The following is a 72,089-nucleotide window of genomic DNA, read 5'->3' on the forward strand; positions in this document are numbered from 1 at the left end:
GGGGCTGCATGTAGAATATCCAGTGCCTGGTCCCAACTTAGTAGGGTTGCCAGATCCCACTCCACCACCGGCGGGAGGTTTTTGGGGCTGAGCCTCAGGAAGGTGGGGAGGGGAGGGGCTTCAATGCCATAGAGTCCAATTGCCAAAGCGGCCCTTTTCTCCAGGGGAACTGATCTCTATCGGCTGGAGATCAGTTGTAATAGCGGGAGATCTCCAGCCACCACCCTGGAGGTTTTCTAAAACAAGGCTCATGCCAAAAATACAAGTATTAGAACCAAAACTGACAGCACTGATGACTAAATGGAACAAAGCATAAATAACCAAGATAATGAAAATATATCATGTTATAGTTAATACAAAATCCACATACGTGTGATGACAGAAATGAACAGTGTCTCAAAAACTGTCAATAAATGTACATTCGCTATGCAATGAAAGTCTCTTGGAATACAAGCAACAAAACTGACGCACAAAAACATATACCAGCGATACATAGACCAACTATAACATAATATATTTGCAAAATCTTGGTTATTTATGCTTTGTTCCATTAAGTCCTCAGTGCTGTCAGTTTTGGTTGTACCACCTGGAGGTTGGCAGCCGCCATTTTGGCTTGCGGGGAGGCAGGACCCCCATCTCCCCACCCCATGGTCCTGAGCTAAACCTGCCCCCCGCATGCTTTAAAAACGATGTTGCCCATGGTCTAGAGTTGCCAGCTCTGTGTTGGGAAATATCCTGAGATTCTGAGGGTGGAGCCTGAGGAGGGCAGGGTTTTTGGAGGGGCAGGACCTCAGTGGGGTAAAATGCCATACAGTCTGCCTTCCAAAAGCAGCCATTTTCTCCAGGGGAACTGATCTTGGTCGTTTGGAGATCAACTGTAGTAGCGGAAGATCTCCAGGTGCCACCTGGAGGTTGGCAAGCCTAACCATGGCCCCATCCAGGAACCTGGACCTGACTCACTTAAAAATGTAATGTGTACTTTAGCTAGGGTTGCCAGGTCCCTCTTCACTACTGGCTGGAGGTTTTGGGGTGTGGAGCAGGAGGACGGCGGAGTTTGGGTAGGGGAGGGACTTCAATGCCATAGAGTCCAATTGCCAAAGTGGCCATTTTCTCCAGGTGAACTGACATCGGCTGGAGATCAGTTGTAATAGGAGATCTCCAGCTAGTACCTGGAGGTTGGCAACCCTAGCTTTGGCCCTTAGTTGCTTCCTGAAGAGGGTGGGATTTGCCCCTCTGTTGCTAAGTAACTGCAACTAGGGTTGGCATCTCCCAGTTGGGAACTTCCTGAAGATTTGGGGGTGGAGCCTAGGGAAGGCATGGTTTGGGAAGGGGGCCGGACCTCAGTGGGGTATAATGCCACAGAGTTCACCCTCCAAAGCAGCCATTTTCTCCAGGGGCACTGATCTCTGTCATCTGGAGATCCGTTGCAATTCCAGGAGCTCACCAGTCTCCACCTTGAGGTTGGCAACCCTACCTCCAACCCAACTGTGTGATTACCTGTCTTCTGGTGGATTTGCCAAAAATGGCCAACTTTGGCCTGATGTGGATCAACTAGGGTTGCAGGTCCCTCTTCGCCACCAGTGGGAGGTTTTGGGGTGTGGAGCAGGAGGACGGCAGAGTTTGGGGAGGGGAGGGACTTCAATGCCATAGAGTCCAAATGCCAAAGTGGCCATTTTCTCCAGGTGAACTGATCAGTTGTAATAGCAGATCTTCAATTAGTATCTGGAGGTTGGCAACCCTAGGATCAACAGGGCAAATTGGCCATCAGAGGTACAGAACATGAGTGGGTGGGTGTAGAAGGGCAGAGAGCCAGGATCTGGTTGATACACACTAGTCTTTTTATCTGCTTACCCAATATGGTGGAACCTGCCAGCATTAGCATATTACCCTACCCTAATTTCGCTATAGGAGCCCAGTGGCGCAGAGTGGTAAGCTGCAGTACTGCAGTCCAAGCTCTGCTCATGACCTGAGTTCGATCCCAACAGATAGCCGGCTCAAGGTAGACTCAGCCTTCCATCCTTCCGAGGTTGGTAAAATGAGTACCCAGCTTGCTGGGGGTAAAGGGAAGATGACTGGGGAAGGCACTGGCAAACCACCCCATAAACACAGTGTGCCTAGTAAACGCCAGGATGTGACATGACCCCATGGGTCAGGAATGACCCGGTGCTTGCACAGGGGACCTTTAATTTTGCTACAAGCTTTATTTTATTTTATCACAAATTTCTCAACAATAATAAACATGGTATGAATTAAACATTACACGTATGGACGGTCCAAGCAAATCTATATTATTATTATTAAAGTGTTTCAGCCCAGGGAGGGGATGGAGCTCACCAGGAATGTGATGCCATAGAGTCCATCCTCTAAATCTGCCATTTTCTCTGGGGGGCGGGGGGGGGATCCCTGTAGTTTGGAGATCAGTTTTAATTCTAGGAGATCTCCAGGAGGTACCTATAGGTTGACAACCCCACTCTAGGGCTCTTCCAAGTTCTCCATGAAGTCTTTGTCTCTGTTTTCTGCTGTAAAATTGGGACTCAAGGGATATACTTCCACCATACATAGGTCTTTTATGCATGGCTGTTTCTCCTGCTTTCACCCCTCTGACGACTTCAGGTCTTTGTCTGGATTATGCATGCCGTTTCCAGCCTCCATAGGTTGCCTCGCTCTCCCCCTGTGTTTCCCTGCATTTTGCCCACATTTTGAGGGACCTGTTTTATCTTGAAATTGAAAACGTGGGCAAAACGTGGGGAAATGCAGGAGGAGAACGAGGCAACCTCTGGAGGCCGGAAACGGCATGAATAGACCTGAAGTTGTCGGGCGAGTGAAACAGCCATGGATTAAAAAACCATAGAGATTCCACTTGGCAATCTAATACTGCGGTATGTTTGTAAATTTGGCAGTACTGCTGATTTTGGTCAAAGCTCTCTTGAACTGCTTTTTTTTTTGAAGGAAGGAAGGAAGGAAGGAAGGAAGGAAGGAAGGAAGGAAGGAAGGAAGGAAGGAAGAAAGAAAGAAAGAAAGAAAGAAAGAAAGAAAGAAAGAAAGAAAGAAAGAAAGAAAGAAAGAAAGAAAGAAAGAAAAAGAAAGAAAGAAAGAAAGAAAGAAAGAAAGAAAGATGTATGTATGTATGTATGTTGTGGTCAATTCAATTTAAAGGTTGTTAGCAATCAACCTTAGTCATACTGGGGACACGAGAGGAGTCCGTAAATGGTTGCCAGCTCTGGGTTGGGAAATACCTGGAGATTTGGGGGTGGAGCCTAGCGAGGGTAGGGTTGGGGAGGGGGCTCAGCATAGTAGAACACTATAGAGTCCACCATCCTAGAGATTTTGGGGGTGGAGCCTGAGGAGAGAGGGGTTTGGAGAAGGGCGGGACTTCAATGCCATAGATTCCACCATCCAAGCAGCATTTTTTCCCTGGGGGAACTGATACCGGGAGATCTCCAGCCTCCAACTGGAGGTTGGCAACCCTGCTCTTACCGGAAGCGAAGCTTAGGGAAATGGCGAGCCATGGCCACGATATCGCCTTTGGCCGTGGTAAGGGCGTGAAACAGAGTGTCCCGCTGATCACAGTTCCATAGGAAGTTGCCACAGAGGTCAGCATTAAAATGATGGAAACCACTACATACCCTGCAAGGGAAAAGAAGAGGGGAGGTGTTGAGAATCCATCCCCTTTCCTCTCTTTTTTGGGCTGTCATGGAACATAACGTGTTTTCCAAGCAATAGGAAATGCATTCAGTAATGTCATGGCTTTTTCATCAGGGTGCAGGGTTGCCAGGTCCCTCTTCATAACCAGGTTGGCAATTCCAGGAGCTCACCAGTCTCCACCTCGAGGTTGGCAACCCTACCTCCAACCCAACTGTGTGATTACCTGTCTTCCGGTGGATCTGCCAAAAATGGCCAGCTTTGGCCTGATGTGGATCAACTAGGGTTGCAGGTCCCTCTTCGCCACCAGCGGGAGGTTTTTGGGTTGGAGCCTGAGGAGGGTGGGGTTTGGGGAGGGGAGGGACTTCAATGCCATAGAGTCCAATTCCCAAAGCGGACGTTTTCTCCAGGTGAACTGATCTCTATTGGCTGGAGATCAGTTGTAACCGCAGGAGATCTCCAGCCACCACCTGGAGGTTGGCAACCCTATCAGCATGTGTTCCCCTTTCCCACCATTAGGACCAACTTCTTTAGATCTTTGAAATCACTGTTGAATGAGCAACATGGTTATTCCCCCACCCCCAAACATGGCTGTTTCTTTCCCGTCGATTGTATGGTGCTTATTCAGCTACAGCAGTAGTACAAAAGGCATTATAATGGTAACAGAAAGGGAGGAGTCATTCCAAGTTGCTCCAGAAAGAGAACACTTTGTACTGTACAAACCATATCTTCCATGGAAGAAGAGTTGGTTTTTATATGCTGACTTTCTCTACCTTTTAAGGAGAATCAAACTGGCTTACAATCTCCTTCCCTTCCCCTCCCCACAACAGACACCTTGTGAGGCAGGTGAAGCTGCCTTATTCTGAATCAGACCTTTGGTCCATTGAGGTCAGTATTGTCTACTCAGACTGGCAGCGGCTCTCTGGGGTCTCAGGCAGAAGTCTTTCACATCACCTACTAGTCCTTTTAACTGGAGTTGCCAGGGATTGAACCTGGGACCTTCTGCATGCCAAGCAGATGCTCTACCATTGAGCCACAGCCCCTCCCAATAGAGGCAATGGTTAACCGATGTCCATTGAAGACCATTTGTAAATGTGAATGCATCGAGATCATTGTCATGTAGTGTTTGTTTGAATGATGTGTGCATGCCCTACTGTGCACTGGTCAAAAAGCCACTGTGAGGTTCGTCAGCTGCCCTCAGCAATCCCAAAAAAGTCACTTGCTCAAACAGGTAGAGTTGAAGCAGGTAAATCTTTATTGAGGAGCGTGAAGGGATACAGCATAAGCAATCTACGGAGTCAAAGCTGCTAATGGTGGCCGAAACTACAAAGCATAACTTTAAGCATGACACCATCCCAGGTGCAAAGCTAAACGGCTTGGGGACCATAAGATAACAGCGCTTGATAGAAAGCAGGGAAGTGAGCCAGGGAGGGAGCAGGGAGGGAGGATAGGAGAGTGGGCTGCTTGAACAGTTCAAAGAAACGAAACCTAAATGAGACATGAGAATAGCAATGGGCCTAACTCATGTCAAGAGCCTGTCTGACGGTTAGACACCTCACAGAGAAACGAACCCACAAGACCTGTTACTCGACAGAACCAGGCACGAGACAGTCAGGACCCTGAAGAGACAGTCAGGATCCTGACAGCCACATCACAGGAAGCTTAACGCCTGTATCTTCAAACACAGCAAGATTGCTTTTTTCCTGTTCAGTGTTTTATCAGTGCACATGTAAGCATCACTGTGGCAGAGGATGGAACATAAAGAAATTGAAGGAATCAATCTGTGACAGAGTGTACTCTGTATACTGTATAAATGAAATTGTGGAGAGGCGATTAAAAAAAAATTACATAAGAACATAAGAAAAGCCATCAAGTCCAGCGGTCTGTTCACAAAGTGGACAACCAGGTGCCTCTAGGACGCCCACAAACAAGACCGCAGCAGCAGCATTGTCCTGCCTGTGTTCCACAGCACCTAATATAAGAGGCATGCTCCTCTGATACTGGAACGAATAGGTATGCATCATGACTAGTATTCATTTTGACTAGTAGCCATGGATGAACATGGCCTTTCCCCTCTTATAGCCTTTCAAATTGGCAGCCATTACCACATCTTGGGGCAGGGAGTTCCACAACTGAACTAGAAGAAGAAGAGCTGGTTTTAATATGCCAACTTTGTCTACCTTTTAAGGAGAATCAAACTGGCTTACACTCTCCTTCCCTTCCTCTCCCCACAACAGACACCTTGGGAGGGAGGTAAGGCTGAGAGAGCAATAAGAGAACTGTGACTAGCCCAAGGTCCCCCAGCTGGCTTCATGTGTAGGAGTGGGGAAACCAACCTGGTTCACCAGATTAGAGTCCGCCGCTCATGTGGAAGAGTGGGGAATCAAACCCGGTTCACCAGATTAGCGTCTACCCTCCAGCGTCCACCTTTCTTTTCGCCTGCAATTCAATTTTAACAAGAATTCTATATAACACAGAGTGGAAGGCAGCGGGGTATATCCTGATCTCGTCAGGCCGTGGAAGCTAAGCAGGATTGGTACTTGGATGGGGGACCACCAAGGAAGACTCTGCAGCGGAAGGCAATGGCAAACCCACCTCTGCTTCTCACTTGCCTCGAAAGCCCCTTGCCGTGGTCAATATAAGTCAGTTACGACTTAACAGCGCTTACATAGGTCTACATAACACCTTCTGCAATAACACCTTCTGATATACAAATCCAATGCCTCTGTGACTGACATAATGCCTTTTTTACTAAGTGATAGGGACCCCAAGGCTACATTGTCAGTGGCAAGATTTGTTTCAGTCCTTATATCCCTCCAACACTAGATATATGCTGCTCAAGATCAATGGATCAAGGAGCTTCTAAGGGATAAAAGGTAAAAAGGTAAAGGCAATGCGCAGCACCTAGGAAATGTTAGGCATCTCGTCTCTCCGTTTGCCCCCGTGCTCTGCGTGTTCAGATGTTGTGCAGTCAGACCACGGGGCTTCTCAGCTACCTAGCTGATGGGAACATAGGAAAGATTCCCTGAAGATAGAAAGGCTGAAAACCCCAGACCTATCCTAGCTCGAGTCTGAGGGCTTCATTGGGCACAGAGTCACTTCGGTGTAATGTTATGAAATGTCCAGCTGATGGTGCTAGAGGCTTGTGGGAAATCGAGGTAATGTGAATATTAGCGTGGGGGGAAATGGGCCAGGTCTGGTGCTGGAAAATTAGGGTGGAGACAACCATAGGGTTCTAAGAGCAGTCTTCACCAATGATAGGGACCCCAAATTACACCTGTTTTATAGGAATATGTAACGCTAGCAAGTTGATTATTGGTTGAGCCCTTGGTTCATTGCTAAGGGAAGGCCTGTAGTTCAGAGACGGGCATCTGCTTGGCGTTCAGAAGGTCCCAGGTTCAATCCCTGGCATCTCCGGTTGAAAGGATCGGGTAATAGGTGTTTGTAAGACCTCTACCTGAGAACTTGGACAGCAGCTGCCAGCCTGAGTAGACAATACTAACCTTGGTGGACCAGTGGTCTAATACATTATAAGGCAGCTTCATGTGTTTATGTGTTTTTCCTCTACAGCATCAGGAAGGCTTGTCTGCCTGTTAATTTTTTTGAAGTGATGCACATCCCCCTGCCCCCATAAATCAATCTATCCTTTAAACGGCCCTAGGCATCTGGGGGTCTGTGTGTGTGATCTGATGCTGAATACACAGACACTAGCCAGTAGATGCCTTCCACAGTTTTTTCCCCCCATTTCAGTTGAACTGCTTTGAAAATGGGAAGAATCTTCCAGAGCTCACCAGAGGAAAGAAGAAGAGGAGTTGTTTTTTATATGCCGACTTTCTCCACCTTTTAAGGAGAATCAAACCGCCTTACAATCTCCTTCCCTTCCTCTCCCCACAACAGACACCTTGTGAGGTAGGTGGGGCTGAGAGAGCTCTAAGAGAACTGTGAGTAGCCCAAGGTCACCCAGCTGGGTTCATGTGGAGGAGTGGGGAAACCAACCCGATTCACCAGATTAGAGTCCATCGCTCATGTGGAGGAGCCGGGAATCAAACCCAGTTCTGTAGATTAGAGTCTACTGCTCTTAACTGCTACAACATGCTGGGGGGGATATATATATATATATATATATATATATATATATATATATATATATATATATATTCACAGAGCAGCAAACTGCAGTGGAATTGCCCCTTTAAAAACGTTGCGACCTGTGTTCGCCTTCCAAGGACTCTTTGCTACAGAAACAATACCTGGGCTTTTACAAAGTTCTGTGGATCCCGTTGCCCTTACAGTGAACTTTTTCAGGACGGGCACAACTCCCCATCTGGCAATCTATCCACAGTCCCCGGAACACAAAGATCCCCCGGACAAAGCGCTTGACCCAGAATTCTGTCGAGATCGCGATCGTCACGAGGATGGTAGCCACGCAAGAGAGGACGACCCCCGCCAGGCGGCTTCTCTCAATCTCGTCCAGGCTGATGAACCACCAAATCAGAGGGCATCTGCCGATGGCGGAAAAGCAGCGCTCCAATGGCTGGCTGCTGATCGTGCCAGAGGGGTTGGGGGTTCTGGATTGAAACCCACCCATTGCCACGCCTTGGGGGCTTAATCCCTTGAACTGAATGTCCCTGGGACTCTCTGATGTTTCAGGCTCGACCCGCAGACTCTGTTGGCGAATAATGATACTACTGGTACTACCATAGTAACGCCAATGTTCTAGAAGCCCTGCGGGTTCCTCGCGAGCCCTTTCGCTTCCGTGGAAAGAGGACCACGCTGCCACTTTTTTTTTAATTCAGCCAGACTGAATGTCCTCCCGACGGCTGGACTGAGTGGCCGGTTTGATAGAATGCCATTTTCAGATAGGCTATGTGTCTGTGCATCAGGAGCAATTGAGATGACAGATCACCTTCTGTTATTTTGTGATCGATGGGCTACACCCAGGGCCACCTGGACTGCGCCCATTTTATCAAGATATCATCTTCCTGCTGGCTCTTGGATGGTCCCATTGCTGTTGGGTGATGCTGACCCAGAAATAACCAAACGTGTCGCGAAATATTTGGTAACAACAGTGCTAAACTATTGTTAAAAGGTAAAGCACCGGGTCATTCCTGACCCATGGGGTGACGTCGCATCCCGATGTTTCCAAGGCAGACTTTGTTTGCAGGGTGGTTTGCCAGTGCCTTCCCCAGTCATCTTCCCTTTACCCCCAGCAAGCTGGGTACTCATTTTACCGACCTCGGAAGGATGGAAGGCTGAGTCAACCTTGAGCCGGCTACCTGAACCCGACTTCCGTTGGGATCAAACTCAGGTTGTGAGCAGAGCTTTTGACTGCAGTACTGCAGCTTACCACTCTGCGCCACAGGGCTCCTAAACTATTGTTAACTAGTGATATTATTATTGTAGTTATTGTTATGCCTGTAAAGTGACTCATTTATTGGTAATTGTAATTTTAATTTTAAAGTGTTTCAAATATTTTAAGAATTTAAAGTTGCTGCTGCTGTACATTTTAATAATCTATAATGTTAAAATTATTTTATATTTTGCACGTTGTGCTTCAGAAGTTCAGACCTCTGGTCAGATGAGCCTGAAATAAAAGGAAAGGTTTTTTAGTTCAGCGTAAAGTTAAGTACTCTTCTGGCTGTCAATCATTGCACACATCCTCTTCCCCCCACCTTATACATTCGTTGTCCCGTTACACGCACAACATACTTCTTCACACATCGCAGGTTCACAAAATGGTGGAGATTCTTTCATTAGGGTGGGCAAATTACTATGCTAATAAGGCTGCATCTCTGTCTTTGTCCTTGGCCAACCTCATCTACAAGTTGACGAAACAGTAGTCATTTATGCATGGGAGTTTTACCTGAGGTTCGTTGCTCGCTGGACCCACACTTTCTTCTTTAGAAGTTATGCACCAGCAATCTCCAAGCTCAAAACAAGAAGCCCGCCCCATGAAATGCTGCTTTGTGATTGTCTGTAGTTCTTTCTTTGAGCGAGAAGTCCCCTCCCCTGCAGATATGCAAGTGCCCATCCAAAATGCATTTTAAAAGACAAAAACAAAACAGAGCACCCTAAAAGGAATGGGGGGGGGAGGACCCAAGGCTCATTTTAAAAGTCCATTCTTCTGCCCAGAAAGAACTCCCAGGAAGCAGGAAGTATTTGAATCCCTGCCTCTTTACACACTGCTTTGTTATTGGCTGTGAGGGGAACTACGCTTGTGTTCCCCGCACTTTGCCTCATGCGTGGGGATTTCACCTGGGCAGAGCTCAGGGGAGGAGGAAGAATCAGGTTAACAAAGGAACGGGAAGACCCAGGGTTTGTGAGGGCTGGCAGCGAGGTCATCTTTAATGGAGGGAAGCCTCACGCATAACTCCAAGCAACAACCGAGACAGACCAGGGGTGAATGTGAGTGAAAGTGCCCATGCATAAACGATTAGTCAGTGCTCAGAGCGAGATATGTGGGAGACTACTGACACATTTCACTTCCTGATCTCTTGTCTTCTGCAGCTGCGTCTGAAATACTTATATCTGAAACATCTTTCATCGACTTCTGAAAGCCTTTCTGATGAACTCTTCGCTCAGGCCCACACTGTTATACCCATTCCAGAAGATCGCACCCCTTTTGTGGGGCATTAATTCATCCAAAATCTACCAGCTATGATAATGGGTACCTGATGGGCTTAAAAAGAGGGGGAGGATTCTCGCTGGCTATTCACTCTGATCCCAGGATCAGAGGGAGAATCCTGGAAGCAAGATCCATGGACTCCACATGATTTGCTCCACCAAAGCCATGTGGTGGGCTGTAATAAAAGTCTATGGTTAGTCTACTATATTTGCAAATAGTAGCAGTTCAAATAAAAAAGAGCCAGATTTCCCAATTGTGACCTTGTACAACAGCTCCTTCCGATGTGAGTATAAAGAATGCCCTGACCGTTGTGATAGACTTGCCGTTTTACCTCCCCAGATGGAGAGAAACTCTGGTTCGACTAATGGGTTGCGTGCCCAGGACTTATTTTGCATCATGGATTCTGCCTCTAATGAGTTGCTTTGCAAAGCGTGTGACGCTTGTCCTGGTCCAAAGAGAATTTTGGATACTCAAACATGGGTCCAGGTTATAGGCATATTTGGTAGAAGGCTGATCCCGCCCCCAAATCCACCTCACTCCGCCTCCAGGGGCCATGTCCTCACCTGAGGGCCACAGCTTACTGCAACCATCTTGGGAGACCAGTTTCTTCTCCTCAAACCACATGAGAGAGCCAGCGAGTTGTAGTGGTTAGGAGCAGTGGACTTTAACATGAGCAGCGGACTCTAATCTGGTGAACGGGGTTGGTTTCCCCACTCCTCCACATGACGCCAGCTGGGTGACCTTGGGCTAAGTCACAGTTCTCTGCACTCTCTCAGCCCCACCTACCTCACAAGGTGTCTGTTGTGGGGAGAGGAAGGGAAGGCAATTGTAAGCTGGTTTGGTTCTCCTTAAAAGATAGAGAAACTTGGCATGTAAAAACCAACTCTTCTTCATCATCATCATCACCATGGCAGAAGGGGTTCATGGAATGCTTCTCCCTATCCATCACCACCCCAGTCTTCTCTGGCATTTGCTGTACCAGCTAGAAGGACAATTTGCTTAGGGAAGCTGCCCTGAGAGATTCATAACTGGGAAGCTGAGTTTGGGAATAGTCCCCACTAGGGGACTATTCCCAAACTCTGCATATTAATAAACCCAAACCAAAAATAAACCCGAAATTAGTCGTTTTGGTAATTTTGGGGCTTCAGGTTTGCAGAACACCAAAACCTGGTGGTCTGCCCAAAGGTGAATAGGCGATTCCCAAAAAAGCTGAATAATTGTTCGGCTTTTTCAGGTTCAGTTATTCGCCTTTGCTCAGAGACATGGCTCTGTGCTTTCTCCCATCTATCTATCTATCTATCTATCTATCTATCTATCTATCTATCTATCTATCTATCTATCTTTCTTTCTTTCTTTCTTTCTTTCTTTCTTTCTTTCTTTCTTTCTTTCTTTCTTTCTTTCTTTCTTTCTTTCTTTCTTTCTTTCTTTCTTTCTTTCTTTCTTTCGTCAGTGACATGTACTCGGAGCCAACTTGGTCTGACCAACCTTTCAGTAGGTAGATCTGGATCAAGCATAAGTGTTTTTTAAAAGACGGGGCTCACCAAGTCCTGTCCAGAGGGATACACCCTCCAACTCAAAAGAACCGGCTTCAACAGCTGCTGACCACTAAGCTTCCAAAGGAGACTCCCTCACCTGCGCGGATGAGCAGTCTCCTTCAGACAGCCCCTGTGGTCAAGACTTTGGCTGGCTCTGATAGCATCTCCCCCTGAAAACCTGCTCTGAAACTGAAAGTCACCCCAAGTAAAGGCTTTGTTTCCCCGCACCGTGACCATCTCTTGAAATCAGATTTTTGATGACCGTAATAAGGGACTGTTCATAGGATGTCATTTGCCACTGAAAGAAATGTTTTCCGTGCCTTATTTTTCTTGCATTTAAACTGTTTTCCTCAGTTTGGAAGTTAATTTGCATGGACATCATGCTATGCGCCCCAAAAATGAACGGAGCCCCCCCAGACTTTAAGGTGCCAGCCTGTCATCAGCTTTTTCCACCAGTCCTCAGCCACGCTGAATTTCTGAAACCTGAAAACCGATGGTCAGCTTGGCTCAGAGATGCCTGGAGGATGGGGGTGCCCCCTTTGCAAGCCCATAAAATTGGACCCCCTGTCCTAAATTCACCAAACTTCGGGGACCATCTAAGGAGAGTCTCTTGCAGCTATGTTGCAAATTTAGGGACTCTACCTCCAAAAATGCCTCCACACGATCTTCGAAAAAAATCCCCATAGACCAGGGGTGGGGAACAGTGCAATGTTATGCAGGTCTAAATCCTACTCAGGTCCAGTCGGCGGGGCTTACTCATTGGAAAGTGTCAGCAGGTTTGTCCTGCAGATGTCTAGGATCTTAACCTATTGGCAATCTACCCATTTTGGTCCAGAGAAACTATGAAGTACATTTTGTTTATTGAGAAATTTTACATGCTGCCTGGAACTTGACTTGGATGGCCCAGCCTGATCTCATTAGATCTCAAAAGCTAAGCAAGGTCAGCCCTGGTTAGTACTTGGATATGAGACCACCAAGGAACACCAGACTCGTTATGCAGAGAAAGGCAATGGCAACCCACCTCTGTTCATTTCTTGCCCGAGCCAGCAATGCCGTGGATTGAACTTAGAAGGGTACAGATTGGGGAGGGGCACAGAGTACACAGAGAGAGATGCTGCATGTTTGGTAGTCTATGCTGCACCTGGGACCTTCTGCATGCCAAACAGATGCTCTACCTCTGAGCCACAGCCCCTCCCAAGCAGATGCTCTCCCCCTGATCCACAGCCCCTCCCAAGCAGATGCTCTCCCCCTGATCCACAGCCCCTCCCAAGCAGATGCTCTCCCCCTGATTCACAGCCCCTGCCAAGGAGATGCTGTACCAGTGATCCACAGCCCCTGCCAAGGAGATGCTCTCCCCCTGATCCACAGCCCCTCCCAAGCAGATGCTCTCCCCCTGATCCACAGCCCAGCCCAAGACGCTCTACTGAAGCGTGCCAGCCGGGCGATCCAGCGGGGAGAGGCTGGCCATGGGGCCCTCTGGCAGCTGCTCGGGAAGTGCGTGCCAGCCGGGGAATCAAGCGGGGAGGGGCTTGGCAGGGGGCCCTTTGGCACCAGCTGGGAGATCCAGCAAGGAGGGGGGGCAGGGGGCCCTTCGGTGGCCGCGCAGGAAGCTCGCTCCCACCGGAGGTTTAAGCAGGGAGGGGCTTGGCAGGGGCCCCTCCGGCTGCCACGTGGGAAGTGCGCTCCAGCCGGGAGATCCAGCAGGGAGGGGCTTGGCAGGGGGCCCTGTGGCTGCCGCGCGAGAAGCGTGCGCACCAGCTGGGACATCCAGCAGGGAGGGGGTGGCCAGGGGGCCCTTTGGCGAGTGCTCAGGAAGTGCGCGCCAGCTGAAGATTCAAGAGGGAAGGGGCTTGGCAGGGGGCCCTCTGGCTGCCGCAAGGGAAGCGTGAGCCAGCTGGGAGATCCAGCGGGGAGGGGATGGCCAGGGGGCCCTCTGGCGGCTGCTCGGGAAGCGCGTCCCAGCCGGGGGTTCAAGCGGGGAGGAGCCTGGCAGGTGGCCTGGGGGCCGGATGAAATGATCCCGCAGGCTGTAAACGGCCCGCGGGCCAGAGGTTACCCACTCCTGCCATAGACTATAATGGGCCCAGGGTTTTTTTTGGTAAACCCGGAAATAAGCGGAAGACCGAAATTTACTGGTATTGGTATTAGGCTTATTCCAGGTTGACTGGGAAAAAAATCACGCCCAATAAACCCAAACCTGAAATTTACTGGTTTTTTTTTTTTTTGCACAATCTTAGCTTGTATATGGACACATGAAGTTTCTTTATACTTAATCAGACCATCAGTCCATAAAAGTCAGTATTGTCTACTCAGACAGACAGGCAGGCTCTCCGGGGTCTCAGGCAGTCATCACCCCATCCTAGGGCAGGGAGTTCCACAACTGAATAATGCACTGTGTGAAGAAATACGTCCTTTTGTCTGCTTTTAATCTCTTACTCTCCAGCTTCAGCAGATGACCCCGCATTCTGGTATTACGAGAGAGGGAGAAAAGCTTCTCCCTGTCCACTCTCTCCACACCATGCATAATTTTATAGACTTCTGTCATGTCTCCCCTTAACCACCTCCTTTCCAAGCTAAACAGCCCTAAGCGTTTTAACCGCTCCTCATGGGCAGTTGCTTCAGCTCACCATTCGCTGCCACTCTTGCTTCTGGATGCTGGTATACACAGGAATGTATCCGATGTTTTCCTCTTTCTCGAAAGAGACCTGCTGCATGGGAGAACATCTCCTGCTCCATCTGCTAGCTTTAAAGTGGCAAACTCCTGCAAAGCAAAACAGGTCTGCTTGCAGATTCAGTTTTATGAGCCTGTGTAGGGGAAACCTGAAACTCCCCCACCCCCAGCTCAGGAGTTGAGTCAAAAAGCCTATTTGGACGGTTGCCAATTTTGGCTTTGGAACTTCCTAGAGATTTTGGGGTGGGACCTGGGTAGGGTTGCCAGCTCCAGATTGGGAAATACCTGGAGATTTTTGGGGGTGGAGCTTGAAAAGGGCAGGGTTTGGAGAGGGGAGGGGACGTCAATGCCATAGAATCCAATTGCCAAAGCAGCCATTTTCTCCAGGGGAACTGTAATAGCAGGAGATCTCCAGCTACTATCTGGAGGCTGGCAACCCAGTTCTGGGGAGGGCAAAATTTGGGGAAGGGAGGGAGCTCAGCAGGAATGTGATTCCACAGAATCCACCCTCTGAAGCTGGCATTGCCTCCAGGGGAATGGATCTCTTCTAACCGTATGTATTTTTCTGGCAAGGCCGTAATAAAGTTGTTTGTTTGAATGGATCTCTGTAGACTGGAGATCAGTTGTAATGTTGGGAGATCTCCAGGCTCTGCCTTGAGAACGGTAACCCTGCCTATGTGACACTTCTCCCTCACTGGGCATATTGTTTCAGCAGCTCAGGAGAAATCCCGATTTGACTTGGCCGAGTCTCCTTGATTTATTGGTCTTTTATGCATGGCTGTTTCATTCACCCTCACCCCTCCGATGACTTTGGGTCTTTGTTTCGATTATGCATGCCGTTTCCAACAGTCAGAGGTCGCCTCGCTCTCCCCCTGCCTTTCCCTACGTTTTGCCTGTGTTTTGAAATCCGTGATAAAACAGGTCCCTCAAAATCCGGGGGAAAGCAGGGGGAGAGCGAGGCAACCTATGACGGTCGGAAATGGCATGCATAATTGAAACAAAGACCCAAAGTCATCAGAGGGGTGACGGTGAGTGAAACAGCCATGCATAAAAGACCATTGTTTCCCTCTACAGCTTCCTCACAACAGGCACCTTGTGAAGTAGGTGGGGCTGAGAGAGTTCTGAGAGAACTGTGACTGGCCCAAGGTCACCTAGCAAGCTTCATGTGGAGAAGTGGGGAAACCAACCCGGTTCACCAGATTAAAGTCAGCCTCTCATGTTGAGGAGTGGGGAATCAAACCCGGTTCTTCAGATTAGAGTCCGCAGCTCATGTGTAGGAGAGGAGAAAACAACCTGGTTTACCAGATTAGAATCCACCGCTCATATGGAGGAGTGAGGAAACAAACCCAGTTCTCTAGATTAGAATCCATCGCTCTTAACCGCTACACCACACTGGCTCTCACTGGTAATTCCCAAAGATCTCCAGGCCCCAACTGGAGGTAGGGCAAGCCTACTCTTAACCTTTCTCTGCCTGGATTCAGGAAGACCTCTGATCTTGGTTTAACCATCTTTCCCCCTTTCCAAACGGTCCCCAGCACTTTTGAACGTTGCGTTTCATACCTGCTAAAGAAACAGCAAGCACCGAGAACCACCCTGGGGCCAGTGACCACGAGAGGTACGAGTTGGATTCCTTGGTTGTGAAGAGCATGAAAATGACTAGGCTCATCGTTCCCATGACCCCTGAAGGAGAACAGACAACATATGTGGGAAAAAGATAAAGATAAGGTTGGTGGCCTGGTTGCTTCTTGAAGAAGTCAGGATCTGTCACTCCCTTGGGAGGCAATTGCAAAGGACTCCTTTTATCCATCATTAGGGTTGCCAACCTTAAGGTACTAGCTGGAGATCTCCTGCTATTACAACCAATCTCCAGCTGATAGAGATCAGTTCACTTGGAGAAAATGGCCGCTTTGGCAATTGGACTCTATGGCATTGATGTCCCTCCCCTCCCCAAATGCCGCCCTCCTCAGGCTCCGCCCCAAAAACCTCCAGGTATTTCCCAACCTGGAGCTGGCAACCCTAGTGAATAGCCAGAGAAAGCTAACCCATAAAAACTCAGTTCCCTTTATCATAGCTGGCACTTTACCATGATGGCACTTTAAAAGTCCGTTGCAACAGACTTTTGGTGACCCTATAGGGTTTTCAAGGCAACAGATGTTCAGAGGTGGTTTGCCATTGCCTGTCTCCATGTGGGCTGAGACAGTTCTGGGAGAACTGTGACCAGCCCAAAGTCTTTCTCTCCCTCAAACCATGCCCTCCTCAGGCTCTGCCCAGAAATCTCCCACCAGTGGCAAAGAGGGACCTGGCAACCCTACCCATCATCCCCTGGGCCTGGCAAAATGGCCAGATAATCTCCTGAAACGTAACAACGGAGCCAATGCCCACCAAAAGTACATAATGTGTGGACATGCTGAATAAAGCACAGAACTAGGATCTCATTCACACATTCATGTACATAATCCATAGGGTTGCCAGCTCCAGGATGGGAAATACCTGGAGATTTTGGGGGCAGAGCCTGAGGAGGGCAGGGTTTGGGGAGGGGAGGGACTTCAATGCCATAAAGTCCTATTGCCAAAGCGGCCATTTTCTCCAGGGGAACTGACCTCTGCCGCCTGGAGATCAGTTGTAATAGTGGGAGATCTCCAGCCACCACCTGGAGGTTGGTAACCCTAATAATCCAGTATCTTTGTTGCTCATCTGAATGAAGCCGAATGTGCCAGCGTTATCATATTACACCAATTATTGCAGTAACTTCATTGGCTTCTGGTTGGTTTCCAGGCACAACACAAAATGCCTTTCAAAATGATTTCCAAGCAGCTTGGAATTGGGGTAGGGTTACCAACTCTGGCTTGAGAAATTCCTGGAGATTAGGGGGTGGAAAGCAGGGGGTGATAAACAAAAGGGGGATCAGGACATCATTCTTTTTACCAGAGATGACACTCAGGGAGGTGGCGATCCACGGCCATGGTATCTTCTTTGGTGGTGGTAAGGGTGTTAGAGAGAATGTCCCGCTGATCACTGATCCATAGGAAGTCATCACAGAGATGAGCATTAAAACTATGGAGACCACAAGATACACTGCCAAAAAAAAGAGAGAGAGGAAGCGAGGTGTGAGAATCCATCCCAGCTTGTGTGTATTCATTCTTTCCCTCTTTAACTACAGATCTGGGCTCCACTACCACAGAGGTGTTGGAGAAGAAGGAGTAGAAGGAGAGTTTGTTCTGATACCCCACTTTTCTCTGCCTTCAAGGAGTCTCCAAGCGGCTTACAATCACCTTCCGTTCCTTTCCCCACAACAAACACCTTGTAAGGTAGGTGGGGATGAGAGAGTTTGGAGGGAACTGTGACTGGCCCAAGATCACCCAGCTGGCTTCATGTGGAGGAGTGGGGAAACCAACCTGGTTCACCAGAATAGAGTCCACCGCTCTTAACCACTACACCAGGCTGGAGTAAAGGCAACTGAGCATGTCTGGACACTGAGTGGGGCTATATTGCTCTTTGCACTAAAACCAGATGTATGTGTTATCTCCTTATTGAATGGGGTGCATCTCCTTGCCTAAGCTGGGAGCTTCTCTCTTGCTCCTTTCTATTCCTGTGCCCATGTGCTCTCTCTCTCTCTCTCTCTCTCTCTCTCTCTCTCTCTCCGCCCCCGATATACAGGTCTCTTCTGCAGCCAGATTAGCTGGCCACTTGTGATAAGGAATAGTATGCTTTAGATTAGGCTCCTCTCTCCTTTCTACTACAAGATGGATGGGAACCAGTATCAATCTCAATTAGGGTTGACAACCTCCAGGTACTAGCTGGAGATCTCCTGCTATTGCAACTGATCTCCAGCCGATAGAGATCAGCTTCCCTGGAGAGAAAAGGGCGGCTTTGGCAATTGGACTCTATGGCATTGAAGTCCCTCCCCTCCCCAAACCCTGCCCTCCTCAGGCTCCGCCCTAAAAACCTCCCGCTGGTGGTGAAACCTGGCAACCCTAATCTCGATAAAAGCAAGTTTTCCCTTTTTGCAGTATACTTGCTTGATGCTTGTTCACTGTGTGTGTTATTCCACGCTTTCCCGACTGTGCAACTTTGATATGCTAACCAACATGTATATTCAACAGAAATGTCCCTCAGCTACCACATGTCCTGATTGGGCTAGGACTGCCAACTCCAGGTTGGAAAAATCCTGCAGATTTAAGGATGGTGCCTGGGGAGAGAGGAGGTTGGCAAAGTAGGCCAAGATCTTCCTGGTTTGACAAATCAGTTGATTTTGGAGAGCAAGGGACAGATATAAACCATTTGCATACCTGCAGCGGGTAAACTCCGGCCCTTGGCCCTAAACCCCTGCCCTCGAGCAAGTGAAATGGAGAAAAAATGGCTAGAAAATGACCTTCATAGTGACACTCTAGGAACTCCCCCAAATCTCTGTGGTCTTTACCATAGATATTAGGGGAAATTCTTAGAGAGTCACCCATAAGTGATGTTCCATCCACCCCAAATACCACTATTCCCAGGGACAACCCTCAAAATCTCCTGGCATTTGCTAAGGCAGTGCTGGCAACCCTATACTTTTTTTTTAATGGTTATTTATTAAACAATACAATAGAAACAATATACAGCAAAATACATGTAATGGAAACAACCTGTATAAAATACAGCTAGAACTGGGCCCCGAGACTAGAGAATGCATTGGATAAACTAAACCAGAACTACAAGACTTAGGAGCCACACAATGAAATGGTACAAATCCATAGAATGGGCAGAACAATGAAAACTGCCCAAGGCCTCTACAAAACCACAGAAGCGTGAGAGCATCCCCCCCTTCTTCCCCCTTTCCAGTTCTCGATTTGTGTAGCTTAGTGGACATACGTACTCACATATGGATTCTACCAGAGGCTTACAAAAAAATTAGAACGAGAAGCAATCACATTGAAAAAGTATGCATCTTACTTCCTAATTATTGAAATCTCTTTAAATAATGAAAATTACTTGGTGAAGAGCACACCACAGCTTTGTTATCACTGGGCATCTGAAGGGCTGGATTTAAATAGCCGCGCCTGTACCAACTCCGGCTCCAACAGGCAGCTCTGCCATATGGAAATCTCCGCTCAGGTCTATATGAAATAAAGGTTTCAGGTTGAGTATCCCTTTTCTGGACTGTTTGGTCCGTATTTCGGATCATTCCATGTTTTGGGATATTTTGGAATTTGGGCATCGACATAATACCTTGGGGATGGGACCGTTGATAGGACCAATGTGATTTGATACAGAAAATACTCCGTGTGATTTGCAAACACAGTACGTGCTTAAATGCTGAACTGTGGGATATGGGATGTCTGGATACGGGATACTCTACCTATACCATTTTGCACCCATGACCTTGCCTTTCACACCCTGAAATCAGGTTTCCCTGAAACCGGCCTGGAGCCAGCGTGGTGTAGTGGTTAAGAATGAGCGGTGGACTCTGATCTGGAGAACCGGGTTTGATCCCCCCACTCCTCCACATGAGCGGCGGACGCTAATCTGGTGAACCAGGTTGGTTTTCCCCACTCCTACACACAAAGCCAGCTGGATGACCTTGGGCTGGTCACACTCTCTCAGCCCCACCTACCTGACAGGGTGTCTGTTGTGGGGAGGGGAAGGGAAGGATATTGTAAGCTGGTTTGATTCTTCTTCAAGTGGTAGAGAAATTCGGCATATAAAAACCAACTCTTCTTCTTCTTCTCTAATGCACTAAGACAACACAGAAAAGGCAATCTTTGAATAAAACCTTTTGCTATTACTTTTAAAGGAGAAAAGGAAAATAATAACAGTGGGTGGCCTAGATCTGCATGCTGGCAACCCTATATTGATATCACTGCTAAATACTGGCATCACTTGGGCAACTCATCACTGAAGTAGGCCATCTGGCCTTCCCTCGGCACTGCCGGGCTTCTGACCTCCGGCCTCTCTGTTAGGGTTGCCAACCTCCAGGTGGTGACTAAAGATAAACCAGCAGTGTTGCCAAACAAAGAAACCATAAGGTAAATATGCTCTATTGTTAGTTATTCACATATAACATAACAAGGTACAATTTTTGTTACAAGTTACAAGAGTACAGCGTAATGAATCTCCTATGGATAGGATGAAGTTGGAGACACTTATATGCAGTGCATTTTTTGCTCCACTATGTGGCGATCAAGAACAAGTTGATCTGATCGCGTTCTTCCGTCACCAGGACAATGTTGTGGATAATTGCTGAGATTGACAAGTCCTTTAGGTGTGGTTCTTCTACTCTTTTGTATGCCCCGTTGATGATGGGGGTATCGGGGTGTAGATGAAAATCACTACAGGGGTCCGGTTATCACCCTGTTTTGACCCCAAATAAGTCTTTCTCAGGGACCGATACTGGCTGTTCATTGATAAGCTTGTGTATTGGTCGAGGACCCAGTATTGGTCCCCTGAGGAAGAGTTATGGCATGCAACATGGTGTTTTTCACGCATCTAGCCCTCAAGGACCCCTTTCTTCATTGATCTGATTGGGAGGAGTGTCAGGGGCTTGCAGGGTTCTTGGAGAGTGATTCTGAGTTCATTTTTTTGGGGGGGGGCAACTCTCTTAGACATAACTACTGTCTGCGCAAACTGAGAGAGCACCCCAGGACATGCTGGTGTATTATATGGAATCTGAAATCACAAGGAATGGATGGACGAGCATTATCAATTGATACGTTTCCAAGAAACTCAGGGCTTCCCAGAACAACACTATGAAAATAACTGGCCAGTGTACATTTTCAGAATGCTGAAGTGCCGTATTGCGCATTGCTGTTTCTCCAAATGGGCTACCAGCTCGTCATTTTCTGTTCCCCGGATGAGGAGAGGGACTTGTGTACTGCTTTTCACTTTTAAGCCAGCCGTATCACTGTTCATAAATGTATTATATTGTTTATGTTCATAATAGAACAATTGCAAGATAATAATAGTTTTGTTTTTTTAATGAGCAATGACTTTGGCTGACTACAAAGTCAGTTCCTCAGCAGACAGAGAGGAGATACTGAGATGACTGAAATGTGGAAAAGATTCCCTGTAGTTAAGAAGGCTGAAAAGTTTTCTGGCTACTTTGAGTATCTTCAGTTCCTGTCAATGTTACCCATTATCCATTAAAACTGCCCTGATCATCTGGGATGGGGATAATGTGTTGGTGAGGACATTAGGACTAGTCAATAGGTGCCTCCACAGCTAGATTTCCCCCCTCTGTGGCTGAAAATTGGCAGAATTTTCCAGAACTCTCCCCAGGAAAAGGAAAAAAAAATCTATATTGTTCAGAGACTACCATCCTGACAATGTTGCATATGTGTTTGAGAAACTCCTTGCTACAAAAAGAATATCTGAGCCTTTGCATAGGCCTCTTGTAGAAAGTTGAATACATGAAGCTGCCTTATACTGAATCAAACACTTGGTCCATCAAGGTCAGTATTGTCTACTCAGACTGGCAGTGGCTCTCCAGGGTCTCAGGCAGAGGTATTGAATGTCACCTACCACCTGATCCTTTTAGCTAGAGATGCTGGGGATTGAACCTGGGACCTTCTGCGTGCCAAGCACATGCTCTACCACTGAGCCACAGCTGCTGTCCTAAACTCTGAGGATTCCATTGCCCTTACATGGAACTTTTGCAGGACGGCCACAACTCCCTATCTGGCAATCCTTCCACAGTCCCCGGGACACAAAGATCCCCCGGACAAAGCGCTTGACCCAGAATTCTGTCGAGATCGCGATCGTCACGAGGATGGTAGCCACGCAAGAGAGGATGACGCCGGCCACACAGTACGTCTCGCGGTCCAGGCTGTCGAACCACAAGGCGAGAGGACATTTGGAGACGGGAGCAAAGCAGTGCATAAAAGGGAGACCGATGATCTTGCCAACGGGGTTGGAAGGGTTGGATGGAAGCCCGCCCATCGTCAAGCCTTGGGGCACGATCCCGCGCAGAACACTGCAACCCCCTGACCTTTCAGGCGAAACCCACAGGTTCTCTTGGTGGATAAAGGGAGACCAGTACTTCCACAGTAACTCCGGGGTTCTAGAACCACCGCAGGTTCCTTGCGAGCCGTTCCGCTTCCATGGAAAGAGAACAATGGTGTCAATTAGCTCCGCCAGCGTGGTGTAGTGGTTAGGAGCGGTAGGCTCTAATCTGGAGAACCGGGTTTGATTCCCCCACTCCTCCACATGAGCGGCGGAGGCTAATCTGGTGAACTGGATTTGTTTCCCCACTTCTTCATACGAAGTCATCTGGATGACCTTGGGCTAGTCACACTCTCTCAGCCCCAGCTACCTGACAGGGTGTCTGTTGTGGGGAGGGGAAGGGAAGGTGACTGTAAGCTGGTCTGAGACTCCTTAAAAGGTAGAGAAAATTGGGGTATAAATTCAACTCTTCTTCTGCCTCCATTATTCCCTTTCCAAAAGACCACACCCCCTTTTCAGAGCATTACGTCACCCCAAGGAGCCAGCGTGCTGTAGTGGTTAAGAGCTGCAGACTATAATCTGGAGAACTGGGTTCGATTCCCCACTCCTCCACATGAAGCCTCCCGGGTGACCTTGGGCTGGTCACAGTTCTCCCAGAACTGTCTCAGCCCACTGGGAGACAGGCAATGGCAAACCACCTCTGAACACCTGTTGCCTTGGAAACCCTATAGGGTCACCAAAAAGTTGCAGCTGACTTTTGAAGTGCCATCACCCCAAATCTACCAGCTATAGTAAAGGGAACCAAGTTTTTATGGGTTAAATAAAAAGGAGAATGCTTTCTCTGGCTATTCACTATGGTTGCCAGCTCCAGGTTGGGAAATACTTGGAGGTTTTTGGGGCGGAGCCTGAGGAGGGTGGCATTTGGGGAGGGGAGGGACCTCAATGCCATAGAGTGCAATTGACAAAGCAGCCATTTTCTCCAGGTGAGGAGATTTCCAGCCACCACCTGGAGGTTTTAGCAAAAACAACCTATTATAGTGTAAATCAAATTGCAAAATCTAAGTTGCAAGTTTTGTTGTTACTACCCTCCTGGACTGGCCAGTGATATGGTTCATGGACTTCACTTGTTACATATGGAGACTGTACCCTCTGACCTCGAGATTTTGTATGATGACTGATCTATGTGGTATTTGTATTGCATATCTGTGGGAGATTTTGTGTGTATAACATTGAGCTGGTTCATGTTTAACATTATAGTTGTAGTAAGAGCATATAGCATAGGAATTTCATCATTAAATGTGCAACCTTGATATGAAAACCTGGTAAAGATTATAATAGATTGGTTCTTGTAGGTTATCTGGGCTGTGTGACCGTGGTCTTGGTATTTTTTTTTTTAACCAAAATACCAAGACCACGGTCACACAGCCCGGATAACCTACAAGAACCAATGAACTCTGACCGTGAAAGCCTTCGACAATATTATAATAGATTGTTTTTGTTATAATACAAGCCCTGGAGGTTGGTAACCACAGAATTTCACTCTAGAGAAGCCCTTGAGATTGGCAAACACTCTTTCCTCCAGGCCATTCCTGGAGGGTGGCAACAGAGATTTTTTCTCCAGGCCAGTCCTGGAGGTTGGGAACTGAAGTTTTTTTCCTCCTTAGGTTCGTCCAGAAGGGTAGTAACAACAAAACTAGCAACTTAGATTTTGCAATTTGATTTACACTATAATAGGTTGTTTTTGCTAGAACACTATCATTCTAACAACATAGGTTCTTCTTTTTGAGGTGATTACCACCTGGAGGTTGGCAACCCTAAGTATCAGAGGGCATGTAAAGAAAGCAAGATTGATGGATTCCACATGACTCGCTCCAGAGAAACTGTACTGTGGACTACAATAAAAGTCAATTGTCAACTAACAAAATTTGCAAATATTTGCCATTCAAGAACAATGAAATCCTTTAATTTGCATAACAGTTCCAGTTTGAATATAAAGAATGTGCTGATGGTAGTAAGAGATGGATATGCTGTTTTAACTCCTTGGGGAAGACTAGCACCTCTGTCCGACTCATGGGTCACACAGACGACATCATTATGGCACCGGACAGGATGTTTTGTGTCTCGTGTAAAATGCATCCATTTTCTCCAGGGGAACTGATCTCCACCGTGCGGACATCAGTCGTAATTCTGGGAGACCTCCGGGTCCCACCGGGAAATTAGCAAGCCTAGGAAGGAAAGACGCCTGGGAAGCGTTTAATAAGATGGCTGGGAATACTGTGTGGCCCACAGGTGTTTCATTGAAAGTGCCCAAGAATTCCTCAGCGGAGAAATCAAATGTGGAAATGTCTTTCTGATGGAAGGGAGAAAATTTGCAAACTGTGGCCGTATGTGAGTAAGGTCGCCGGATACCAGGTAATGGTAGGAAATTGCCACCAATTAAGGGGGCTGCCCCTGCTGCCTCTCAGCTGGCCGACGGGTGGAAACAGGCCAGCTGAACGGAGGGGCGATTAATGTCACTTCCGAGTTTACCGCACATTCCTCCAAAAACTATGGTTTTCATAGGGTTCTTGGAGGAATATGCTAGAGTGTCCCCGTCATCTCCAGGGTAAAACCCAGAAGTGTCATTATTGCTCTGATCACTCCCCATCACAACGGTGCCACTTGTGGGGAGGGGGCCCCTGGCAACCCTATATGTGATAAGGGTTGCCAGGTCCCTCTTCGCCATCAGCAGGAGGTTTTTGGGGCAGAGCCTGAGGAGGGCGGAGTTTGGGGAGGGGAGGGACGTCAGTGCCATAGAGTCCAATTGCCTATATGTGATGCATCATGCTTAGCTCGCCGATGGGGTAGAAATAACGAAAACACAAAAAGGACCCGGCATGGTGTAGGAATTACAGTGACAGACTAAGACAGAGAACCAGGTTTGGAGATCCACTCTCTGGGCCAGGACCTTGTTTTCAGCTTAGACTACCTCACAGGGCTGTTGTGAGGATAAAGTATGGGGAACCATGTATATCTCATGGATTTCCTTGGCGGGGTTCCCCAAAAGGGAGACAACATCCTAGGGGCCGTGGCCCCTTCGGGAACCCTTAGGATTGCTCTGCTTTCACATGACGTTTGGTGTGGCTTTGGATGGCGTGAGGAGGGGGGCCTAGAGGGAATACATCTGGGGGCCCAGGATGGTTCTCAGCAGCCCTGCGTCTTGGAAGAAAGCAAGATAGCCTCAAGGATGTTCCCAGAGATGGGGCAAAGTGGGGAATGGTTTTTGTTGTTGCTGTTGTGTCTCCGTTGCAAAGTTTCTCATCCTGGGCGTCTGCTTTTCAGAGCGCTCACAGGTGCTCATAGCTGGAGGGTGGTGAGCGCAAGTGCACAAGAAGGCTGGATATACCTGCCGGGAGAGAGAGAGAGAGAGAAAGAAAGAAAGGCAAAGTGAGCGCATGAAGTCAGGCCCAACGGGGTTACTTGGCAGGTTTCCCCTTCTGTTTCGGAAAATCCTGACCTCTCCCTGGGACTGCATGCTCTTAAGCATCTGCAGAGTTTCTTCTCACCGTCTTTGCAAAAGAAAAAGAAAAAGAAGAAGAAGGTCGACCGGTCAAGTGCAGCTCAAGGGCTTGTTCAGTGCGCCTTTCTTTGGCGAAGGGAAGGTTTGTCCTGCCTGGGGGAAGTGTTGGGGAAGGGGTCCTGTGCTTTGCCTTTAGCCTGCATAGTGGCCAGCCGCCCTAGTGGTCTGAAAAAGGTGAAGCAAAGGGGTCAAATGTAATCTTTGCCATGAGGAAGGGGTCAGGGTGCAGTGCCTAAAGGTTAGGGTTGCCAGGTCCCTCTTTGCCACCAGTGGGAGGCTTTGGGGGCGGAGCCTGAGGAGGGCAGGGTTTGAGGAGTGGGAGGGACTTCAGTGTCATAGAGTCTAATGGCCAAAGCGGCCATTTTCTTCAGGTGAACTGATCTCTATCACCTGGAGATCAGTTGTAATAGTGGGAGATCTCCAGCCACCACCTGGAGGAAGGCAACCCTACTAAAGCGGTGACCCCCACCCCCACCCCAGGCCTGGCTCCTTAGCAGTTCCCCAGTGATGCCAGTCCTGATAGTGGGCTGGATTTCATCCTTAGGATTGCCAGCCCCAGGTTGAGAAATACTTGGAGAATTTGGGGGTGGAGCCTGAGGAAGGCAGGGTTTGGGAAGGGGAGGGACCTCAGTGGGGTATAACACCATAGAGTCCACCTTCCAAAGTGGCCATTTTCTCTACGTGAACTGATCTTTGTCGACCTGGAGATCAATTATAATAGTAGGAGATTTCCAGCCACCACCTGGAGGTTGGCAACCCTATTCCTCCGGGGCAAAAGGGTGCTGTAGTCACCTTCACAATTGAGTGGGAGTGGCGTTTGGCGCTGTCATGTTCATGTGCTGGCATTTGCAGGCTCCGCCGCCCCATATATCCAGCCGGTACTTACCTGCCCGTAATTTAAGCCCACGATTGCGAGTCTTATCCTCTCCTGGTAACCGGAAGAGCTCCCTGCCCTCCTCTATGTGACAACCCTCCAGGTGCGCCCTGATCAATGCGGTATACATTAAGGGCTGCAGTAAGATTGTTACACTCTTGGATCACGTTCCCTCCATGTTCTGAGCATTCCTGCAACCAAACCCTTTGAACCCTAAGCTCACCAGCCAGTAGAAGCATGGGAAATGCTGCCCAGGCTAGGTAGAAGGACCACTCGTAAGTCCGCTGGATGCGAGAATCGTTGTTTCCCCAGGATTCCGCCGTGTACACGGCCACAGCGATTAGCGTGCAAAGTCCTGCGAAGAAGAAGCAGGCAAGAGGTTAATTCAGCCCCCAAAGTAACGCAGGCATTCGGGTTCCCAACCGCCAGGTGGTGGCAGGAGATCCGTTCCCCTGGAGAAAACGGCCACTTTGGCGATTGGACTCTATGGCATTTGCGGGCTGGAGTATATCTCCCGCGTTCAATGTGTTTCTTAGCCTTTCTGTAACTCCTTGAATAGTAATCATACTTATGTATAAGTTAAAATTTATGTTATTTATGGTTTGCAATTTAGCTTGGTCAGGACAGACATTAACATTGCTGACCTTGGCGATTTACACTGTTTGGCATGAATCAAATGCCTGGATTTATCTATTGTATATAGTTTAAGTTCTAATTAGTATATTAGTGATAGAATAATATAGTAATTATATCTTTAAATTCAAGAGTCATCGTGCTGTTTTTTTTCCTTCAGTTCAACCTCCAGGGTGTGGCTAGAGATCTCCCGCTATTACAATTGATCTCCAGCCGATAGAGATCAGTTACCCTGGAGAAAATGGCCGCTTTGGCAAGTGGACTCTATGGCATTGAAGTCCCTTCCCAAACCCTGCCCTTCTCAGTATCCACCCCCAAAATCTCCAGGTATTTTCCAACCCACAGCTGTCAACCCTAGAAGGCATGCATATTCATCATTGGATCTCTTCTGTATCAATTGCCTTGTATATACCCTTATCTGTGTCTAAGGGACGTGCTTACAAGCTCTCTTTATCAGGGTTCCCCCAGCTTTTTGAGCCTGCGGGCACCTTTGGATTTCTGACCCAGGGTGCAGTGGGCAAAATCACGAAATAGCTGCCACAGAAGGTGGAGCCAGCCACAAAATGTCTGGGAGTGAGGTTATATATAATTCCAATAGGGCCTCTTCAGCATTTCAGAAAGATGCTATTTAACAGGACTAGGGTTGCCAACCTCCAGGTGGCAGCTGGAGATCTCCTGGGATTACAACTGATCTCCGGACGACAGAGATAAGTTCACCTGGAGAAAATGGCTGCTTTGAATGGTGGACTTTATGACATTATATCCCTCTGGAGTCCCTCCCCTCCCCAAACCCCACCCTCCTCAGGCTTCACCTCCAGAATCTCCAGGTATTTCCCAGCACAGAGTTGGCAACCCTAAAAGCCAAGCTGTTGGCCAACCTACCGGCCGCGAAGGCAGCAATGGAAGCGATGAATGATCCCCACACATTGTGGAGCGTGCACTGTATGAATAAGCCGACAAGAGAAACAGCGGATGCCAGAGCTGCCAGGGAGGCTAAGATCAGGAACGCGCGGGTGGCCACGATGTAATCTGCAAAGAAAGAGAGAGAGAAAGGGTACAAAAGGTTAACAGATTTCCCCCCATCTCATTCCTTAATGAAATGACACACTGGAACCAAACAGACTGCACAACACCAATTAAAATCAGGTCCTGTAATGTAAACTTCCCTTAATTAATCAATTAATTAATCAATCCAAGAAGCTTTTATTTAATGAAGAGAGGTCTGTGCATGAAAATAGGGCTCCCGGTACCAGCCAGCCAGATGGGTCTATGGCCAGGGTTCCCAGGTTGCTGGAACCGGCGGGCGATCACCCGCCAATCCAGCAGGTTGCTTGGAGCAGCGCGCATATAGCCGTGTGCAATGTGCTAACGCCACTTGCCGGGTTTACTCCCAGAAGCATCACATTGCGACGGGACACTTCACCACTCAAACCCCTGGGGGGTTGAGTGGTAAAGTGTCCCATCGTGATGCACGCTTCCGGGAGTAAGCCCGGCAGTGACGTAAGTGCATAGTGCGCGACCACCCAACCCCGCCCCAAAAAACCTCCCGCCAGTGGAGAGGGAGGACCTCGCAGCCCAATCTATGGCTGATGTGGTGTTTGAATGGATGTGGTGTTTGAATGGCCTTCCTACAGGCCAGGAATACGATCCATGTTTTTAATTACTACTCATTCGGTCACATCTAGTGAATGAGAATAATCTCCAGGTGCCTACAGGTTGGGTCTAGAGTCTAGACTAAATGTTTCTGCTAATGGCAGGTACTTCTGTTAGTGGAGCAGAACATTCCTGCCCCCTTGCCCCCCCTTGTAGCCCACTGATCTCCCCCCAAATGCTTCTCCTGGGGGGATGGGGGATTCTTGAGGATGGTATCAGGTCAAATAGGGGTGCTGCGGCAAGATGTGGACGTTTGTGGAAATTCCTTCTTCTGCTGGTAGAACTATTAGCTTGGATCCAGCCCCATATTTTGTCAATAGAAAGCTCATGAGCAAAACATAACATAAGCATAGAAAACAGGACGATAACAAGAGGGGCGGGGGATGAGAATTGCAGAGGGGGGGGATCCCTACCCCCCCAGCCCTCCCGACCATAGCTTTGCTATGGCAGATTTAAGTATCCGCCGATTGGGGTACAGTTGGCTATTAGAGATACTGATACTTGCGTATGAAAAGAAATAGCAATTAAGAGCCACTTATACCTTCTTAAAAGTATAGTAGGTAGGTGAACGTTTGTCCAGACTACTAACTTGGTGGTGGAAAGTGCTGTCAAGTTGCAGCCAACTTATAGCGACCCTGTAGGGCGGGGTGTCGAATTCAATTGTTACGAGGGCCAGATATGGTATAATTGTTACGAGGGCCAGATATGGTATAAATGTCACTTGGCCGTGCCGTGCCTCGCCAGCCTAGATTGAGACTGGAGAGGGGTGGCTGCCTCCGCTGGCTCGCGGGCCATATAAGAGCTCTCAAAGGGCCGGATCCGGCCCATGGGTCTTATGTTTGACACCCCTGCTGTAGGGTTTTCAAGGCAAGAGAAGAACAGAGGTGGTTTACCATTTCCTGCCTCTGCATAGCAGTGCTGGACTTCCTTGCTGGTTTCTCATCCAAGTACTAACCATGGCCAATTCCCACTTAGCTTCTGGGCCATCTAAGTTGGAGTACTAACTTGGGGAGTTTATTTGAAAGGTTCTGCACAGTCTCCACGCTGTGATCCCTCGCGTGTGTTTGAGATCACTCTGTCATGTTCCTTACCGTCAGGCACATCCGGCGCAAAGCAGTGTCCTGCAATGCATGTCTTCCAGAGCCCACTGTGGGCGATATCCTTTCCTCCATAGGCCACCAGCCAATAGTCAGTAACCAGCGCCATCAATAGACAGATGAGGCTAACGCAAGCCACCAGCAGGCTAAGGATTCTGCAAGCCAGCATCTCGTGATGGGATGGATGATTCTCTTTGTACTGGCTTCTTGCCTGAGACCTGAGAGCATGGAATTAAATGAGTGAGGGAATGTGATCGCAAAGATCTATAAGACAGGTACTAGCAGATGTTGGTTCTGTAATGAAGACAATGCAGGTTTTTTTACATATGTGGTGGGATTGCATGAGGGCATCCATCTTTTGGAAACTGGTTGTAAAAATTATGTCATTTGGGTTGAGGAAACAAATTTCATTTAAGCCAGAAACTTTAGTGTTGAACTATCTTCCCGAAATATTGAGAGACCAATGGATAGTAGCGTTACATATGTTAACAGCAGCCAGAATGGAACCAGAAAACCTCCCCTAAGATACATGACTGGTTGTCAAAAATAAAAGAGGTGTATATTTTAGTAAAGCTAACCGCTTACCAAAAAAATAATGATATTAATAGCATAGACCTGTTATGGACAAGAACCATTCAAAGAATGGAAATGTCAATTTTATAATAAGATACAGTTTCGGTTAATCAGGAAAGGGCTACGGATGCAGGTATGTGATAATGTGACTATTTGTTTTTAGTTAATGTATATATTTACTGTTGATTGTCCATTTTTATTAATAAAACTATTTTAAAAAATGAGTGAGAGAATGGAACTTAATGCACAAGGGGATGGGGAATACCCAATAATGCAGCAAACAGACCCTTCTTTATTTAGAAAATGTGTTGGGCTGCCTCTCCAGAGACCTTCTCGAGATGGCTCACAAAACAAGACCATAAAATCCTAAACGCAACCTCAAGTTATCCATACTAATAAATGAATCGTGTGCCATCAAGTCACAACTAACTCATGGTGAACCCCATACATAGGGTTGCCAGGTTCCTCTTCACCACCGCAGGAGGTTTTTGGGGTGGAGCCTGAGGAGGGTGGGGTTTGGGGAGGGAAGAGATTTCAGTGCTGTAGAGTCCAATTGCCAAAGAGGCTATTTTCTCCAGGTGAACTTATCTCTATCGACTGGAGATCAGTTGTAATAGCAGGAGATCTCCAGCTATTACCTGGAGGTTATAAATCAAAACAATAGGGCACCTCCGTGCTAATACCTGGAGGTTGGCAACCCTACCCATACATGGGGCATTCGGGGCAAGAGATGAGCAGAGGTGGGCCTTTTATGCATGGTCAGTTTCTGCAGGATCTGCTGCTCTCTAACTGCACAGTATTTGCAGTCAAATTCTCAAAACACTGTGCACAGGGGCTTTTTGCCCTGAAGAAATTCCAGGAGCACCTTGTGATCAATTATGCATCCTCAGCGAAAATGCAGAGCTTCTGAACCACAGGGGAGTCCCTCCCCCCGAAAAATGCTGCTTTGTAATTGGCTGTGGGGTATTTTTTAAAAAATACGTCACCAGCCCTCCATCAGCCCCGCAGCGGGATTGCTTCATTTGATCTGAACCAAGTGGCCATTTAACGGCCAAAGCAAAGAAGGTCCGGACAACCCCCTCAACCAATTTGTTTCTGGTTATCTCAATGCAGGGGTCATAAGAACATAAAAACACTCATGCGGTCGTATGTGACTATTTCATCATTCCATCAGTAGTCTTGTACTCACAAATGCATAAAGGCTTTCATACTTATAAGAGGACGCATGTAAGAGGAGAGTGTTAAATCAGCCCGGCTCTGGTTCATCCTTCCGAGAACGGAAACTGACTCACACTCGCTGTGAAACTGATTAAATATGCAGCCGCATAGGTAGTTTGTGATTAATTCAGTGTTCTCTCAACTGTTCGATCTGAAACTGACCCACACGAGCTGTGAAACTGACCAGATAAGCAGCCTCATGGTATTCCAGCATTATTATCTCACTAATGCACTCGATAATGTTGTCCAGGGGAGGGGTTGGATGAGGGGGACAGACTTGTGGGAGGGAGAAGTAAGAATGGGTGTGGGGAGAAAAACCCAAAGTGACAAGTATGTACAGGACTGGCTTTCAAGTTGGGATGAAGGCAGACTTTAAACTCGGGGTAAAACAGCATCCTGTAAACACAGGGAGAATGCGAATGGAGAGCAAGGCGACTTCGCAAGGTTGGAAATTACATGCATAATTAAAATGAAGCCCCAAAGTAGTTAGGGGGTGACTGCGATGGGAACAACCCATGCATAAAAGGCCGTGGTTTTCCATTGCCTTTCCCTGCATAGCAACCCCATTTTCTCCAGCTGAGCTGATCTCTATTGGCTGGAGATCAGTTGTAATAGCAGGAGATCGAATAGCAGGAGGTTGGCAATCCTACCTCATGAACTCCCTGCCCCAGGAACTCCCTGCCCCAAGATGTGGTGACGGCTGCCAACTTGGAAGGCTTTAAGAGGGGAGTGGACATGTTCATGGAGGAGAGGGCTATCCATGGCTACTAGTCAAAATAAATGCTAGTCATGATGCACACCTATTCTCTCCAGTATCAGAGGAGCGTGCCCATTATATTAGGTATTGTGGCACATAGGCAGGCTAATGCTGCTGCAGTCGTCTTGTTTGTGGGCTTCTTAGAAGCACCTGGTTGGCCACTGTTTGAACAGACTGCTGGACTTGATGGGCCTTGGTCTGATCCAGCATGGCATTTCTTATGTTTCTCATGTTCTTATGGACTTGAAAGCCTCTGGAAACGGGCTGGTTTCTGGATGTGGCCTGCAAATTGGAGCAAACAGTGGACAAGATGGCATCCTGCCCAAAGGCCAACTTGGGAGGAATTTGTCCCCACCCCTGGCACAAACTCCTGGCCGGCAGTCTCCCACAGCTGGGCGAATGCCTCAAAATTATCTCAACCACCAAAAACCAAAAATCGAGAAGGAGCCAGGACTCCAATGTGGCACTGGGAGGCGCTGTGGGAACTTGAGAGCTTCCTCATCTCCTTGGGGTGGGGTGGGGGACTAGAAGCTTAGGTTGTCACCCCCTTTCACGCCTCTTCTCACACCCGATCGTTCGAATGCTGACTTCCGCACACAGTCTCTGGATGTGGGAATCAGATCTCTCAAAGGCATATCTTAGAAACGGTTAGCTCAAAACCTGGCTGCCCCTCTGTGAGATGACTTTGTAGGGTAGCAACAAAGCCAGGACTATGGAGGGACTGGCTTCTGTTCTCCGCACTGTAAGGAGAGTTTGTTACCCTGCCCCCCCAAGTTAAAGCAAAGGATGTGGGGAAGGAACCTTGACTTTGTTCTGTATTTGAGCCAGTGGCTGACATACTGCCATCTAGTTTTGCCAGCTCTGAATGGGGGTGAACCCTGAGGAGGGTGGGGTTTGGGGAGGGGAGGGACTTTAATGGGGCACAATGGCATAGAGGGCACCCTTCAAAGCAGCCATTTTCTCCAGTGGAAATGCTCTCTGATGTCTGCAGAGCAACTGTAATAGCGGGAGATCTCCAGCCACCACCTGGAGGTTGGCAACCCTACTGCCGGCTGATCAAGAAAAAGATGCCCTGGCCCATATCTTTTTAATCAAAAAGTAAGGGGCAATGTCATTCCTCCCCCCCCCCCTCACACACACACTATTTTTTTTAAAGCTACACACCTTCAATACATAGCTTAGTGGTGGGCTCTGTCTTGGAACCAGAAATGTCTGGTATCTGTCCTCTGACCCACACTCAAAGACCTGATCTAATCCAAGAGAAAGGATTCCTACAGACATCAGTTCCTCTTAGGGTTGCCAGCCGCCAAGTACTAGCTGGAGATCTCCTGCTATAACAACTGATCTCCAGCCGATAGAGATAAGTTCGCCTGGAGAAAATGGCCCCTTTGGCAATTGGACTCTATGGCACTGAAGTCCCTTCCCCTCTCCAAACCCCATCCTCCTCAGGCTCCACCCCAAAAACCTCCCGCAGGTGGTGAAGAGGGACCTGGCAACCCTCTGCTTCATATCTGGTCAGTCCTTCCACAATCTCAAAATAGCTTTCACCTCAATCCGTTTTCAAACCATGCCATTAGGGTTGCCAGATCCCTCTTTGCCACCAGTGGGAGGTTTTTGGGGTGGAGCCTGAGGAGGGCGGAGGAGGAGAGGGACTTCAATTCCATAGATAGGGTTGCCAACCTCCAGGTTGCTGTAGAAGATCTCCTGCTATTACAACTGATCTCCAGCCGATAGAGATCAGTTCACCTGGAGAAAATGGCCACTTTGGCAATTGGACTCTATGGCATTTAAGTCCCTCCCCTTCCAAACCCCACCCTCCTCAGGCTCCACCCCAAAAACCTCCCGCCGGTGGTGAAGAGGGACCTGGCAACCCTAGCCATAGAGTCCAATTGCCAAAGCGGCCATTTTCTCCAGGTGAACTGATCTCTATCGGCTGGCGATCAGTTGTAATAGCAGGAGATCTCCAGCTACTACCTGGAGGTTGGCAACCCTAAATGCTAATGGCTTTGCTGGCTGGATGTTATTCCCAAACACTGTGTGCCTCTCATCTATGCATTTGTGAAGTCTCAGTTCCAGAGGACCTAATGCAGTATATTCTGTCCTGTTCTCCTTATACAGAGTCTAGAACTAAATTTCTTGCAGTGCTTCTAAAGGACCTAAATCTAGTTTCAGCTTCAGAGAAGCGGTTCTTTCTCCTCTCACATGCTGATCCAGTTGTCTCCTATAGATAGGGTTGCCAGCTCCAGGTTGGGAAATACCTGGAGATTTTGGGGTGGAGCCTGAGGAGGGCAGGGTTTGGGGAGGGGAGGGACTTCAACACCAAAGAGTCCAATTGCCAAAGCGGCCGTTTTCTCCAGGGGAACTGATCTCTGTCGGCTGGAGATCAGTTGTAATAATAGGAGATCACCAGTTACTACCTGGAGGTTGGCAACCCCACCTATAGAGTGTCACTCTTTGCCTTAGCAGCCAAGAAAATTTGGGCTAAAGCTTTATTTAATCAGGGGCTTTAATGCATTTAATCGCTACCATTTTTTGGGGGGTCAGGCTGTTTTCACGCTATTATTTATGACCAGGTTTTATATGACAGATTGGAATGGCCTTCGGCGGCAAACAATAAAACTTTATCGTGTCGTAAAAAAAAAAAAAACCCCTTGAAGAGCCAGACCGTTCTCCAGACTGCAGTTTGAAAACCGGGGCACAGATCCGAATGTGCTCAGTGGGTTTGCGCATCCTGGTGGGCGTCCAAAAGATGGGCCCAGCGGCCGCCGCATAGCTGTACGTGCTGCACCTCAACCCACTTCCTGAAGTTTTCTCACACCTTCGATGTCTCCATGACGTCAACAGGAACCCTCAGCCTGAAGACTCCGGTACCTCCCTCCCTCTCACACACACCAGCCTTCTCCCACCTCAGAACAGGCCTTCCTTGCAAGGTGGAAGGTTGTCCTCCCCCAGGGCTGCCAACCTCCAGGTGGTGGGGAAAATAGACACCACTGTACAATTATCAACAGATCTGGAAATTAGTACAGGAGCGAAACACAGCTTAAACCAAGTGCAGATTATTTTATAAATAGCTACGTGCAGTTACACACAGTATGAGACATTATGTACAAAGAGACCTACAAAAAGTCATTCATAAACATTCATATTTTCAAAAGTCCCAAAACCGAGTACAAATTCTTCTTCCGCAGACTGATATCATGTAGTACAATGGCTGCCAATAATAATGGAGGATGCGGCCGTTTCAAAGTCTTGGCAATTTAACAATTCTTCTTCAGTCCTTCAGAAGGCATCTTGCAAAATTTTCTACCTACCGGTAGTTTTCATTTCCAGATTGATCCTGATGCCGGTCCCAAGAAGGGTAAAGAAGCTCACACTGAGCTTCTTTACCCTTCTTGGGACCGGCATCAGGATGTTACCCGTGGTGAGACATATAACCTATAATCTGGAAATGAAAACTACCGGTAGGTAGAAAATTTTGCAAGATGCCTTCTGAAAGACTGAAGAAGAATTGTTAAATTGCTAAGAATTTGAAACGGCTGTATCCTCCATTACTATTGGCATCCATTGTACTACATGATATTAGTCTGCGGAAGAAGAATTTGTACTCGGTTTTGGGACATTTGAAAATATGAATGTTTATGAATGACTTTTTGTAGGTCTCTTTGTATATAATGTCTCATACTATCTGTAACTGCACGTAGCTATTTATAAAATAATTTGCACTTTGTTTAAGCTGTGTTTCGCTCCTGTACTAACCTCCAGGTGGTGGCTGGAGACCTCCTGCTATTACAACTGATCGTTAGGCGACGGAGATCAGTTCCCCTTAGGGCTGCCAACCTCCAGGTAAGTAGGAAAAAGGCACCTCTATGCTAGTACCTGAGGTTTGGAAATCAGCATAGATGCGAAAAGATATAACCAAAGTGCAAAAATTTATATAATGCTACACAATGACACAACACAAAACAACTTATAAAAACAAATATGACATACACAACATAGATATGTGCATCACCAACAAGCAGTCCAAGACCAACATATGTAGATCGATGGGTCTACATCTGCACTTCGTGGAAACCTTCGTGGGACCATTGTTGACTATGTACACTTACCTTTATAGGGATTATTGAACACTTATCTTTTGAAGGATTGTGTAACTTTTGGACCACATATGTTGGTCTTGGACTGCTTGTTGGTGATGCATATCTATGTTGGTGATGCATATCTATGTTGTGTATGCCATGTTTGTTTTTAGAAGTTGTTTTGTGTTGTGTCATTGTGTAGCATTATATAAATTTTTGCACTTTGGTTATATCTTTTCGCATCTATGCTGATTTCCAAACCTCCAGGTAAGAGCAGAAGATCTCCTGCTATTACAACTGATCTCCAGCTGATAGAGATCAGTTCACCTGGAGAAAATGGCCACATTGGCAATTGGACTCTATGGCATTGAAGTCCCTCCCCTCCCAAATCCCTCCCTCTTCAAGCTCCGCCCCAAAAATCTCCCACCGATAGCAAAGAAGGACCTGGCAACACTAGTTCCCCCGGAGAAAAAGGCCGCTTTGGCCATTGGACTCTATGGCAATGAAGTCCCTCCTCTCTCCAAACCCTGTTCTCCTCAGGCTCCGCCCCCCCCCACATCTCCAGGTATTTCCCAACCCAGAGCTGGCAACCCTGCTCATGGATGGGGGTTAGGGGGCTACCAACTGCAGGTTGAGAAATCCCTGGCGTTCTGGGGGTGGAGCTTGCAGAGGACAGAGTTTTGGAAGGGGAGGAACCTCAGCGGGGATTTGATTCCATAGAGTCCACCCTCCAATGTGGCCATTTTCTGCAGGGGGACTGATCTCTGGAGATCTGTTGTAATACCAGGGGGATTCAGGCCTCACCTGGAAGTAGGCACCCCTAAGGGGGAAGGGTTGCCAATCCCCAGGTGGGGCCTGGAGATCTACTAGCATTACATCAATTGTAATAGCAGGTGGTCTCCAGCCACCACCTGGAGGCTGGCAACCTGGCGTGTCTTGGGCAATCCTTGCTCCCCCTCCTCTACTGTCCCTCTTGATTTAGAATGATTTCTCCCTTTTCCAGCTCAATTTCACCAACTTTCCCCAAATAAAGGCAGAAAGTGCTGGAAACCCCTGAATTGCAAGTCCATAAGGCGGAGAGCGTCCCTGTCTCTTAGGGTTGCCACCCCCCGGTTGGGAAATACCTGGAGATTTTTGGGGTGGAGCCTGAGGAGGGCGAGGTTTGGGGAGGGGAGGGACTTCAGTGCCATAGAGTCCAATTGCCAAAGCGGCCATTTTTTCTAGGGGAACTGATCTCTGTCAGCTGGCAATCCGTTGTACTAGCGGGAGATCTCCAGCTAGTACCTGGAGGTTGGCAGCCCTACCATCTCTTGAGCTGCCAATGTGGTGTGCTGGACTACAATGTGGGAGACGCAGGTTTGAATCTAGGTGGTCTTAGTGATGATGGGTCCCAGGGCAAAATTCCAGCATGGTGCCTCAAAATCACTGCCATTCCCCCTGCTGGAGGGGGCTGGAGCACACATAGGGCCGTCATCCACCCCCTGAGCTCCAGAAAGGGCTGGCCAGATGTGACCTGAGCCCTGAAGGGAGGGCAGGCTGGGTAGTTTCTAAAACTTTCTCCCCCCCCCCCACCCATGGAGAGTGGCAGTGTAGGAGATCATAGAAACATGGAACTGGAAGGGACCTCCAGGGTCATCTAGTCCTACCCCCTGCACAACGCAGGGAATTCACAATTACCTCTCCCCCCCCCCCGCCCCACTGTCTCCTGCTCTAGGCCCAGAGTAAGGCAAAAAACCACCACGATCCCTGGGTCAATCTGGCCTGCAGGAAAATTCCTTCCTGACTCCAGGATCGACATTTCCCTGGACATGTAAGAAAGGGCCACGAGAGCCGCACTGACTCATCCCTTCCCGCCCTCCCTCTCGTGATCTGCCTAAGTTCACAGAATCAGCCTAGCTGGCAGATGGCCATCTAGCTTCTGCTTAAAAACCTCCAAAGAACGAGAGCCCGCCACCTCCTGAGGATGCCTGTTCCACTGAGGAACCGCTCTAACTGTCAGGAAGTTCTTCCTAGTGTTTCGCAGACAACTCTTTTGATTTAATTTCAACCCGTTGGTTAGGGTTGCCATCCTCCAAGTGGTGGCTGGAGATCTCCTGCTATTACAACTGATCTCCAGGTGACAGAGATCAGTTCCCCTGGAGAAAATGGCCACTTTGGCAATTGGACTCTATGGCATTGAAGTCCCCTCTCCAAACCCCGTCCTCCTCAGGCTTCACCTCCAAAATCTCCAGGTATTTCCCAACCTGGAGCTGGCAACCCTACTGTTGATTCTGGTCTGATCTTTTGGGGCAACAGAAAACTTGGGAACTCAAAGTGGCTATTCACATCTTTCCCCTCTCCTCCACAGGAGCCAGTGTGGTGTAGTGGTTAAGAGCGGTGGACTCTAATCTGGAGAACAGGGTTTGATTCCCCACTCCTCCACATGAGCGACCGACTCTAATCTGGTGAACAGGGTTGGTTTCCCCACTCATCCACATAAAGCCTGCTGGGTGACCTTGGGCTAATCACCGTTTTCTCTGAACTCTCTCAGCCCCACCTACCTCACGAGGTGTCTGTTGTGGTGAGAGGAAGGGAAGAAGATTGTTAAGCCGGTTTGATTCTCCTTCAAAGGTAGAGAAAGTCAGCATATAAAAACCAACTTGTCTTCTTCATCATCGTCCTTACGACACCCACCCTGTGAGGGTGGGTTCGGCTGAGAGATGGTGAGGGCCCCAAGGTCACCTGGCAGGCTTCCGTCGTTGAGCAAAGGATTCAAACCCGGTTGTCCTAGGTCCCAGTCCAATGCTCTAACTGCTACACCACCCCAATCTCAGATGGAAGATGCTTTTCTCATACTTGTGAAAGAGGAGGGGTCTTCAGGTGATGGTCTGGCCACCCTTGAGCCCGAATTAGGCTTTGGGCTTCTAGGTTGGTATCTTTGTCTATAATGGAGAAGGGGAGTAACTGCAGAATGTGGGGGGTCTTGTATTGGAATCCCACCCCTCCCCATCAGTAGGGTTGCCAGCTGCAGATTGGGAAATACTTGGAGATTTGGGGGGGCAGGGTTTGGGGAGGGGAGGGATTTCAATGCCATAGAGTCCAAATGCCAAAGCGGCCATTTTTTCCAGGTGAACTGATCTCTGTCGGCTGGAGATCAGTTGTAATAGCAGGAGATCTCCAGTTAGTACCTGGAGATTGGCAACCCTCCCCATCAGCCTTAATCTGTTCCGCAGAGGGTTCTAGAGGACCAAGGTATTTCCACCCTTACCTGGATCACCTTGCAGAAAGACTCTTTAGTGGGATATGAATGGCCCAGGGCAGGAGGCCCTGCAGGAGAAGCAAGCTTGAAGCCTGGGATTTGGCCGGAGGAATCGGCGGTCGCTCTCCAGCTGCGAGATGATGTCGTCGGCCTCCCCGTCTGATCTGTTCGCAGCTCTTCTGTGGGTCCTAAGGGCAGCCTTTTCCTCCCACCTCTCTTTTTCATGTATGACTCCCAGGTCCCCCACCTCCCACCCTAAGCTCTGCTGTCGCTTTTTGCAGCTTGGGGCGGGTGTGTGAAATGTACATGTCTGTGGCTTCTGGGGATACACAGCAACGTCTGCAAAAACCACCGGGGCTGCATCCTGCTCCCACCACTGAAGTTGCCAACTTTTTGTCTTGGCTACGCTCCTGCGCCTTTAACAACAGCATGACCCAGGGGCTGGTGTGGAGATGAGAATAGGTTCCCCCTGCTGATATTTTTTCTGCATGTCGGGATACAGAGAAACACAGCAGTGTCCCCCCCACACACACACACACACAATTGGTCATCCTACTCATAACACATTCAGAGCCAGCGTGGTGTAGTGATTAAGGGCCGCGGACTCTAATCTGGTGAACCGGGTTCGATTCCCCACTCCTCCACATGAAGCCTTCTGGGTGACCTTGGGCCAGTCACAGTTCTCTCTGAACTCTCTCAGCCCCACCTACCAAGGTCACCCAGCCTGGCACGATGCGGACACTCTAGCGATCTTGGCCAAAACTCTATGGTTTCCATAGAGTTTTATCCGCGATTGCCAGAGCGTCCGCGTCACTTTTGGGTTTACCCGCGTCACTTTTGGGCAGCCCAGTGGATCGGCGGGATTTTACCCACCACCACCAGGCACTTGGCGACCCTAGGCTCTTCCCATTTTTGAAGTGCAATTTTTAAAAAACCCATTTGGTCCCCAATAGGCACGGGCACACAACACAACAATGGGCACAATGGAAACCACAACCTCACTTCCCAGTTTCGGAAAAAACAAGATGAGTCTTGTATTAGGACAGACCGGCTGTGCCAGGTTTGAGGAGACAAACACAGCAGGTTGCTTCATCCAGGTTGCAGCAGGAATACGTGCTCTGATACCATCCCGTGATCCGTGTGGAACACCCAGCGAGAGAACTTAGAGGATGGTGGAATTCATACAGATGGAAGGAACTGGGAAGGCACCGATCTCTGAGTCAATCGGGTCTCCTTGACTGGGGAGGACTGGGGCCCCCGCAGCCATATTGTCCCCAGCAGCCGGCTCCTGCACTCTCCCTTCCAAGAAGATCTGGTTGCTCTGCCACCCGATGCCAACCGCCGGATACAGGATATGGGTCACCAAGCTAAAGAAACCTGAGAAATTAGGAAGGGGTGGGGGGAGGAGAAAGATGAATAATCAGTTCAGCCCTGTGTCCCAAGCCAGGGTGAAATAGTGTTGGACAATGTGGGGAGATACGAGTTCAAAACCACCCATCTGCCATGCTGCCCTGGGACATCTATAGTGAGACCACACTTGGAATACTGTACAGTTCCGGTCACCACACCAAAAAAGGGATAGTGCAGAGCTTGAGAAGGTGCAGAAAAGAGCAACCAAAAATGATCAGGGGTCTAGAGCAACTTCCCTACAAGGAGCAATTAAAACAGGGCTGTGAAGAAGAAGAAGGAGAAGAGTTGGTTTTTACATGCCACTCTCTGCCACTTAAAGAAGAATCAAAGTGGCTTACAATCTCTTTCTCTTCCCCTCCCCTCAACAGAGGTAGGTGGGGTTGAGAGAGCTCTAAGAGAGCTGTGACTAGCCCAAGGTCACCAAGCTGGCTTTGGGTGTAGGAGTGGGGAATCAAACCTGGTTCTTCAGATTAGAGTCCACCACTCCAAACCACCACTTAACCATGTTGGCTTTTGGAAAGATGGCGGTTAAGGGGAGACATGATGGGGGGTCTACAAAATTATGCATGGTAGGGAGAGATTGGACAGGGAGAAGCTTTTCTCCCTCTCTCATAATACTAGAATGTGGGGTCATCTGCTGAAGCTGGAGGGCGAGAGATTCAAAAACGATAAAAGGAAGTATTTCTTCACGCAACACATAATTAAATTGTGGAACTCCCTGCCCCAGGATGTGGTGATGGCTGCCAGCTTGGAAGGCTTTAAGAGGGGAGTGGACATGTTCATGGAAGAGAGGGATATTCCTGGCTACTAGTCAAAATGGATACTAGTGATGATGCATACCTATTCTCTCCAGGATCAGAGGAGTATGACTACTATATGAGGTGCTGTGGAACACAGGCAGGATAATGCTGCTGCAGCAGTCGTCTTGTTTGGGGGCTTCCTGGAGGCACCTGGTCGGCCACTGTGTGAACAGACTGCTGGACCTGATGGGCCTTGGTCTGATCCAGCATGGCTTTTCTTATGTTCTTATGACATGGGAATATTAGCATGGACTTCCTGTTGGGTTGTGCTCCATAGCTCAGATCTTTTGTCCACTTTGCCACTCCTAATCGCTCCCAGTATCTGTCTCCTGATGCACACACACACACACACACACACTGGCAAGTCTGCCTCCGAGGGTCTGAAAACTCACCGTTCATGAAATAGAGAGAGAACACCAGCCAGGCCAGGCAGAAACTCCATGTGAATTGCAGGTGGCCCACAGGGCTCATCTCTTTCCAGGAAACGCCCACGGTATACAAGGCCATGCTAGCATACCCAAATGCACCTGTTAGAGGCCAAGAACAAAGGATCATGAGCTCCAACCGAGGATTTAAATACTGCCTTGGCGATCGGGCTTAATTTGATCCGGAGGTCCATATCCTGCTTCCTGAGTAGAGGCTCCACCCTGACAGCCAGGCAATACAGAATCCTCCATGGTTCCAATTTCCTTTCCACAATCTTCTATCAACCTCTGGGCATACACCAATTAGCACCCTTTGGGGGTCCTTTGTGACTCTCCCTTCCCTGTGATGTGATGTCAAGCTGCATTGTCAAACAGCCATACCAAAAATATGCAGCTATCTATAAGATCACTAGGGTTGCCAGCTCCGGGTTGGGAAATACTGGGAGATTTTGGGGGTGGAGCCTGAGGAGGGCAGGGTTTGGAGAGGGGAGGGACTTCAATGCCATAGAGTCCAATGGCCCAAGCGCCCATTTTCGCCTGGGGAACTGATCTCTGTTACCTGGAGATAAAGGTTGGCTGAGTCTGATTGTGAACTGCGAAAGTCGCAGTCCGATTATAAATAGTATGGAATTCTGATGAAGATACTGAAACAAGGCAAACAGGGGCTTATCAGTTTCATCGGGATCAGGTTTTGTCCAATCCAGCTTGAATTAAGAGCGTTTTTCAAGTTTCATCTGAGTACGTGGAATCATGCGTTGTCTGATCCAGCTTGAACAAAGAGAGTTTTCCAGTGCACTTGGGATCAGTTTTTGCCGATCCGATTTCACCCAGCCTTTATAGGCTTATTTTGCAGTAAGCTCAATTTTTTGATCGAGCGTCATTTAAGGAAGTCTACAATATAGTGGCATTACACTTGCCAGTGCAAGATAGAACAAGACGTCCTTAATTGGAGAGTACCGCGAAGCTGGGCAGCATTGAAAGAGATCTCACTGCGTAGCTGGGCAGCATTTAAGGAAGTCTACAATATAGTGGCATTACACTTGCCAGTATCAAATCGAACAGCTGGGACAACATTTTTTCTACAGAAAAGGACGTCCTTAAATGAAGAGCACCGCATAGCTGGGCGGCAGCTGCTGGCAATTTGGCACAACACTGGACTTCCATCTATACTGGGTGATTGCGTTGCTAATTACTCATGTTAGCTCTGTATATGGGTGCGTGGAGGTACAATGTTAGTAGTATGTTAAGTGTAGTTTGAGATATTGTTGAGATATTGTTGAGTAGTTTGATATATTGTTGAATAAGTTAAAATCATAGTGCATTTAGTAAATTGTGTTATTATTAGTGTTGGTGGTGTTGGTGTATTATTATTGTATTATTGGTGGTAAATTATTATGTGGTGTTGGAGGAGAATGTTACGGATATCATGGACTGCCAAAAAAACAAATCAGTGGGTTATAGATCAAATCAAGCCTGAACTGACCCTAGAAGCTAAAATGACTAAACTGAGGCTATCGTATTTTGGTCACATTATGAGAAGGCAAGAGTCACTAGAAAAGACAGTCATGCTAGGAAAAGTTGAGGGCAGCAGGAAAAGAGGAAGACCCAACAAGAGATGGATTGACTCATTAAAGGAAGCCACAGCCCTCAATTTGCAAGACCTGAGCAAGGCTGTCAAAGATAGGACATTTTGGAGGACATTGATTCATAGGGTCACCATGAGTTGGAAGTGACTTAACACACACACACACACATTATTGGGGTCTGTGTGACTGTGTGACTGTTATATTTTCCCCAATTTTGCTCAATTCTATAACAGCACGGTACCTTTTGCTCACCACCTGGAGATTGGCAATCCTAACGATCACATGGGGAGTGGTTTTTTTTGTAGTATTTTATCACATGTGCGTACATTGGTAAAACCCTACAAAAAAGCACACACCCATTATTGGGGTCTGTGTGACTGTGTGACTGTTATATTTTCCCCAATTTTGCTCAATTCTATAACAGTACGGTACCTTTTGCTCACCACCTGGAGATTGGCAACCCTAACTATCACGTGGGGAGTGGGTTTTTTTGTAGTGTTTTATCAAATGTGCGTACATTGGTAAAACCCTACAAAAAAGCACATCCTTGAAGTGATCATGTAGAGAGCTGTACTATGATTTTTGGGGTAGGGGGAGAAGGAAGCTCTCGCACCTGTCGTGAAGCTGGCCACTGAGGATACCAGCATGTTGGATAGCCTCCTACTGGATCTGAAGCATCGGCAGGACACAAACAGTGAGAACGCTGCAATGAAACCCGTAGCGGTGGCAAGGATCAGGAGGATCGTTGCAGCTTTCGTGAACTCTGCCAGGGGGAAAGAAATTAATTTGTGTTTATGGTTTTAAGAAAAAAGCTCTGCCCCGGGCTGGTTCAGTAGATGCAACAATTGAGTGCGTGAAAATATCAGCATCATGCGCCTTGGCGTTGATGCATGCGTTGCAAAGGGCATCGTGCTGGAGATGCAGGCAGTCCATAGAGCCATTTAAGCACCTGAGCTGGGGCAACATAGTTACGTGTCAGGTACGCTTCAGAGCTGAGCATCATTACCGTTGTTCTCGTTCGGCCGACTGCAGACTAGTGTGTTGCAAGCAGCCCCGGCTGGACTCGAAGACTTGTTCGTTTCTGGCGCGACGACTTCCATCCAGGAGGGACTGAAAAGGGAGATGGACAGGAGAAAGAAGCTGATGCAGGTAGAGGCCGCGCTGGTGGCTCGGTAGGACAGCTTCATTTGGAGCCACCAGGAAGCGCTGGTTGGAGGCATCTTGGCCGAGAAAGAGACAACCTTGGGAATGACTGGGGACCCGAGGAGATGCGCATTCGCCAAGCCCTTGGGCAACAGGAAACCCCTTCTGGAACAGTGACCGTGTGGATGGATTACGGCCTAGTGGGTCTTCTCCTCCCGTCCCCCTGCTAATTCTCTCTCAACGGCTCTGGTGTCCAGTCTCCGGGTGGATACTTCTTGGCTTGTTCCAACTGCCATAGAATCTTCCTTCTGGTGGGTGGGGCTGGAGAAGACCTTGCCTTATGGACGAAGACTGGAGGTTAGCTTGGGACGCTACTTAGGGAGCGTAGAGAAAGAGCACCCTCCCCGGATTTCAGACTACAGATGCTGGCCTGTTCACTGGTAGTGCACGCTGGGCTTTTCCGCATTCTCATTTTCCTCGCCTGCAAGTTTTTAAGAAACAATGACCATGTTGAAGTGCCCCAAATAAAGGTGGGAATCATTTTATATTTATATGACTTGCAGTTAATTAAATGATTGATAAACATCGAATAGCACTAGAATGAGTAATAAGGCAATGTTCTATTCACTATGTTCCAACCATTTGTCATGTAACTCCTGGGTTTTCAAACGGTATAATACATTTTTATTATGTAATAGGTAGATATTTTTTATTGATTTTTAAACTTTTCAGTTACACATTTGATATATTTTATTTTACTTGATTAATATTCATGCTTGTCATATGGTATTGTATTCGACTAAGTTTATTTTTCCATTGAATTTGCTTTATTGTTTTTGTATATCAAACGGTTTTTACCTTTCCCTTTTCCCCCTTTTGTATCCCCTTAATTATAAAAATAAACCCTTAAAAAAAATAAAAAAATAAAGGTATTTTACCTGTGGCACTATTAACTGCCCCTGTGTACATAAACAGGTGCAGGAATCCCCGTTTTAGACGTGACACCCGTGAAGATAAATGCGTGTCAAGAACCCCCCCCCCGTCTTCTCTTGCTTTCCTTCTTCACTTAGTTTGCATAAAGCACATACACTAACATCCCTCAATGTTGCAACATCACAAACACAGTGGTTTTCTCTGATCTGCTAGCCCGTTATCTAGGCAAAGGAACCTTCATGTTTCAGTAAAAGAACTGGCTTATTGCAGAACTGTTTGTTTGCTTGGTTAAGAATGACACCATGGGAAAAGAAGAAATGTATCGTTATTGAGAAAATGTATAAAGGTGGAAGAAAACTGAACAGCAATGTGATTCTTTCTGCAGTCTGACTCTTTGTGTTTCGGCTGGAGAGATTTTGATCCCGGCTTGTATGTTAAAATTGGTACCATTAAATGGCATAGCTGTAAAAGTAATTGCCTGATCTCCAGTGCACTATCCTTTGATCAGATATACCTGGGGTAACAGTTTTTAGGCACTACAATGTCTCGTACAAATTCCTTGTTCTCCTTTCCAAAGCACTTTGTGGGTTTTCCCCTTTCCGTTTCTTTCCGTTATGCCCTTTAAAACACAATTTTATGCTGTTTGCGTGCCATTTCTACGCCACTGGCACATAAAAAAGATGTGTCCCGTTTAATTCCAATCGGACTATTGCATTTGGTGGTTTTGGTTGGGGGGAAAGAAGACCTCAGTCTTGTCCTGAGAAACCGTGAAATTGACTCCAACTTTGGAATCGAACTGGAGTAATCACAAAATTTCAGTAATGTCCCTACTGATACATCAACGGACTAATCCATGCTAACCATTATCCTGGGATCCGTCCCACGTAGCAGGTTCTCTTCTGGTCACGAGCCCAAAGAGCGATGCTTTTGACTAGAAAAGGACCCCGGTGTGGTACCTGGGGGTGCCACGGTGCCTGCCGACACCTTTTCTGGTGCCCAAAATGCTTTTAGGAAGTGGGCGGGGCCAGGTAGGGCTTCTGATTAGGGTTGCCAACCCCCAGGTACTAGCTGGAGATCTCCTGCTGTTACAACTGATCTCCAGCCAATAGAGATCAGTTCCCCTGGAGAAAATGGCCGCTTTGGCAATTGGACTCTATAGCATTGAAGTCCCTCCCCTTCCCAAACCCCACCCTCCTCATGGCTCTGCCCCCAAAACCTCCCGCCGGTGACAAAGAGGGACCTGGCAACCCTACTTCTGATTGACTATTGGAGATTTGATTGGCTGTGCAGATTTTTTAAAAAATGTTGCTTTGGCAGCAGCTGCCACCACTGCGCAAGGACCTGCACTATGTTACTGAATTAAAGCTAAGCCAATCATTTTGTGGCTGGCTCCGCCTCCTGTGGCAGCCATTTTGTGGCAGCCATTTTGTTGCTTTGCCCACTGTGTCGTGTCGGAATTTCAAATGTGCCTGCAGGCTCAAAACGTTTGGGGACCCCGGGACTAGAATGTTGATTTCTATTAACCTATATCAATCTCTATTTGTATTTAATTATCTAAAACATGTATATCTTGCAGTAAAAGCATTAAACATTGATTTAAAAACAACCAGCAGAAGACGGTTTCAAGTTCAATTATCTGCAAAAGGCATGAGAGAGTAAAAGAGTCTGTTGAGCGAGCCAACAATGAAAGCACTCTACAAGTATCTTTGGGGGACAACATTCCATAAAATGGGTGACACCACTATAAAGGCCCAGTTTCCAGTTGCCAACCACTGAACGTCTGAAGGGGGGCACCTACAACAGGGCCTCTTACAGTTCAATCCAGGACAGAGTTACTCCAGTCTAAGCCCACTGACATGAATGGGCTTAGACTGGAGTAACTTTCCTTAGGATTGCACTGTTAAAGGATGGGCAGATTCATATGGAAGAAAATGGTCCCCAGGTAAATCCATCCGTCTCTGTCTAATCTCAGATTCACTGACCACCAAACAGTATTGCGTGTGCGTGTTTAATTTTTCTTTAAGCTATTTGCTACCCTACTTTGATTACCACCAAAGCGCTTTCAAAATTTGAAATTTTTAAAAAGGATAAAAAAAATGAGCAAGGAACAATGTGAAACGATTGAAGAATAAAACCACCGCCAGCTGCTATACTTTGCACTTACCATCGCAGATCTGTGGGATGAGCTACATGCAAGGAATGGAATGGTGAAATTCTTTTTTGACCCATGTACAAGCAATGGATATTCAGTGAGCCAGGGCATTTGTTTAAATCAGAAGCAAAAATTGAAACAAGACTCTATGTCTGTCTGTCTGTCTGTCTGTCTGTCTGTCTGTCTGTCCGTCCGTCCGTCCGTCCATCCATCCATCCATCCATCCATCTATCTATCCTCATATTTTTGGGGAGGAGCTTGAGGAGGGCGGGGTTTGGGGAGGGGAGGGACTTCAATGCCGTAGAATATATTTGGGCCAACCTGGGCTGCTGCCTCCGCATCCTGATCCCTGTCCAATGGATTGTGTAGGGTGTGCAAATTTGCTTGTCCATGCAGCTTGTGATCATATTATGTACTGCATCTCAACAACTGTATATCGTTTGTTATTCTTAATATTTAAAAATAAGAAGATGGACTCATGCCAATCTCCACCTAGTAAAGGGCTGCACAGAGAAAGGATTGAGAACAAAAATCACTCGACACCGGGTCAGTAGGGTGTTTAGAAGGGAAGGGGGGAGGAACACAACTTTCCAGTTTCAACGATAACTGTCTCAACGTTTTTATTTTATGGTCCTTTGAATATCCAGACTTTGCAAGCACATACACACAGAGAGAGGGAAGACCGGCAGGCATAAAATCTTCTGCAATCAGATGGACAAGCTATGATATTCAGATACCCACACACAACAGCAAAAAGATCCACGCATACAGTCAAATGCAGTCATAGACACAGGAGGGAACCCAGGCCAAGTTCAGACACCCCAGAGGTGCTCGAATGTCCAGGTGGAGGAATGACATGTGTCTCGTCGGATTGCAGGGGATGGAGTCCAACTTTGAATACTCTCTTCCATGCAAAATTCCCTCTAACTAGATAACTAGCACTTCAAGGAGAAAGCTTCTTTACCCCCCCCCCCTCCAGCTTAGTTTGTTGTGCTGGTTTGCTACCGGCAGGGAGTTTTGGAACCCCCATTATCCTCCACCTGCAGTGCGAATTGGGACCGTTTCTTGTAACCGCCCTCGGCGTTCTGTCACCGCACACCAATCTTATCTACCACAAATGCAAGTGTTTCTGTGAGCGGGGAAAGGGAGACGAAGGGAAGGGAGCTGCGCAATCCCGAGCCTAAGCCACGGTGGTGCTCGTCTCCTTTTGCAATGTCTGACTGTGGCCTCCGGTAGCCGGCACGCCCCTTCAGCTAGGCCTCCGCAATGTTCGGCCTCGAGAGATGATCGCAGACCTTTCCGCCTCTCCCCAGTGTTACACATTTATTCACCCTTTTCTGTGACCACACACACACACACACACACACACACACACACACATCTACTCCCCGGCCCTTTTGCAATATTTGCCCATCAGGGTAAGCCTATGTTGCTAACCACTGTGTCAGGGTGATAGCTCTCCATCGACATGATTCTCATCTCCAAACTGGAAGCCATGTTTAAGCTATCCTGATCTGCTAAGCTGAGCCGGCGCACCGGCACGATGTAATGCGCCATCAGACACAGGAAGCCTGTGGAGAGACATCAGGAGGGAGAGTCAAAGGATTCACCAAGACAATAAATGCAATAAATGCAAAATCTCACAGTTGACCATCCTAGGGTTGCCAACTGCCAGGTAGTTGAGCAACAAACCAGCACCAAAGCTCGATATTATTATTTTTAAGTATTAACAAAAGCTTATAGGATTTTTACAAAATATGCATAATCCGAAAGTATAGACATGGAAATATATTGACAAAGGCAAAAGGAACTACAAACAAAATCTCCAGTTAAGGCACTGAAAACTATGACAAAGGTTGCTTCACCGTTCAACTATAAAGGTAAGTTCCAAACAGAAAATACAGGTAGTAGCAGGAGATCTCCTGCTAATGCAACTGATCTCCAGCCGATAGAGATCAGATCACCTGGAGAAAAATGGCCGCTTTGGCAATTGGACTCTACGGCATTGAAGTCCCTCCCTCCCCAAACCCCGCCCTCTTCAGGCTCTGCCCCCCAAATCTCCCGCCGGTTGCGAAGAGGGACCTGGCAATCCTAGACTATCCAGATGTTTTCTGCCATCTTTTGTCAAGGAAGTTTCTGGCTCTCGTGTAGGGTTCCCAGGTCTGTCTTCGCCACCGGTGGGAGGTTTTTGGGCGGAGCCGGAGGAGGGCGGGGTTTGGGGAGGGAATTCAATGCCATAGAGTCCAGTTCAGTTCAGTGTATGGTCTACTAAGACCCCTAGGTCATCTTTGCACATACTACTGCCAAGTCTCCCCCATTCTATAATTATGCATTTGATTTTCTTATCTAAATGCAGAATTTTACATTTATCTCTTGCTTTTACCTGTAGATTGGAAAACCTCTGAATTATATTTTCCAAGTGAGTACTTTGACTCCTCTGTGTGTTGACTGATTATCTGCAGCAGCCCTTCATATTTAGGGTTGCCAGGTCCCTCTTCACAACGGTGGGAAGTTTTGGGGCGGAGCCTGAGAAGGGTGAGGTTTGGGAAGGGGAGCAGACTTCAATGCCATACAGTCCAATTGCCAACGTGGCCATTTTCTCCAGGTGAACAGCTAGTACCTGGAGGCTAATAGATTAAACAAATAAGAGCATCACTATGCCTGTACCTAGTAGGTTTGGAAATCAGCACAGTCAAGGTACAAAATTACAGAATTATTATTAGTGATTAGGACAAATTACAAGTGTTATACAACAACCACAAATGCTATCTTACTATGATACATATATACAAAATTCTCTCGATGTCAACCACACAGGTGTACACATATTCTCAATGCTACAATGCAAATATGCAATTTTTCTTTATGGTGAGGTTGAAAAGTCTAATTCAAGTAGGATATCCAATGAATTATACCATTCATTGGATATCCTACTTGAATTGGACTTTTCAACCTCACCATAAAAAAAATTTGCATATTTGCATCTGTAGCATTGAGAATATGTGTACACCTGTGTGGTTGACATCGAGAGAATTTTGTATATATGTATCATAGTAGGATAGCATTTGTGGTTGTTGTAGGCTGGCAACCCTAACTGGCACAGAGACCAGCAGCAACAGTAGCAATCGGTGGGAGGCCTCCCGCCATAATGGGAGGACTGGCACCCCGGTTGATTTATGCATTGAAAGAGAAGGGGTGAGAACATGAAAACCACTTCTCACTTCACTGAGTGAGCAGTTGTAGCTGAAAGCTGAGGAGCGTGGAATACTGTGCACAGTTCTGGTCACCGCCCCTAAAAAAGGATATTGCAGAGCTTGAGAAGGTGCAGAAAAGAGCAACCAAAAATGATCAGGGGGCTACAGCAACTGCTCCATGAGGAGCAGGTAAAATACTTAGGCCTGTTTAACTTGGAAAGAAGGTGGTTAAGGGGAGACATGATAGAGGTCTATAAATTGTGAATGGTAGGGAGAGTGTGGACAGGAAGGTGGGGTCATCTGCTGAAGCTGGAGGGCCAGAGATTCAAAACAGATACAAGGAAGTCTTTCTTCACATAACGCATAGTTCAGTTGTGGAACTCCCTGCCCCAGGAGGTGGTGATGGCTGCCAACTTGGAAGGCTTTAAGAGGGGAGTGGACATATTCATGGAGGAAAGGGGTATTCATGGCTACTAGTTAAAATGGCTTCTAGTCATGATGCATACCTATTCTCTCCAGGATCAGAGGAGCATGCCTATTATATTGGGTGCGGTGGAATACAGGCAGGATGGTGCTGCTGCAGTCATCTTGTTTGTGGGATTCCTTGAGGCATCTGGTTGGCCACTGTGTGAACAGACTGCTGGCCTTGATGGGCCTTGGTCTGATCCAGCAGGGCTTTTCTTAAGTTCTTATGTCCTTATGAACCAGGGTGGGCTGGCTAAGTAGTTGACAGGGGATCAGTGCCTTGCATTGCTTACTGCTTCCTGCTCCTGGCCCAGGGATGGACTGTTCCTTTAGCATACCAGGAAAGTCCCTGGAAGGTGACTGCCCTGTAGGGCTTCTAGCAGCCAGGAGCAAGCTGTATCAGGCCCTGGCACTGTTTCCGGGTCAGCTTGGCTTGGACCTGGACAGCTAGTGGTATGGACAGGCATGAGCTTCCTGCCGTGTCTACACATCATGGTTTGCTCCTGGGCTATGTTAACTCTTTCTTCCACCCCTGCCCTCTACTGCACTCTTTCCTCCCACCTAGGGTTTCCAACCTCCAGGCAGTGGCTGGAGATCTCCCAGAATTATAACTGACCTCCAGGTAGCAGAGGTCAGTTCACCTGGAGAAAGTGGCCACTTTGGCAATTGAACTCTATGGCATTGAAATTCCTCCCCTCCCCAAATCCCGCCCTCCTCAAGCTCCACCCCCATAATCTCCAGGTATTTCCCAACCCAGAGCTGGCAACCCTAGGCAAAGGGTAGGGTTGCCAACCTCCAGGTGGCTCCTCAAGATCCCCCGCTATTACAATTGATCTCCAGATGACCAAGATCAGTTCCCCTGGAGAAATGGAGGGTGGACTGTATGGCATTATACCCCACTGAGGTCCCTCCCCTCCAAAAACCTTGCCCTCCTCTGGCTCCACCCCCCAAATCTCAGGGTATTTCCCAACCTGGAGCTGGCAACCTTACTCCCACCCCCTTCAGCCCCACAGTCCCCTGCCCCCATACTAGGGGGTTTGGCAGGGATAGCGAAAGCAGCCGTCTTATGGCATGGCTGCACCTGGTGAACAGGTTTCTCCATCGTCTTCCTTACCCGATACGGCAAAGATGGGTCCAGTGCACCAAGCCATGTAGAAGGTCGGCTCGTAGGTGATGCGAGCTAACCGGGAGATGCCTCGCTTGACAATGAAGATGGTGTAAATGGTCGTGGCGATGACCATCAAGAAACCTGGGGAAGATATTGTCGTCGGTCTTACACTATGTTTGAATTGGCAGAAGAGATGCACCGACCCTGAATCTACTCCCCCCCCCCATTTATTTTCAAACAGATCGGGTGGGGGCGCTGTATTTCTCCGGAAGCTTAGCAAGGGTCACTCCGTGGAATACTGGGCAAGTTCCCTTGCCAGATGGTCTATCATCCCTTTTGATCTTTCCCTGCCAATCCTTAACCCCCAACCAGGCAGGGATAACTCTGCTCCAGGACGTCCAAAGTTTTGACCTGATGTTTCAGTTGCCCTGAGCAGTGTGTGGGAACAAGATCTTGGGGTACAGGAGGGAATTCTTGGGCCGCAGCCCCAATCTCCTGCCCTCAAGAGACTGAGGAGAAAAAAATGTCCTCTGCAGTAACGTTCCAAAAATCTCCCCTAGTCCTGATGGTCTTTACTGTGGAGATGAAGGGACATCTCTGGGGCATCACCAAGAAATAACATCACATCCTAATCAATCTCCATTCTCCCCGGGCACTGTCCCTCCCCAATTGGCATTTGTCTAGGGAACCCTATGTTAGGTGGACAATCAGCCTCATTCAGAGTAGTTTGAATAGGTACCCAGAACCTATGGATTGGTGATTTAGCAATCCAGAATAGACGGCACCAGGCTACATGAACAGACCAGGGCTGTGAAGAAAGAGGTGTACAAAACTCCGAGAGCCAGTGGGGTATAGCAGTTAGGAGCGGTGGACTCTAATTTGGAGAACCGGGTTTGATCCCCAACTCCTCCACATGAGCGGCAGACTCTAATCTGGTGAACCGGGCTGGTTTCCCCACTCCTACACATGAAGCCAGCTGGGTGACCTTGGGCTAGTCACAGCTCCGTTAGAGCTCTCTCAGCCCCACCTACCTCACAGTGTCTGTTGTGGGGAGAGGAAGGAAAGGAGATTGTAAGCCGGTTTGATTCTCCTTAAAAGGCAGAGAAAGTCAGCGGATAAAAACCAACTCTTCTTCCTGCTCTGGAGCTCCGAGAAGACAGGCAGTCCACCTGCCTCATTTGGCTCTGATGCTGCCACCTAACCTGATGGCTGTAATCTTGGGGCGTCAACATTGGCTAGAAGCCCATCGAAAAATTCTCAGTTGCTCATTTTAACCTGTTGCTTGACTTGAAATCCGAGCAAGTGCTCCCCTGCTGGGGGGAGAAGGCTTGCTCTGTTCCCCAGTTGAGCAAAGAATTAAAGTGAGCGATAGTGGATTCCCAGAGAAGCTTTTCTCACTATCAGTCATGTATTGATTGGCGAGTAGGGTTGCCAGGTCCCTCTTCGCCACTGGTGGGAGGTTTTTGGGGTGGAGCCTGAGGAGGGAGGGGTTTGGGGAGGGGAGGGACTTCAGTGCCATAGAGTCCAATTGCCAAAGCGGCCGTTTTCTCCAGGTGAATTGACCTCTATTGGCTGGAGATCAGTTGCAATCACAGATCTCCAGCTAGTACCTGGAGGTTCACCACAAAAAAGAAGAGGCTCCGTGCTGTATAGTTAGTTGCAAGCAAAAAAACAGCACAACACAATATATTATATAAACGTGAATGATTATAATTTAAAGTGGCAGAGGTGAACAAGAACAAGACCAAATACATGCAATGTGATACAATAAGAACTATATATACAACATGCACAAGTATATAGAAGACAAGGGAAAATGTCAGCCTGTGTACCAAATAAACACTGTATCAATCTTCACAATGATGTATCAGACTTCACCATTTGGCAGCTCACCACGAAAAGCTTCGTTTGCTGGTTTTGAAGAGCAAACCTTCATCTGAGCCAGATTTCTGAGAGGAACCATACGGTCCACTGTGATATAGCACCTACTAAGGTTATTCTTATTTTTCTCTTATGATTGTATAGCTGATGAAGCCCATAGCGAAACGTAGTCACATGATCTAGGCGACACGTCTGGCTATGATATAACTTGGAGAATATCCTTACAAGCCTGTGATTATCCTCCAACTAAAAAAGAAAAAAAGAAAAAGATTATCCTTTTGGTCTCTGTTCAATTTCTTTGGTGAAGTCTGATACATCATTGTGAAGATTGATACATTGTTTATTTGGTACACAGGCTGACATTTTCCCTTGTCTTCTATATACTTGTGCATATTGTATATATAGTTCTTATTGTATCACATTGCATGTATTTTGTCTTGTTCTTGTTCACCTATGTCACTTTAAATTATAATCATTCATGTTTATATAATATATCGTGTTGTGCTGTTTTTTTGCTTGCAAGTACCTGGAGGTTGGCAACCCTACTGGTGAGTTCGCTTGCATGTATATTTTAATTGTGCAAAAGGGGAGCCCAGAGCTAGGGTTGCCAGCTCAAGGTTGGGAAATACCTGGAGATTTGGGGGGCGGAGCCTAAGGAGGGCAAGGTTTGGGGAGGGAAGGGACTTCAGTGCCATAGAGTCCAATTGCCAAAGCGGCCATTTTCTGCAGGTGAACTGAACTCTATCGGCTGGAGATCAGTTGTAATAGCAGGAGATCTCCAGCCTAGAACCTGGAGGGTGGCAGCCCTATCTGGAGGACATCTTTCTCCAGGGACCCGAGGATGTGGTTCTTGACAGCCCTGGATCTGACTCTCAGGAGAAGGTGGCAATTCTCTACATCCATGCAAATTCAGTGCTCTTACCCGTGATGAAACAGCCGATCGCAGAAACCAGGAACCGATTTGACTTACTAGTGGGTAAGTAGCGGTAAGTGAATAACATGTATGAGGAACAGAAGAACCCGCAAAACAGGGAAAGGACCAAGAACAATCGGACGATCTCAAAGTAAACTGTGGTGAGAGAAGAAAAGGAAAAGGGGGCAAATTAGAAGCATGAAGGAAAGGTAGCAAAGCCATAGGGTTGCCCAGTCTCTCTTCACCACCGGCGGGAGCTTTTTGGGGCTGAGCCTGAGAAGGGCGGGGTTTGGGGAGGAGATCATTGTAACAGCAGGAGATCTCCAGCCACCACCTGGAAGTTGGCAGCCATAATTATTGAGCCACAGCCCCTCCCCTCAACAAGACAATAAGAAGCTGCCATATCCCCAGTCAGACCACTGGTCTATGAAGATCAGTATTGTCTACTCTGGCTGGCAGCGGTTCTCCGGCGTCTCAGGCTGAGGTCTTTCACATCACCTCCTACCTGATCCGTTTAACAGGAAATGCCAGGCTTTGAACCTGGGACCTTCGGCAAGCAAAGCAGAAGTTCTACCATCAAGCCATGGGCCCAACTCAAGATGAGGGAGCGGAGTGAGTCCAGGGGTTTCTCACCTCTTTTGGCTCTGACACTGGCACACACTAACTTTGTGCAGATTCTCCAGACACCAGTCCAGTATGTCTGTCTGGCAGTCTCAACGGCGACCCACTGGTGGCTCGTGACAACCAGGACCAGCATCATGAGTGCGAAGACGGTGCCTCCTGCAGCCAGTAGCTGGTGCCACCCCATAGTTCATCCCGTAGGACAAGCTCCTAAATGAGGCCAAACGAAAACAAACATACAAACCATTGGAACTACTTGGCTTTCCTAACTGGATTTCTGGATTCCAACTAGGGTTGCCAGCTCTGGGTTCGGAAACGCCTGGAGATTGTGGGGGTGGAGCCGGAGGAAGGCGGGGTTTGGGGAGGGGAGGGGACTTCAATGCCATAGAGTCCAATTGCAAAAGCAGCCATTTTCTCCAGGGGTGCTGACCTCTGTCACCTGGAGATCAGTTTTAATAGTGGGAGATCTCCAAGCCTAATTCCAACTGCGATGCTCTTGGGCCATGAAGCCAGCCAGCTGCTTATATCACCTCATCTAGAGTTAGGGTTGCCAACCTCCAGGTGATGGCTGGGGATCTCCTGCTATTACAACTGTCCTCCAGGCGATATAAATCAGTTCCCCTGGAGAAAATGGCCATTTTGGCAAATTGGACTCTATGGCATTGAGGCCTCTCTCCACAAACCCCACCCTCCTCAGACTCCACACCAAAAAATCTCCAGGTATTTCCCAACTCAGAGCTGGTAACCCAAAAAATCTCCAGGTATTTCTTAATACCAACCCAGAATTGCCAACCTCCAGGTGTGGCCTGGAGACCTCCTGGAATTACACCTGATTTCAAGATGAAAGAGATCAGTTGCCCTGGTCAAAAATGACTGATTTAGAGGATGGACTCTATGGTATTATACGCTGCTGAGGTCCTTCCCTTCCCCAAACCCTGCCCTCCTCCAGGCTCCACCCTGCTATCTCCTGGAATTTCCCAACTTGGGCTTCGCAACCCTACATCTCACCTCCAAAACAATCCTTCAACTTCTCCTCACTCCTGCTTCTTCATTACCTGCAACTGCCACGGAACATCCAACTTGGGTTGTCAGCCTCCAACTGGCTGCTGGAGATCTCCCGCTATTACAATGGATCTCCAGGTAGGGTTGCCAGGTCCCTCTTCACCACCAGTGGAAGGTTTTTGGGGCAGAGGCTGAGGAGGGCTGGGTTTGGGGAGGGGATGGACTTCAATGTCATCAAGTCCAGTTGCCAAAGCTGCCATTTTCTCCAGGGGAACTGATCTCTATCAGCTGGAGATCAGTTGTAATAGCAGGCGATCGCCAGCTAGTACCTTGAGTTTGGCAACCCTATCTCCAGGCGACAGAGATCAGTTCCCCTGGAGAAAATTGCTTTGGACTCTATGGCATTATACCCTATTGACGTCCCTCCTCAACCCTGTCAGAAACACTCTTACCCCAATACCCCAAGGGGCAAGAAGTAGAGCCAAGAAGACCAGGGCTAAAAGTTTTAAAAGCTTTATTGCAATGAAGGGAGTAGCGATAATCCAAGCTAGCTAACTCAAGGCAGCAGTGCCTGGCAAAAGGTTTTAAAGTCTCTACCCCCGATTCACAAGCCCTCTCCCTTTCCCCATTGGCTGAAGTATTTGGGAGTTATACCTTCCCGGCTGCCTAAAACATACATCTCTGATAAGAGTCCCCCCTCCCTCAACATACATCGCATGTCTAATTATCGGCTCATTATAAATTCCCTGGGAGGAGACTATAATATTCATGAGCTCATTGTGCTTGCCTACATAAATTTGTCCTTGACTAACAACGGGCTACAATAATTGGTTCTTGTAGGTTATCCGGGCTGTGTAACCGTGGTCTTGGAATTTTCTTTCCTGACGTTTCGCCAGCAACTGTGGCAGGCATCTTCAGAATAAGACCCTGTGTCCCGATGTCGGGACCACAAAACGCAGCATACAAACAAGGATAAAAGAACATGAAAGATACTGCAGACTTGGCCAACCTGAGAAATCAGCAGTGGCTGAACATGGACTGACACAAACAGGACACAGGGTCTTATTCCAAGACACTGAAAGACTGGACAATTCTACCAACTATTTTGTCAGATTGCACAGAGAAGCCATTGAAATTCATAAACATCAGCACAACTTTAACAGAAAAGAGGAGAGTTTAAGAATGAATAAGGCTTGGCTTCCTGTTCTGAAAACCTCCAGACTAACAAAGGCAACAGTCAACAATAGCCATGCAGATTAGCCTTGGATTACACACATTAACAGATCACTTCAGGATACAATGGCTCCATATTAACATACCATACCCTCATTAGCACATTATCTTGATACTTACAGGACAATGATTAGCACATTACTTTTGCAGGACAGTACCCAGCTCAAACCCAACCCCTTTCTGACTATATATTACTCTTCCTACACACTTGACACTGAGAGACACTGTCCTTCAGTGTTAATCCTCTGAAGATGCCTGCCACAGTTGCTGGCGAAACGTCAGGAAAGAAAATTCCAAGACCACGGTTACACAGCCCGGATAACCTACAAGAACCAATGAACTCTGACCGTGAAAGCCTTCGACAATATTTTGGGCTACAATAAGTTTTAAGTTTCCTCCTTATCTGGGGAGGAAAGGGACTGTGAGTTATTTGTGCTCTCTAATTCATTGGGCAAAAACGCATGGCTGCTTTAGCCTCCTTTATTCCGTTTCAGCCAGGATTCAGCGAGGATCGAACGCATGTTCGGCGAAACGCATGCGTTCGATCCTGGCCGAATCCTGGCTGAAACAGGGAATAAAGGAGGCTAAAGCGACCGTGCCATTTTCGCCCATTGTTGCTCTGGTATCTAGTCCTTCAAAGAAATTCTTCCCAACTATATTGTGTCCGTTTGACCTAAGTTACTGAATTGTTTCCCACAAACCCCACCCTCCTCAGGCTCCACCCTCAAAAATCTCCAGGTATGTCCCAACCCGGAGCTGGCAACTCTATCGGTAGTTCAAGAAGGCCTTCCCAACCTTCCACACGCAATGAAAAACAAACCTTCTCGAGGCTTCAAACTCGGACGAGGTTTCCAGTGGTGCCTCCTGTCCTTGGAGCAAGATGTTTCAAAATTCAGAGCTCCAGGGTTTGAGTGCTAAAGCAGCCACAGTGACGTGGTGCTTCCAGGGGTAAACCCGGAAGTGATGCAATCGCATGCACATGATCGCCGCTCCAGAGCAGCTGGGTGGTTTGGTGGGCAATTGCTTGCCGAAACCACCTACCTGACAACCCTAACTGTTCCGCCAGGCATATGGTTGAGGACAGCAATGGTTTCCATCTGGCTGGCCTCCTCTCCTCCTCCTTCCTCCACCTCTGTTATGACTTCCCGCTATAGATGCTATTTACACAGCCCAAATAATGCACTTTCAATCCACTTTCACTGCACCTTAACGATCGTTTGCAAGTGGATTTTGCCCCAGTTCACACAGTAAAATCCACCTTCAAAGTGCATTGAAAGTGGATTGAAAGTGCATTATTTGGGTTGTGTAAATAGCACCTTACCGTTATTGTGATTATTATCAGTAGTGCATTTGTTCCTGCTATATTTGAAGGTGCCTGGATTTCATTATGTGTGTTAATTTTATTGTAAACTGGTTTTAATTGTTTATGCTCATTTGAAGGACTAGTGCAATAACTACAGATTGGTCCTTAGGGTTTACAGACGCAAATCATAAATGTTCAACTCGCTTCTTCCAGATACCCTTCAACCGAACTTTCTCCTTGTCAGACTATTTCTGCTGGTTAGAAATTCATAAGTTCAGACGATCTTTCTTATTGGCGAGATGTAATGCCCTAGACTCAGCTGAGGCACAAGAGCAATACAATAAAATTATCGCAGAAGAACGAAAATGCCCATTTTGTCCGGATCAAATAGACTCCCTAGCCAACATTGTTTTAGCATGTCCACAAAATAATATTGCACAAAATAAATATATCACTCCCTGGATAAAACAGCTAAAGACACTTTCTGAGAAGTGGATTCTGCATTATCTGCTGTCAAATAGATTGGTCAATTGCATGAGAGATGTGGCAACTTTTCTCTTTATAGTGTCAAGAAAAAAATTAAATTTCATTTCCCCTTTTTAAAGTGTGAAGTGGTTGATGGATAACTAGTGGCTGTTAAATCTAGGGAAAGGAATTGTAACAGTCTCTGACATGATCATGGTATTTTGTGAACATGTGCAGAATTAATTCCATATAGAGCTTAAAGACATCATACAATCTAAGCCACTACATAGGTTTGTGTAATGTATAATGAATGTCTGTGTCATGCTGACAGGCTAGCTCTGTGTCATGCTGACAGGCTAGCTCAAGGTTAGCTCTATCAAAGCTAACTACTAAAGTTACTCTGGCTTTGTCCTTGAAAGGGCAGCGCAAGGTACCTTCACTTATCTGTCCATAAAGTGTGCAAAAGTCACCTTTCTGACTCAGCTGCCAGATGTCAGAATCTCAAAGAATACCAAAGGCAGAATACTTGGCCTTTTCAAGGTCTCAATAGCTGAAACTGTGCTATTGAGGCATTAAAGTTCTCTTAAAGATAAGAGTAACAGGCTTACTTGCTCTTCTGTAATCTGCCCAAGGCTGTCAGTTACTAAAAGATGTTACAAAGTGACAAATGTAAACAATAATTGTGTTTCATGAGTTATATAGTTAAACGTTGTGCTACAGCTTTCTAAGTAGTCTCATTTAATGCGTATAGTCCTAATGAAGAGGATGGTATAGAAATTAAATATGTAACATGATCATGTAACTCAGAAATGAGTGTTTATACTCTAAGCTAAGAGGACTGAAAGAAAAGGAAATCCATATAAGGACATAAGACAGGAGCAGATGTCACTAAGCTCCTGGTATCTGATAAGAAAGAATAAAGGTACCCTTTTGAAGGATAAGAAATAGAGAATAAAGGTACCCTTTTGAAGGATAAGGAAGAGGGGCTAAAGGAACACTCTTTACTCTTAATGGGTCTAGAAACAGCATAAATACAGCTGCAGAACAGCTAGCACTTTAGAGTGTTATGACTGGCAGACTGCAGCTGTCTGGAATGACACTTCTCCATCTCAAAAGGCTTGAGATGTAAAACATTGAAACTCTGATCCTTGCGTGGACAGAAGTTCTCAGAGATATCTTGAAGTATCAAGATCTGGATATTTCAACATATCTTACTTACAGTCTTCTTGTGAGACTGCTCTATTCCTAGAAGAGGATAGAGGCCCTTAGAATTCCTATTCTTTGAATGGGAATCTAAGTGCAGTGATCTTTCCATGTATTGGAACACTGAGAGTCCATCAGATTTATGGATTCTTACAAACTAAGCCTATTTGGCTTACCAATGCTAAGAAGCATCCTGAACACAGGGCTAATAGCTAGACCTCTGAGATTGTGTCAGAACGTCCTCTACTTAACAGAGGGACTTCTGAACCTACTCAGAGCAAGAGACCAGAGATATTCCTGAAGGGAAAGGAGACTCTCTGTACTCTGTGAGATATGCACAATGCACATACACAGATTGGCATAGTCAAAGAGACTGTAAACAGCTTTAAGCTAACACATAGTATTTATATATTCAGCATTGCTGTCTAAAACTAGAAAGAGCATGCATAGCATGTACATACACAATGCCTGATCTTAATGATGATCAGTTAAGAATATTAATAGAAGTCTTTAAAGGATTTAAGACTTAGCAAATACAGATACTCTGGGATAACTTCATATGTTCTCATAGAGCTTAGACTCTTAGAGGACTCCAGATGACACAGATGACACAGCAAGGTATAGTGTGTCTTCTGTACAGAAATATTATGATGTTTTGAATGATTTAAGTTAGGATGCTTCTAACCAAATCTTTCTCCAAAGAATTAACCATATTTTGACAGGATTTCTGTAACCTTATATTCTGAATGAAGGTGCATTGCACTAAGGATACTTTATGAGTATATTCTGACTAAAATACTCCTTTATGGAGGCATAGAGAATGTGAATGATTACTTGCTACATAAACATATTTAAGACTAATGATGTCTATCCTTATATGATATTTTAAGGCTTTGCAACCAAAAAGCATATATTATATAATGTAAATAAATGTGTTTTTATATACTTCTACTCTTGTCCATTATTATAAATTTATTGGCGTGTTCAAGAGATGTCCTAGGAGCAATAACAAGTTTCTAGGAACCGTTGATTCCGGTCTAGTGGTGTCTCGCTGAATAAGATAACATATCCCTTCTCAGGAAGGGGTCCTTTCTAAGAGTGTAGGCACTTAACGGCCCGAACCGCGACAGAATAACTACAGATTCCCCTGAAAAAGCCCCTTGGGCGAAACAGGTAGGGAATTTACATGCTGAGTCATAATAAAACTTTTAACCTATTTTTGCACCATTGGCCTTGGCCTTATTTTTATCTCCTGTTACTGGTGCGGCCCTTTAGACTTCTCTTTAAATGGTTGTGAGCCACTCTGAGCCTGATCTGATCAGGAAAGGGCAGCCTAAAAGAGTAATAAAATAAAATAATCCCAGACAGGGACGTGGAGGCCGTGCAGGGCAGACGAATGACACCTGGCTTGGAATGCCTCAACAGCCTAATTAACTGCAGCAGGATTCTCCATTCCAGCAAGTCAGTTTCCTATTCAAGCAACTCACAAAGAAAATCTAGCGTGGGAACGACGCGTCAAAACCTATTGTTTCTGTGCTGCACTTCAGACTCTCGGTGAACCTGACTCTTCTGGACTGGACCTCAATGCCGCCTTTTGGATTTGACCTCTACAGCTCAATGCCTTGGACTCTGCCTTATCTGTATTTGACCTTGGACTGTATCCTCTGACCACTCTTTCTGTCTATGGTTGCCAACCTCCAGGTGCTAGCTGGCGATCTCCTGCTATTACAACTGATCTCCAGCCGATAGAGATCCGTTCACCTGGAGAGAAGGGCCGCTGTGGCAATTGGACTCTATGGCATTGAAGTCCCTCCCCTCCCCAAACCCCACCCTCCTCAGGCTCTGCCCCCAAAATCTCCAGGTATTTCCCAACCCGGAGCTGGCAACCCTATTTCTGTTGCTTGCCCAAGCTAACCGCCTGACTCTGGACACAAGGGCCGAGGCTTGCAGAATTTTAGAGAGAGTCAATCTTTTATTGTCAAAGAGTTATCAGTGCAACTAGGTGAGGTGTGCCTGAGGGGAAGGGATGCATAACGGAAGCCAAAGGCTTGCAAAATGGACGACACCTTGATTTCTGTACAAATATACAAATGGTTCCTGTCTTGCTTTGCGACAATGTTTGGGCAGGTGATCGAGGTGGATGATTGCACTATCCCAAGACAGCAAGCATGTCCATTCAAGCATGTTGCACACCATTCCTCTTCATATTCATGCACTGGCTGTCTCCCATCCCCGTGTTTCTTTCTTGGGATTGTCTGATGCCCCATGCTCCTTCTCTGCAGGGAAATGTCCACGAAGCAAAGAAACATGTTGTGTCACAATGGCAAACTGCGTAGCTTTTACATGCATTCCTTTCCGGGCTTTTCCTCCAAGGAGAGCGAACTTTGTCTCGTGTTCACATCACTCCTTGTGCACACACTAGGCCATCCTCAGACATGCCCCCTGACTTTGGTCTTCTTTTCAATGGAGGGGAGCTGGGTTCCTCTGTCCTGAACTGACCTGACATGGCCGATTCTTGCAATTTTATAAGAACAAACAGGAACCCTGTGAGGAAAGTGAGAAAACCAAACCTGTTGTCAAATGGGGGCAAGGATCCCGTAGTGGGGCTTCCCCTATGTGATGTTCTATAGTCAGCCTCACACAACCACCCCCTTGGGTTGGGAAATACCTGGAGATTTTGGTGGTGGAGACTGAGAAGGGCAGGGTTTGGAGAGGAGAGGGACTTCAATGCCATAGAGTCCCATTGGCAAAGCGGTAGGGTTGCCAACCTCCAGGTAGTAATAAATCTAAGTTAGCCTGCTGCGTAGTTAGTTAGCAAACCAAAAGGCAGCAGTAATGAAAGAGAAAAACCATACGTTCATGCAAAATACACTTTTTAGTATGCTTTTAAAGTGGTAAATAAATCAGTACTGAATGAATAAATTCTGCAATAATATTGCAAAGGTATAAATCAAGTAAACAAAGGGTAGCTGACGGCAAAGTCCAAAATGTATAGTAATGCTCTTGTTACTTCACAGGCTTGTGGACATGACAGATGAATGGTAAGATTTTTCAAAAAGTCTCACTCAGTGCCATCAGAGGAGCATAGCTGTCACCAAGCGACGAGAAATTGCAGTCAATTAGCGAAGAATCTTCTATCTGTGCTGTGTGAAGCCAATTAGCTCACCCTTCATACCAGTGGCATAGAAAAACAGAAGGATCAGCAGCCCTCCTTTTTGGGAGCTATAAAAATTATTTAAGTTATAAATACTAAAAAATTGCAAAAGTTAAAATACTATTGAAGCTATTACTGCTTAAAGTTTATTCTAAAAAAGATTGTAAACCTCCCTAAGGGTATGCTTTTAACACAGTGTTAAAGAGGTAAGCTTATATTGTCCAATATTTTCATATAATGGTTTATAATGGTTAGTGAATATGTAACTGAGGCTAAAGGATTGTTGTAATTTTTAATAGGCTGATGAAGCTATGCTTTGGTGAAAGCGCTACAAGAATATCCGGAATAGCGTTTCCTCCTTCTTTGGATTGGACCTTGTCCCAACTTATTTTTGACAGTGTCGACCACATTTGGATTTGAAGAAAAGTTGCCTCTGATAGACTTTTGGACTTGCTATTAGGCTTGTGATAATTTATTGTAAATAATTGTATATATTTGCACACCTTGTGGTTGTTTTTCCACTGTTAATACGTAGTCAATGAATTGTTGAATATATTGAGTTGTGCTGGTTTCTTTCTCCTCTGCTTACTGTTACCAGTATTGTGAGTATTTTTTACATTAGCCTGATTTCACACCACCTGGAGGTTGGCAACCCTAGGAAAGGTGCAGGCCAGTGGGGACCAATGGGATTTCCTCTCCACTGCAAATTCCTGCCAGTACAGCATTACTGTGACGGCTGTCCTGAAAAAGGGGATTCTCTTCCGGCAGTCTGGTCTTTTAGCGACTTATGATCCTTCTCCGTCCCCTGTTTGCTTTGCTGGCCTCCTCTACTCACCTCTGCTCTAGCTTCCTCTCCTCCCTCCCCCTTCCCCCCCTTCAAACAGCTACTTGGAACCACTCACCACTGATAAAGAACAGGATGCAGCCAATGCAGCCCCCGACGAAGGAGAAGGAGAAAGCATAATGAAAAATCTCTTCCTCCTCATCGATGAAGGTGATTTTGTCGATTACCGACAGGGCGAACAGCAGGATGGCGATCAGAGATAGGATTGCTGTGAGTGTGGAAGAAGGAACAGTTAAACCGATCCGGTTGTAGATGATGGTCGGTTATGCCTGGTCAGTTTCGCCTCCTTCATTCCCTGTTTCAGCCAGGATCACGTTTTTGAAAACGCAGGTTATCTCATTCCTTTTCGGCTCAACCCCGTTTCAACCTTAAACGAACTCGGCTTTTCCCATTCCTCTTCTTGCCCGAGTCAAACGGTCTTTCCTGGCTCATACCGGATTCAGAGAGCGTGCATACGCTTTCCTCGCATCGAGCTTCCTCCCCCATTCCCTTTCCAAACCCCTCTTCTGTTCTGTTTGCTGATAGCCATACAGGGGAAGCAGCAAAGATTGGCTTCTCTCACAGCCAACCAAGAAGAAGTGTGCAAAGAGGCAGGGATTCAATTGCTTCCTGCTTTCTGGGAGAAAAAAAAAGGCTTTTTTAAAACAAGGCTTGGATTTCGCCCCCTCCCCTCTTTCAAATGGCTCCATTTTTTGTTTTTTGTTCTTAAAATGCTTTTTTATGTGGCAGTTGGGTCTGGGGGGAAGGAAACGTTCTCTCACGAGGTGAGCCAATCACAGACCAGAAATTAAAGGGGTGGGACTTGATTTGAACTTGGGAGACTGCTTTCCTGTATTCATGCCCCTGATTTGCACACAGTTTATTCCCTAATCATTCAAGCCAATGCATACAGTTTTCCCCAACCCACGTTGCTTTGATCCTGGCTGAAACGGGGAATAAAGAAGGGTAAAGTGAGCATGCATAATCGGCCGATATGGAAGACCTTTGCATGAGGTCCTGGAGTAGGGTTGCCAGGTCCCTCCTCGCCACCAAAGGGAGGTTTTGGGAGCGGAGCCTGAGGAGGACGGGGTTTGGGGAGGGGAGGGGATTCAATGCCATAGAGTCCAGTGGCCAAAGCGGCAATTTTCTCCAGGGGAACTGATCTCTATTGGCTGGAGATCAGTTGTAATAGCAAGAGATCTCCAGTTAGTCCCTGGAGGTCGGAAACCCTATCCTGGAGCTCCATACTGGCCTAATGGTAAGTAGCGCTATATACCGCATTTACTTGAAAGGAGGATGACCCCAAATGTAAGACATACATACAACCCAAAAAATGAGAAGGCAAATGGGGAGGGGGAATAGCCCTGAATAACTCTGCTCTTTAATACCCACATCTTCTGGCATGAACCAGAGGATGATAAAGAAGACTTGGCTTTTATACCCCACTTTTATCTACTTTAAAGAACCATAGAATCATACAGTTGGAAGGGACCACCAGGGTCATCTAATCCAACCCTCTGTGCAATGCAGGAAATTCACAATTACCTCCCCCCACACCTCCAGTAACCCCTACTCCATACCCAGAAAATGGCCAAGATGCCCTCAAAGAGTCTCAAAGCGGCTTACAATCCCCTTCCCTTCCTCTCCCCACAACAGACACCTTGTGAGGCAGGTGGGGTTGAGAGAGTTCGGAGGGAACTGCGACTGGCCCAAGGTCACCCAGCAGGCTTCATGTGGAAGAGTGGGGAAACCAACCCGGCTCTCCAGATTAGAGCCTGCTGCTCTTAACCACTGTGCCACACTGGCTCTCAAGTTGGCTGTGACTTGGCTGCATTTTCCACCACCATTAGCAATCATTCCTAATTGGTTGCTTCAGTAGTCCCATTTGTCAAAGCATCCAAAGAAGAAGAGTTGATTTTTATACCCCAATTTTTGTTAACTTTTAAAGGGCCATTTATGCATGGGTACTTTCACTCACATTCACCCCTCATCTATCTCAGTTGTTCCTTGGAGTTATGCATGAGTTTTCCCTCCATTAGAGGGATGACCTCACTGCCAGCCCTCACAATGTCCAGGTCTTCCCATTCCTCTGTTAACCCGATTCTTCCCTTTCCCCTGAGCAAAGCCCGGGTGAAATCCCCATGCATAAGGCAAAGTGCAGGACACGCAAGCTTAGTTTAGCTCACAGCCAATTACAAAGCAGCATGGCCAGAGGCGGGGATTCAAATACTTCCTGCTTCCTCTGAGATCTTACTGAGCAGAAGAAAGGCTTTTTAAAACCAATGCCTTCTTTTCAGATTGCTCCGTTTTTTTGTTTTATGTTCTTAAAATGCTTTTTTATGTGGCAATTGGGTTTGGGGGTGAGGGAACTTTTCTCTCACTACAGCAAATTACAAAGCAGCATTTAAAGGGTATGGACTTGATTTGAAGATTGTTGGTGCATAGACTCCCAACAGGAGAGTGTGGGTCCAGCGAGCAATGAACCTCAGGTAAACTCCCATGCATAAATCACCAAGGAGACTCGAACCAGCTTACAATCTCCTTCCCCTTTCCAAACCGGGCACCTTGTGCGGCTGAGAGAGTTCAGAGAGAATTGTGACTAGCCCAAGGTCACCCAGCAGGCTGCATGTGGAGGAGTGGGCACTGGGGAATCAAACCCAGCTCACCAGATTACAGTCCACTGCTCTTGACCACTACACCACGCTGGCTGTGCTGGAGCACAGAGAGGAGCTCCCCATCCCGCTGGTGTGCTGGACTTCAAGCAGACCAGCATGCCACTGGTGGAAGATGGCACACTTCTCTTTATGTCTCTGTGGTGGCCCCTGAGCTCAAGGGAGACACCCACCAACTGGGTCACCGGAGTTCAAGCAGCCCAGTAACCCAGGAGGGAAGACACTCCCTTGTGCCTCTGTTGCTTCTGAGGTGCAAGAGATACTCCCCCAGTATCTACCCAAATGGAAGATGACCCTCCCTTCGTTATTCTTTTGCAAAACTCACAAGGGGAAAAAAAGTCCTCCTCCTTTCAAGTTGTGCCGGCGTAGGCCAAGGGCTGGGCGGCCCGCAGTCCTCAGACGTGCGGGAGGTATCTAGCCCCTTTTGGAGTAGGCAACAAAGATTCTGCTATCTCCCAAGGTCAGTATTCAGAGGCTTCGTCAAAACAGGCAGGAGTCAACGGCCGGAAAGATCAATCATAGCAGTAGCAAGAAGGCAGGGAAATTGCACGGTTGCTTCCGCAAAGTGAAAGCGTGCCTGCACTGCCTTTATCAGTCAGTGCACTTCCAAGCTAGGCTTCATCTTGCAACGACTCAGCACCAGTTCTCTGTCTGCTTAGGCTTTCCAGGCGAGCACTCCTTTGCCTACCCTGCAAAACTATACGCTGGCGAGTCCTGATATGCCTATCAGGTTCAGGTGAGCTTGGAGGGCTGCCATTCTCAGCTTCCACTGCAGGAGTTGGGGGACGAGTAGCTTCTGTCTGCCTTTGTTCCATCTCTCTGCCTAGCTGTGGTTCCTGCTGAGTTGTTTCAGGCTCCTGTACTACTGACTGCAATGGAGGTACTGAAGGCCCAGAGGCAACCTGTTCCTCCACTTCAGCTTCAGAGTCCTCCGGGTCCTCAGCTCCGACGGCAGGGCCCATGACACCAGTAAACATGGCGCGTTTGACCCATGTACAATGTGCACGTGATTTTTCTTGGCTTGTTCATTGAGCAATTCTAATCTTAAATTCATAGAATCATAGAAACGAGGGCCGTTTATGAATGGCTTTCTCCTCGTAGTCACCCTGTCAACTACTTCAGGGCTTTGCTTTGATTATGTTTGTGTTTTCCCACTTTCAGAGGTCGCCTCGCTCTCCCCGTGCATTTTGCCTGCGTTTTTTGGATTCATGTTTAGCCAGCATCCAGAAAACGCACGCGGGGGGGGGGGACTCAGGGAAACATGCGGGGAGAGTGAGGTGACCTCTGATGGTCAGAACATGCATGCATAATCAAAGCAAAGCCCCAAAGCAGTTGGCAAGCTGACCACCTTGCATAAATGACCATAGAGTTTGAAGGGACCTCCAGGGTCATCTAGTCCAATCTCCTGCACAATGCTGGAAATTCACAACTACAACTACCTAGTTCAATGTGTGTACGGCTGAACGTATGATTCCGATCCTATATAACCTGGTCCCAAATTTCCAATTTTAAAGTGGACACTTTGGCTGTTTCTTAAATCCAGATACACGAACAAATGAGCTCATTCACTGGAACATGGGTCCTAGCAGCTATAGGACAAGTTTCATGTGTTTCCACATGGTGATGGACACAGTAGATGTGGCAGCTCACAGGGCCCTGCTGTGTATTATGAACCCTCCACCTCTGAATGGGAGTAGTCCATGTAGCCACTGCCTCTGGAACTTCTTACGGCTCAGAGATGTGGGAAACACATGAATGATCTCTGTGCATTTTATAGACATTACAGCGGGAGAAGGGGAGCAAGGATGCTGTATTCACTGTTGGAGCTAAGATCTCCATAACAGCTAGTCTTGAGCTTTAGGCTGTTTATGCATGGGTACTTTCACTCACGTTCCTGCCCCCCCCCGTCTGTCTCGGTTGTTCCTTGGAATTATGTATGAGTTTCCCCTCCATTAGAGATGACCTCGCTGCCAGCTCTCAAATCCCGGGACTTCCCATCCCTCTATTAACCCGATTCTTCCCTCTCCCCTGATCTCAGCTGGGGTGAAATTCCCATGCGTAAGGCAAAGCTCGGACACCCAAGCTTGGTTTCTCTCACAGACAGCACCACAGCTAATTACAAAGCAGTGTGTTGAGAGGCAGGGATTCAAATGCTTCCTGCTTCCTCAGAGTTCTTTCAGAGCAAAAGAAAGGCTTTTAGAAATGAGGTTTGGGTTTCTCCCCCCCACCCTTCCTTTCAGATAGCTTCGTTTTTTGTTCTTAAAATGCTTTTTTATGTGGCAACTGGGTTAGGGGGGACGACTTCTAAGCACTACAGCCAATTACAAAAAGATATTTTGAGGGACGGGGACTCCCAGGCTTCTTGATTTGAGTTTGGAGACTGCTAGTGCAGAGATTCCCAACTGGAAAGTGTGGGTCCAGCGAGCAACGAACCTCAGGTAAAACTCCCATGCATAAGCGACCTTAGAGGGGTTTGTTTCATTCCAGGTGTTCTGCATTTTTGCTATGGGGCTTGTTTTGGTGAGGTTGTGACGTACAAGCCAGATAGAGACCTAGCAGGGGGGGGGGGCGTTTACCTGTGGTGAGGCTGGTGATGAGAGGCCACTTGGATTGGTTTAATATGGGGCTGGAGATCAGCGCCGCCGACACAGCCACCAAGCCGCACAAGGTGCTCAATGACAGAAAGATCCGGCAGGTATCGAGAATCGCTGGGAGAAGAGCAAAGACCAGTGATGAGGAGCCGCAGTCTCAGCTCAGGGCAGGGCACTCGTGAGGCGCCATCTTTTAAAACTGCCCTCTGCGTTTGGGCGTCATGACTCATCCCACACATTCACGTTTCACCCCCAGACGGGTGAACTCTCCTTGGAGACCGCAATCCGCCCTCTGAGCAGCCTTTAATATAAAGAAGGAGCCCCGTGGCGCAGAGCGGTAAACTGCAGTACTGCAGTCCAAGCCCTGCTCACGACCTGAGTTCGATCCCGGCGGAAGTCGGTTTCAGGTAGCCGGCTCAAGGTTGACTCAGCCTTCCATCCTTCCAAGGTAAGTAAAAGGAGGACCCAACTTGCTGGAGGTAAAAGGAAGATGACTGGGGAAGGCACTGGCAAACCACCCCGCAAACAAAGTCTGCCTAGTAAATGTCGGGATGTGACGTCACCCCATGGGTCAGGAATGACCCGGTGCTTGCACAGGGGACCTTTACCTTTTTAATATAAAGAGCCGCCAGTGCAGAGTGGTGAGCTGCAGCAATGCAGTCAAAAGCTCTGCTGACGACCGGAGTTCGATCCCGACGAAAGTCGGTTTCAGGTAGGCGGCTCAAGGTTGACTCAGCCTTCCGTCCTTCCAAGGTAAGTAAAAGGAGGACCCAGCTTGCTGGAGGTAAAAGGAAGATGACTGGGGAAGACACTGGAAACCACCCCGCAAACAAAGTCTGCCTAGTAAATGTCGGGATGTGACATCACCCCATGGGTCAGGAATGACCCGGTGCTTGCACAGGGGACTACCTTTACCTTTAGCTGTTCAATGCTGTTTTTCA

At 47.4% G+C, this 72,089-nt stretch overlaps 1 protein-coding gene across 1 annotated transcript; it reads right to left on the bottom strand.

Annotated features, from left to right (window-relative positions):
- Positions 1–25,716: 25,716 nt before the first annotated feature.
- Positions 25,717–30,375, bottom strand: LOC130475849 (protein NKG7-like). The gene is made up of 4 exons (XM_056847745.1): positions 30,201–30,375; positions 28,339–28,485; positions 27,047–27,178; positions 25,717–25,775 (listed from the first exon to the last, which is right to left on the bottom strand). The coding sequence occupies exons 1-4, from the start codon at positions 30,373–30,375 to the stop codon at positions 25,717–25,719; spliced, it is 513 nt and encodes a 170-aa protein (XP_056703723.1).
- Between the last annotated feature and the right edge of the window lie 41,714 nt (positions 30,376–72,089).

This window comes from Euleptes europaea, chromosome 3 (genome assembly GCF_029931775.1).
Source record: "Euleptes europaea isolate rEulEur1 chromosome 3, rEulEur1.hap1, whole genome shotgun sequence".
NCBI classification, from domain to species: Eukaryota; Metazoa; Chordata; class Lepidosauria; order Squamata; family Sphaerodactylidae; genus Euleptes; species Euleptes europaea.

Coding starts and splice junctions, on each gene's coding strand:
- LOC130475849 (XM_056847745.1), bottom strand. CDS start 30,375: ATGCTGGCTTGCAGAATCCTTAGCCTGCTGGTGGCTTGCGTTAGCCTC. Junction 28,486..30,200: donor TGCGCCGGATGTGCCTGACG/GTAAGGAACATG, acceptor CTTTCTTTGCAG/ATTACATCGTGGCCACCCGC. Junction 27,179..28,338: donor CATTGCTGCCTTCGCGGCCG/GTAGGTTGGCCA, acceptor TCTTCTTCGCAG/GACTTTGCACGCTAATCGCT.